The 72,089-nt window shown below is 44.3% G+C and overlaps 1 protein-coding gene and 1 long non-coding RNA gene across 3 annotated transcripts; one reads left to right on the forward strand and one right to left on the reverse strand.

Annotated features, from left to right (window-relative positions):
• The first annotated feature begins 6,346 nt into the window (after positions 1-6,346).
• LOC128312503 (uncharacterized) lies at positions 6,347-13,561 on the forward strand. Its single transcript, XR_008291899.1, has 2 exons — positions 6,347-8,475; positions 10,744-13,561. It is a non-coding gene; the product is annotated as an uncharacterized LOC128312503 (long non-coding RNA).
• INO80C (INO80 complex subunit C) lies at positions 9,972-34,621 on the reverse strand. 2 transcript variants are annotated; one of them, XM_027068777.2, is made up of 5 exons: positions 34,395-34,621; positions 21,965-22,075; positions 20,925-21,036; positions 19,923-19,990; positions 9,972-13,556 (listed from the first exon to the last, which is right to left on the reverse strand). In XM_027068777.2, exons 1-5 carry the CDS (start codon positions 34,548-34,550, stop codon positions 13,425-13,427), a joined length of 579 nt encoding a protein of 192 aa, XP_026924578.1. In that variant the 5' UTR covers positions 34,551-34,621; the 3' UTR covers positions 9,972-13,424. The 2 variants fall into 2 exon arrangements, with proteins under 2 accessions (XP_026924578.1, XP_026924579.1); XM_027068778.2 differs by lacking the exon at positions 34,395-34,621 and adding an exon at positions 25,757-26,194.
• Positions 34,622-72,089: the final 37,468 nt, after the last annotated feature.

A 72,089-nucleotide genomic window follows, 5' to 3' on the forward strand; every position in this document is an offset into this window, starting at 1 on the left:
CCTACAAGGTAGAATATGGTGGAGTCTGTGAGCATTCTGGGTCCTTTCCAAAAATGCTTTGTAGGGAAGTTCTGCAAATAATATTATTACTTCAGGGAGAAACAATTTTGGCAAAAATTTCCTTTTTTCAAGTCATACCAAGTAACATATTACTCTTTGTGGTTTCTTTTTTTTAAGTGTATTTATTTTTGAGAGAGAGACAGACTGTGAGCTGGGAAGGGGCGGGGGGGGGGGGGGACACAGAATCTGAAGCAGGCTCCAGGCTCTGAGCTGTTAGCACAGAGCCTGACATGGGGCTCGAGCCCACAAGCTGTGCGATCATGGCCTGAGCAGAAGTCAGATGCTTAACCAACTGAGCCACCCAGGCACCCCAATAACATATTACTCTTTGAATTAGAAACAAATAAAACCATAATTTGTTTTCATCTGCATCTTTTTTTCAAGTTAGTTAACATACATACAGTATAGTCTTGGCTTCAGGAGTAGAACCCACTGATTCATCTCTTACATATGACACCCAGTGCTCATCCCAACAAGTGCCCTCCTTAATGCCCATCACCCATTTAACCCACCCCCCCCCACTCCCAGAAACCCTCAGTTTGTTCTCATGGTTTACCTCCCTCTATGTTTTTATCTTATTTTTCCTTCCCTTCCCCTGTTCATCTGTCGATTTTGTCAAATTCCACATATGAGTGATATCATATGATATCTTTCTCTGGCTGACTTATTTCCTTAGCATCATACCCTCCAGTTCCATCCACATTGTTGCAAATGGAAAGATTTCATTCTTTTTCATCACTGAGTAGTATTGCATTGTATATATAAACCACATCTTCTTTATCCATTCATCACTCGATGGAAATTTGTGCTCTTTCCATAATTTGGCTCTTTCAAACCAGAATTTTTAAAGTAAATTGATCATGGATTGTATAGTACATATTTGAAACAGCAGTAAAGAAGACTGAAGTGGATAGGTTTCACTTAGGAACTAGCTGATACTTTCTCATGCCTATAGTTTGAAAGGCAGCATTGAGGATCCATGCATAAAATTGTCTTCAGTGATATGTGGTCCAGCAGCTGCTGTCCCATTGGGGGTTTTAGGATGACATTTGTAAAAAGCTTTATTTTTAAAATAAACTTTTAATTCCAGGACAGTTTTACATGTACAGAAAATTGCAAAGATAAAGAGTAGCCACATAAACCTACATGCAGTTTCCTTGATTATTAACTTCTTATGTTAACATGGTATATTTCCTAGAATTAATGAACCAATGTTGATACCTTATTTTTAATTAAAGCCCATACCTTCTTCAGATTTCCTTAGTTTTTGCTTAATGCCCTTTTTCTGTTTCAGGATCCCACTCAGGATACCATGTTACATTTAGTCATCCTGTCTTCTTAGGCCCCTCTCCACTGTGATGCTTCCTCAGACTTTCCTGGTTTTTGATGACCTGGACCATTGTGAGGAGTGCTGGTAAGTTGTTTTGTAGAACATCACTCAATTGGGATTTGTCTGAGGTTTTTCTCATAAATGGACTGAGCTTGTTAGATTTTGGAAGAAAGACCACAGAGGTGAAGCACTATTCTCATCATGTCTTATCAAGAGCATGTGCCATCACTGTGATTTACCACGGTGGAAGTTAATAGGATGATGTTGCCTCACTGGGGGAAGTGGAGAGCTCCCTGAAGGCTAGGCCAGAACCCCAGTCCCCATGTGTGTGTAGAAGAGGTAGTTGGGGAGGGGCCTGAACTCCAGACTCCACGACAGAATTAAGAATTGGAGAAACCTGATGAGGCAGGTACCTATTATCTCCCAGGAATCCCAGGTGGTTTACTCTGCTGAGTGACAAAATTGCTTCCAAGGTGGGAGCAGGTGTCTGTGCCCAGTCCCACCTGGATGCCCAGGAAGGGTTTTGACTGTGGTGTAAGGAAGCCTGGTTATTGGGAGAGGGAGGTTCAGGGGATAGGGGTGGGGGTTGGTGGTTCAGGTGGGAGTCATTTATGAATAAGGATATTTGCTTAGCAGGTAGAGGCTATGTTTAAAATGTGAGCCCACTTAAAGGAGCATCCTAAGTAAATCAAGGCACAAGCATCAAACAGATCTGCCACAAATCAGTCTGGTAGGAGAAACGTGCCTGAGGTTTGAGTCCACGGGTTGGGAGCTACAGAGCATGGAGCACCCAGGCTACCCTGAAAAGGAGTCAGCAGAGCTACGGAAGGCAGGGCTCTGGAAGGCAGGAGCTATGTAGTGAAGCTGTCTGTACAAGGCACTGGATGTAGCCATACCTCCTTCCCAATCTCCCCTTTGCTGTTGTGGTGCAGGGTGAGCATTTCCACTCCTCTCTTTGCTGACACCCAAGGACTCTGCTTGGCATGCAGGCCAGAATTCTCTCAGGCTGTGGGTTTCCACATATGCTCCTGCATGGAAAGTCCCCAGTCTGCTCCAGGATGTCCTCTGCAGTGCCCCATCCTGTCTTCCTTATCGCAGCTGCAGGCAGCCCGCGCCACATCCCGCCTGCCTGAGTCACGCTCCAGGCCACAGGCTGCCTTCCTCCAGCTTGGCCTAGGGACCAGCCACTGTCCATTCCATTTGTGGCTTGTCCCTTTATTCTTCAAAAATACTACAAATTTATTTTTACTGCCTACATGAAATGGCTATTTATTATCCAAAGAAAATTTTCCATACTTAAGTTGTCCCCTTTCCTTTTCTACCCTCCTGCTTAAGATCTAGCCTATCCCATCCCTACTGGGTCTCACTAATTACAACATTATTTTTCTTTTCTATTTAAAAATTTCTTTTTTAACATTTATTTATTTTTGAGAGACAGAGTGAGACACAGCACAAGCAGGGGAAGAGGGGCAGAGAGAGAAGGAGACACAGAATCTGAAGCAGGCTCCAGGCTCTGAGCAAGTGTTCAGCACAGAGCCCGACACGGGGCTTGAACCCACGAACTGCGAGATCATGACCTGAGCCAAAGTCAGTCACCTAACCGACTGAGCCACCCAGATGCCCCAATTACAACATTATTTGTATACTTCTTTTTCCCTAGTTTTCCCTGCCAGTTACAACTGTCAAAAGTCTAGTGTGTCCTTTTAGGGTTGGTCCATGCACTTCCTAACCACCAATCAGTGCACTCCTAACCTACTCCTTATCAGTGTCTTACCTCCTTGGCCACCTTACTAACCCTCCTATGACAGCAGGCTTCCATTCATCACATGAATGTGTGAATGCATGAAAACGAACAAGGTTAATAATACCAAGTGTCTAAACCAGGTGATTTTTAATTTGTTGAATTGACCAGAAATTTTGAGACCAGATGGATCTTATTTATCTTAAATTATTGCCAGGCCCCTGGAATCATGTCACATTGTATTTCAAGTTTAAAATACTTATAGGACATAATCTGGGGCTGAGTTTTGTGCCAATTACTAGATTCTAGAGAGGCAAAAAGAATGCCAATGGTTTTAGAAAGTTTATGGGAGGAAAACTTAAAATTAAAAACATTCTCAAAAATCAGAAAAATATCTCATGAACTATAAAAAAATTTCCTCATGGCCATTGACATTTTACCCAGGAATGACGGTAATACTGCCTCCTCTCCCCACAGCATAGCTTAAGTCAATGTGGATTTATTCCAAGCACTCTTAAGAACTATTCTATAAATATGGAATGCCCATTATGCATCAGACAAGAGTACTAGTAATTTCTAGTCATTTCCCCCCGTGAAAAGGAAATAATCCCTGGTTTATTCACTTTTACTGGCCCTACCGTGGGCCAGACACTGCTCAGCGTCAGACGTCCTGCCCTTGAAGACCTCAGCCTGGTGACTGTGCCAGGCAACAAACACAGAGCCTGTGCACTTTGGATTCTGGGGCAGGGAAGACATGGGGAAGCTTTCTGGCAGAGCTAACTACTAGGCTAAGTGCTGAGGGATAAGAGAGCTCTCCAAGCAATACGAGACAGGGAATGAACTTGCCACGTTGTGGGAAATGAACGTTGTGTTCAATGCAACTTATGTGAAAGGAGACATTAGGCCAGGAGTACTTCTGGGTATGAAAAAGCCCTCCTCCACATCCAGGACGTGGCCCTGTGAAGCTAGATGCAAAGTCTCAGTCCCTTCATCAGGATGTGCTCTCCAGCAAGCGGCAAGGCTTGCTGAATGGGGATTCCAGAGAAGCCAGGCACATTCTCCTAGACACCTTTCTTCTTCCCAGCTGCCTCATGGCCAGCTTGGACCATGACACCTATGCAGCCGTGGGCACACTGTCCAACATCCCTGTGCCTTAGTTTCCTTCCTGGTTAAAGTGGGAGCATGAAGCTGCCCTATTGGAAGCTGTTTCTTTGGGTTCTTCTGCCAGCTCTTGTAAAATGCAAATACTGCTGGGCAGAGCACCTAACTGAGTTAATGCTGGCCTCAGCATCATGTCTCTCTGGTAGCAAGAGAGCATTTGCCTGTACTAGTGGGGGGGTGCGTGGACGGAATGGGATTGGGCCCCTCCTTATAGAAGGGACCTGCACAGCGAAAGGTGCAGGGCTCCTGGAGAGGGAGGGAGAGGCACTAGAGCCTTTCTTATGGCCCTGCCGGTCCCCATTTACTCTGATTTAAAAGACAAAACAAAAACTATAGTTTCTGGAATGATGATGGGTCACAGCCATAAATAGAAGACATCTTACCACTTACTGCTCCCACCCTCCCTCCCTTAATTTAAGCAATGACTCATAAGGCAACAAAATAAAAGTTTAAATAAAAATCACATCTGGCAAAGCCAATTGAGCATTTTTTGTCTAGCTGTTGGTTTTCACTCAAACGTTTATAAAGCATGTAAGATGAACAAGTCTCACTGCTAGGTGTGGTAATACCGACAAAAGCTAGTTTAAATTAAATGTGTCCACCCTTTAGGGAAAGTGCATTGGCCAGGATTCTCTAGAGACAGAGCCAGTAGGACGTGCGTATATATGGAGAGAAAGAGATTTATTTTAAGGAATTTGACTTACATGATTATGGGGCTGGCAAGTCTGAAATTTGAATGGCAGGCCAGCAGGCTAGAGATCTAGGGTAGAGTTGATACTGAGTCCAAAGGCAGCCTTGAGGTAGAATTCTCTCCTCTTGGGTGGTCCTCAGTCTTTTACGGCCTTCAACTGATTAGATGAGGCCCACTCATGTTATGAGGAATAATATACTTTATCCCAAGTCTACTGGTTTAAATAATAATGTCATCTAAAAAATACCCTCACAGCAAATCTAGACTAGTGTTTGACTGGATGCCTGGGTACGGTGGCCTAGCCAGGTTGCACATAAAATTAACCATCTCAGAATATTAATTACATGAGAATGTACATTTATGTGGTATTCTCATGTTACATCCAGGCAGGGTCCGTGTGCTCCTTCTTGCTGTCCTCAGGTGGCTCCACACCAACCTTCTCCTGCCAGAGGAAGCAGGGGCTGAAAGGAACCCTGTGTGTGGGTGGAAGGGGCCTGTGGGAGCCTGGCTCACTGCCCTCCCTGCCTCCTAGGAGCTGTGCAGTTACGCTCCTTGAATTTCAGGTCCCTCAGGTATGAGGTGGATATGCTGCTGTACCTGCCTCGTAGGACTGCCATGGGCATTGAATGAAAATAACAGGGAGTGGGGGTGTGCTCTATATTCCATTAGGTGTGGTCATTGTGCAGTCAGAAGGAGTTAGCGCACCCCGACATAGAGCGGGATGGAGAGGGTCTCGTGTCCTCATGGGTGGGGGCTCCTGAGGGACCGAGGAAGTCTGGGAAGGAGGGTCCCGCCTCAGGGATGAGCCCGAGTTCCATGGGAAAGTACATACTCCCAACCCGGAGCTCCTAAATTGATTTGATAACTCTTTTAACATTACTATGTGCTCTTCCCCAAAATTCCAGGATTTCAGAGTGGAAAGTATAAGGGTCCCCTTCTTCATAACTCCTACCCCAAATCCATTCCCTTCTCCAAAGGAGACTATTCACTCCTTGTCATGAATCTTTTCACATCCTTTCTTATTGATGTTTTTGGTTACTACAAAAGTGGGGTGCATCTACGATTTTGTGATTTTTGTATTCACTTAGCAAACTACCATTTGTGGTTTTCATATCTAAATCTGACTTTTTGTATATTGTGGGTTTTTTTCTATTAGAGAAAAAAGATAAAGAAGGAAAATACATAAAAGGCTTCTTGCAGTTAAAGATGAACCTTACCATAGGCCTAGGAAATCAGCTTTCTGACAGAGAACATCCACACTGTTCAGCCACCTTCTCTGAGAAGGGCCCTGGCCCAGGCGGTGCTACTATGAGGGCTTGGCCTTGCTGTCCCAGGCCCGTCCGTGCACCCATGAGTCCCCATGTGTACATTTCATTCCTAGAGTGTTGTCTTGTCTTTCTCTTATGCTCCTGTGACCACGTTTGCCTCTGAGGCTGAGCCAAAGCTGTTGGCCCCCTGCCACTCCAGAAGCAAAGAGACAGCGGCATCAAATTTGAGGAAAAATGGTAATGAGTGGCAAAATACTTAGGTTATGTTTCTTTGCAGAACTTTCCAGACAAGCAAGCAAGGAGTTTGAGGGAATAGTGCTAATGTATACTTTTGGGACACCTCGTTTTCAAGGTCTGATATTGTCTCTAAAGGGACTTTTTCTTTGAAAAGACCAGAAACTGTCATCTTTATCTCTAGTTAGCAGTTTCCTCCACAGTTGTTATTAGGGGAGATATCAGTCACCAAGTCCTTGGTAGGATCTCGGGGAAAAAAAGCCCTTGCAGTATTCCGTATCACAAAGCCCCAGGCCATGCCCTTCTGCATCCACACTGGAAAGATCCAAGGCTCTGAGGCCCCCGGGCTGGTGGAGGTGACTCATCTTTCTGACCCTGAGTGGAAGACAGTGGCATGTTTGGTGCACACGGTGTGCCTGTCAGCAGTCAGCATCCTGTTGGCCAGGAAAACACTACCTCTTCCTGGGAAAGGCTTTGTGTGCAGCTGAGGCAGAAGCACCAGTGGACAGAGGCCACTGAGTCATAGAAGAAAACCTGGCTGAATCCAGGGGTTCTGTGTTTGCCGTGGGAAGAAAGCTGCCCCATTTGCACACCCCACCCTGACACCAAAACAAGTAGACAACTTACCCCTTTTCTGTGTTTAAGGATTTTATGGTCCATTAGTACAGGGAGACTATGGTAGCACACATGTGAATACCAAGGGAGGTGTAAAGCAGTAATTCTGAAGAGCCCCAGTGGGTACTTTCTGTCGGCCCCTCCTTTCCCTGTTACTCTGACGGAGCTCGTTCATCAGAGTCCTCTACTATCCACCCCCATGACTCTTCTCTTCCCCTGGCCTCAGTCACAGATGGCTTATTGACTTAGCTAGCTATTTACTCAGTCCCTTGCACCATAAAAAAAATTGAGCCAGTTTATAAAAATACACAGAATAGAAGATGGAATAAATGACCAAGATAAGCAATGAAGAAGACAAGGAAACAGTTGATAGAGCCAGCAGGAATATGAGGACACAGAAGTGTCTATCATATGATGTTCAGTTACTAGAAGTGGGCTGCAAATATGGATCTAAGAGTCTGAGGAGCCAAAGAAAGGAGAAAAAGTAATCAGGCAGAAGGAGTACATCGGTGAGTTAGGAAAAGATCCCCCTTTCTAAAGCAGAGCCGGGAGGGAGGTGAGTGATCACAGTTCACACATGCCAGGCACATGGGCCAGAAACTGAGTTAAATGCTCTTCTGCCATTTTCTCCTCCGATCCTGGCAACTGTGGGGTAGATACTATTGTGATGCTCATTTTACAGATTAGAACACGAAGAATTTGGGAGTAAGTTAGTAATTTGCCCAAAACCAGAGAGTTAGTCAGTTATAGAAAAGAGATTCAAACCCAGGCTGTCAGTCTCTGTGTGTAGGGGCCAAACCAGGAAGTTCACCCTTCAGGGCAGTGGGGGAGCCCCAGGGAGAGATTTCTGTATCAGATGCAGTAGCGATTTTTGTAGGGCTGTGTCTCTTTACCACTTTCAATGCAGTTCCTTAATACAGGCACAAAAACATAAGTGCAATTGAAATTCCGTGAAAGGAATTCCTTGAACCATAGCTGTCCATGTGCTTAGTTCTTTGATGATCTAATTTCTTTATCTGTGTACATGTATAAATATTATAGATTCTATTGGGAAGTAGATCAGTTGCTCTAATGCATCCCAAACCCACTCTAGTACAAATTATTTATACACCAGGAGAAACTTGAAGCTGATGTCTTTGGCCCCACTACTCCCGAGCCTACCTCAGGAGCTGCTCTTCCAGCATGCTGGGACGCCGGAGTGCACTGAAGGGCAACTTCACCTGCCTTGTGGCTCTTTCCTTCCAGCGTGTTCTTCATGGAATGCTTTAGGAACTGGGTATTCACTCTGTTCAGGACCTCATACCACTCAGGCAGCAGTTCTCAAACTTCCAACGGCCACAAGTCACGTCAAGCCAATGCAGACCACCAGTGTTAGGTAAACATTTATTTTAACTTTTAGTTTTAAAAATATCATATTCTTTTAAAAAAGCATTTTATTATAGAGAAATCCAAACACATATGAAAGCAGAATAGTATAATGAACTTCTGTGTACCCATCACTCAGCTTCAACAGTTGTTGACTCCCGGCCAGTCTTGTTTCAGCACCACCCCCATCCACTTCCTCTCTCCCATACTGTCCTGTAGCCAATCCCAGAGATCATATCACTCCATCCATAAATATTTCAGTATGTGTCTCTAAACGATACAAATTCTTTCCTTTAACATTATAAGACCATTATTCATAAGAGTTCCCAAATATCATCAAATATCAAATTTCCAATGATCTCAAAAATGTTTTAAGTCTTTCTGTTTGAATCAGTATCTAAATAAGGCCTACACATTCCTATCCGATAGAAGAGGATTAAAAAAAAAATTTGGGGGGCGCCTGGCTTGCGCAGTCGGTTAAGCGTCCGACTTCAGCCAGGTCACGATCTCGCGGTCTGTGAGTTCGAGCCCTGCGTCGGGCTCTGGGCTGATGGCTCAGAGCCTGGAGCCTGTTTCCGATTCTGTGTCTCCCTCTCTCTCTGCCCCTCCCCCGTTCATGCTCTGTCTCTCTCTGTCCCAAAAATAAATAAACGTTGAAAAAAAAAAATTTTTTTTTACCCAAATGTAGTTATTAGGTCTATAGATTGCCATCGGCCATGTTAGTAAGTTTCAAATGATGTAAACGTAGAAACATATATTTTTAGACTTTTCTCAAAACACAATGGTATAATCTTATATACCAATGACTGACATGTAAAGTAAAACAATCTCTTCCAGCTTCATTTAATTACAAACTATGGACTTGCTTGTTTTTAATAAAGTTAGCTTTCCAGATTTGTACTTAATGCTTTTATGTATTTAATCAATTTGATGTCAAATACCCAAATATTTGGTTTGTACCTATATGGTCTTTGCTTACTGTGTTCTCTATTTATTTGTTTGTTTGTTTACATGTAGTAAATTTTTTTTAAATATGAAATTATTGTCAAATTGGTTTCCATACAACACCCAGTGCTCATCCCAACAGGTGCCCTCCTCAATGCCCATCACCCACCCTCCCCTCCCCTCCACCGCCCCACCCCCCCGCCATCAACCCTCAGTTTGTTCTCAGTTTTTAAGAGTCTCTTATGCTTTGGCTCCCTCCCTCTCTAACCTTTTTCCTTCCCCTCCCCCATGGTCTTCTGTTAAGTTTCTCAGGATCCGCATAAGAGTGAAAACATATGGTATCTGTCTTTCTCTGTATGGCTTATTTCACTTAGCATAGCACTCTCCAGTTCCATCCACGTTGCTACAAAAGGCCAGATTTCATTCTTTGTCATTACCACATAGTATTCCATTGTGTATATAAACCACAATTTCTTTATCCATTCATCAGTTGATGGACATTTAGGCTGTTTCCATAATTTGGCTATTGTTGAATGTTTATTTATTTTTGAGAGACAGAGAGAGAGAAAGAGAGAGTGTAAGTAGGGGAGGGACAGAGAGAAAGGGAGACACAGAATCTGAAGCAGGTTCCAGGCGCTGAGCTGTCAGCACAGAGCCCAACGGGAGGCTCAAACTCACAAACCATGAGATCATGACCTGAGCCGAAGTCGGACACCCAACTGACTGAGCCACCCAGGTGCCCCCCCAGTAGAAGAGTATTTTAAATAACACTCATCACCTCATGCATTTGGAAGAGGACATCATTCCCAGTCTCTTCGCAAGGTTCCTGCCCTGTTTGTTCTGTCCTATTTGGTTAGGTTCTTTACTCCCTATTCCACCCATTTCTTTCCTTACCCTTTATTTTTACTAAGTTAGGCACTCCCAACTCAGTTATAGGTCACTGGAAGCAGGATCAAGAGTCTGATGTCTCTTTCCAATGGCCATGGATTCAGAAATGAGATTTCCCACCAAAAACACTTTTGGCCCAATTAAAAAACAAAATTCAAAATCCAGACGGATGTATCCTTTAACTTCAGAGATGGGGGCAAAATAGGTCCCTCTCATCCACATGGGCCTTGGAGATTACTTGTCCAACATTACAAGAGGTTCTAATCTATGTGTGATAATAGATTGTCCTCCTCCTCTTAAAGTGAAGACAAGTTATCAGACAGATATTGGGAAAGAGTCAAACTCTACTCTGAGCAGACTGGACCTCAGTTTGGTCTTATGAAAACAATCTGATTTCTCATCTAATGTTTTTCTTTTTTCTTTTCTTTTCTTTTTTTTTTTTAAGGGGCTGAGTGTATCCTTTGGACATTAGAGGCCAATGACAGAATTGACAAGGTACCTGAGACAAATTGGACAGGATGGGCAAAGTCAAGTTCTCATCCGAAGTTGAGGAACGGCCCTCTGCTCACAGAGGGGAAAGCAGAGGGGTGGAGATTAGACCATTGGAAAGAGAGTTGGGAGGACAGTGAAAATGTCCAGGCAGGAGGTGATGTATTCCTGAAGTTGGGTAGGAAAAGGACTAGACAGAAGAGGAAGGATCAGTGTGAGCAAAGAGGGGACATGGGGACATGGGGACTGATTAAACATGAGAAGAGGGAAGAAGGAGGAATCTCCAATGTGCTGGGATGCTGCATGAAAAGGAATCCTAACCACCCCCCGCCCCCTGCCACACACACATTTCCAAACTGCCCATGGCCCTGTAATGCAAGAGGCAGCTGATCTGTGGATTTGAAAAAATACCCCGTGTGCAATATTCACTTTGTAGTTAGAGCAAAGGTTCTTGACATGGCTGCACATTAGTATCATCTGGGGAGTTTGAAATTCTTGTGCCTAGGCCCCAGCTCAGGCCAGATGAATCAGAATCCCTGGGTATTTTCATACCTCTCCCCACCTTCCCCTGCAACAGAGGTAAGGCTAATGTGCAGCCAGGGCTGGGAGCCTCTGGGCCGGGGGACACAGCATGCAACTACCTGCCTGGACTCCTTATTGGAAGTGTCCACAGCTTGAAGCTTAGTTTGGCTCAGCTTGGACCCCTGTTGCTTGGAGTGAGAGAAATGACCTGACCTGTGGGACTCAGCCCTCTGTGCAGAGGCCGGCAGGGAAAGCCTGGAAGGGAAACAGGAAAGGAAGCCAGGTGTATGGCACACGTGCTTCCCTCTGCCTGTGGAAGGAGGCAGCTGTCACACTTCTACATGTCACATTCACCCAGGGACATTTGTCAGATGCAGATGCCTGGGTCTCACTCTCTCCTTGGGTCAAGAGTCTAGGGTTCGGCCCAGGAATCTGCATCTTAATGGGTCCCAGGTGACAGTGACAGAGGGTTCACCACACACGTGTGCACGTGCACACCCCCCAAAACCCTGCGAGGCCTGCAGGAGCAATGGTCTATGGGCCCCTGTGATGGACGCGTACAGGCAGAGATTCTCCTTCACCCTGGACCCCGGTCCAGGAGATTCTGAACAGTTGGGACTGAGGTAGTGCCCAGCAATGTAAGTGTTAGAAACGATTAGAACTTCCATTTCTAAAAATGGTTAAAATGTCCACTTGGGGGCCTTCGTGGAAAAGAGGTGGACCTGCCCGAAGTTTTCTTTGTTTACTAGAAGGTGGAAGTGAAACCGGAAGGGCCCTTGGCTCACTTACTCCTTATTCCCACCCAAAGGGAAACTGGGGGGCTTTCCGAGGCTGACGCTAGCAGCAAGCGCCAGAGGTAAAGTGGGAGCCGAAGAAGCGGCCTCCGGTCTCAGAGAACTTCAGTTTCAGCAGTGGGTCTCAGGCCGGAGGACCCCTGCCCCAGAGGCTCGGATGTTCAGTGCTTGTGGGCTTAGGAAAGGTTCCCACCTGTCCTGGCCCTCCCTTAGGCCCTCTCCGTGGGAGAGGAGAGCCACACAGCCACCTTGCCACCCTCACCACTGGTCACTGGGAAGGTGCTGAATGACGCAGGGGTTGCTGTACCCGGAGAAAAGGAAGCCAGGTTCTGGGCAGGTGCCACCTGCCCAGCAGGCTGCTCTCCCAGCTTTGTTTTTCCTTTCTCTAAGCCAGGAGAGGGTTGTGGGAGGGGTGTTCCCTCAGGAAGAAAAGGCACCTGGCCTCCTAATCCCCCAAAGCAGAGGCAGCTCAGGCCCAGAGGCCCCAGGGTCTGGTTCCACTGTCCTCCCTAGAGAAATATGGGAGTGGGCTCGGAGAGGCCCAGGAGTGCTTCCGTGTCTCATAGGAAGGGGAAACAAACCCTGCTGTTCCAGAGCAGGCTTCGGTCAGAGGGGCAGCAGCCGGTACCAGGACAAAGGCCCTTTTGGAGGAGGTGTCAGTGTTCACACCCCACACCCCAGAAATGGGGCCTGGGCTGGTGTTTTCGCCAGCTAAGGCAGCTATAACAAAATGCCACAGACTGGGCGGCTTAGGCAACAGACATGTATCTCAGTTCTGGAGGCTGGGAAGAGGCTGGCCCAGTGCAACAGGGCAATTACTCAGCTCTGTCTTCTCCAGTCCCAATTCTGGACCTCCTCCATGCATTCTGATCAAAAAGAAGGACTAATCTGCTCTAAAGTGGGAGTCACCAGGAATAACCCAGCCCTGTTGTCAGGATTCATTGTAGAGCTTTAAATGTGTTATAAGACAGTTTACAACGTTGAAGCAAAATCCAGGGATGTACATGGGTTAAGTTAAAAGCACAATTTTATATTTTCTCGTCAAGCAAGTTGACTTGAGGCAACAACTGAAGTATAATTTAATTCAACAGGAAACATCCCACTTGGAGGGAAAACAGAAAACCAAAAAAAAAAAAAAACCAAAAAAAAAAAAAAAAACCCCCCAAAAAAAACCTTAAATTAAAGCCAAACATTCTTTCCAAGGCACAGCACTGACATTTCCAGATTGACAAGCACAATGAGTTTGTTTCCATGAAACAAAATCATGAGTCCAGAGTTTGCCTTTGAAACAGCTTTCCACATCATCTCCATTTCTCAAGGCTCAGGGAACGATGCTCGTGGCCTTCCTCAGGGCCAGGTAGCCAGTGACGACATCAGATGGCAGCCTCCGGATATAGGAAAACTCTTCAATGGTGCTGAACCGCAGCTTGCTCTGGGGGTCAGTGTAGTTGGCCTGGGTGGAAAACAGGCACAGGGAAAGGCAGAAAATTGTTGTTAGTGCTGAACATTTTAAGTTCAGGCTTAAAGTTTTTTTCTATTGTACTTAAAGTAAAATATCTTCATTTTGCCTTCCTCTGTGACCATGAACGCTAAACTGCTCACTTTGGCAAAGACTGGTTAATCTTCCCAGACTTGAGAAATAATTCAGGGTATGGACGAAGGGAAGAGGAGTGACCACATCAGACACTACGATTCTTCTGGTTGGTGTCACAAAGCCTAGAAGAAACAGGTCCAAAGTGGAATTCATGAGGATCATCCCTCCCTGGTCCCTGCCTTCAAACCCCCCATGCTTTGGGGCTCCTGGGTGGGTCAGTCGGTTAAGTGTCTGACTCTTGATTTTGGCTCATGTCATGATCTCACGGTTCGTGAGACTGAGTCCTGCATCAGCCTCTGTACTGATGGTGTGGAGCCTGCTTGGGATTCTCTTTCTCTCTTTCTCTCTCTCTCTCCCCCCGCCCCCTGCTTCAAACAGATGTTCTAGCTCCATCCCCCAAGGCAGGGAACACTCACCCCTCCCTGTCACACCACACCTGCCCCATGTGCACTCCACTCCTGCTCCTCCACACCGTCCCCGTGCCACTCCTGTGGCTCCCTGGGCTACACCGCAGAGCTGGAGGGGCCGCCCACACCCACCCTCCCACTGGAAGGGACCACCGCCCTACAACTGCAACCAGAGCCATCTTCACAACTTGTGCTTCTGATCATGTCATTCATTCCTCAGCAGATCTCTCAGTAGCTGCTCTCTTTCCTCAGGACAAAGGGCCACATCCTCAAGCACTGCTCCTCAGAGCCGGCAAGCCCTCCTGGGCCCTCCTTCCCAAGCCTCTTCGGCAGCCACACGTCCCCACTCTGGTTCCAACTGCTCTGGCTCTCAGGCCCTCCCTGCATTCATGCCCCATTCGCCCTTTCCTGAGGAGGGGCCCCCAACTGGGCCACTTTACTCCCTAATTGCCTGCTTGTCCTTCAGGACTCGGCCCCCAGTCATCTCATCAGGGAAGCTTTATCTGCTCCCCCACTCTCCCCACATCTGTCTCTCACTCTTACACTTATTATCTGCATAACTCTTCGACTAAGGTCTAGGCTGAGAGGCTCCATGAGGCAGGAACCCTGTGCTTTGCTTATCACCGCATCTCTGCCCCTAGTGCAATACGGAGTGCACGGTGGGCCTTCAGGTGGTGTTTGCACAGCGAGTGATGACTGAATGAATGAACGAACAAATGGACTATCAGGATGATCACAGAAAACAGAACTCACTTCCCACTGACATATCAAAATTATCTTTTAGTGTGTTTTCCCCACATGCAAAGTGGAGAAAATAAATTCACTGACTGTATTACCTCAAGTCATGTGGCTTCTACAGATTTTGAAACAAAACATGAGGATGAGTCACTTGGAACTCCTTGAAAAAATTATAAAAGATGCCATTAAAGTCTAGACAGATAACGTCCAGTTACTCGAGTGTGGACTGTCTGCTCAGCGCAGATCAGCTCTGTGTGGCCCCCAGACATGCAGCAGTGCTGTTATTTCAGGGGAGAGGGAAGGCTGAAGAAGCAGGAAGCTGAAGGGAGTCAGTGGTAGGTTTCTTACACTCTATAAAAAGTCCTCAATTCAGCCACAGGGGATCTCCCAAAGCTATTTAACATCCAATGTGTCAGGAAAATGAGATTATTCCTAAAGATTCATTAAAGCTCTCCATAAAATAAAACTTCAATCCTTTGGCTTAATCTAGATCTTACTTTCTGTACCACATTTCCTGTAATGACAGTAATATCAAGGAAGGCTTAGGTAGAGAGAGAGCAACAAGTCCCCTTTGAGGGCTCCTGGCCACGCAGCGGCCGGACGAACTGGCTGGCAGGGGAGGCTCTACCGCAGTTTCAAGCAGGGGTGCAGGCCTGTGCGTCTGGCTTTGATCATCTGGCCTCCGTATATGAACCAGCTCTGGCCTGGCTCCACTTCTGTGGCTGCCTCACTCCTACCACCACACTGTGCTGAGCCGGCCCGCCCAAGTTCAGACCTCGGTGCCAAGAAGGCTGAGGAATAAATAACGCAGAATACAGAGATACTCTGGCACCGACAGAAAGGTTACCAACAAAAGCTCGCACAGACCGGACCTGACCTAGTATTCTGAGCAGAAGGGAGGAGGCCAAGTGACACCCCAGAGGTGAACAAGGGAAAAGCTGCACTCCTCCAGTCTGCCCTCCTCGGATTCCACGCCTTGAGCCTGAATACAACAATGACCGCCTTCCCGTGGGGCGCCAGTAAAGACCTGTAAGGCTCCCCTGGCTGCAAGGTGACCGGCAGTGTTCACTGCTCACCCAGAACCACTGTACTTCCCATCGCTTTGTAACGAGGGCTAAACACAGGTGTGACCCTGCACACCTCCCTGCCTGCCCACGCCCAGCGGACCGGTGTGGCAGTGTTAACATGAGCTGGGCTTCATTTTTAATTATGTAACTTTAATTAAAAAAAATTTTTTTTTCAATGTTTATTTTTGAGAGACAGAGAGAAGCAGAGTGTGAGTAGGGAAGGGGCAGAGAGAGAGAGAGAGAGAGAGAGAGAGAGAGACAGAATTCAAAGCAGGCTCCAAGCTTTGAGCTGTCAGCACAGAGCCCGACATGGGGCTTGAACCCATGAACCGTGAGATCATGACCTGGGCCGAAGTCGGACACCCAACCGACTGAGCCACCCAGGCGCCCCTATGTAACTTTAATTTACATAAGCAACAAATGGACATATTCAGAGGAAAGGGAAGAGAAGGGAAAAGGAAAAGAAAGGGAAGGAAGAAAACATTATGAATAAGACTAAAGTCCTCTTTTCCAACCCTCTACCATCCAAAAACCCTTGCCTTTCCCCAAGGAAACCACTGTAAGTGGGCATGCTTCCAGACCTTGTTTGTATATACCCTTACACATATATACAAACACACCAGAGAAATTACCCAGTATATTTTTGTGAGTGGCTGTTAGTTTCTGCATAAGTGGTACAATGCTGCTTCTACTACTTTGCACCCTCAGTAAACGATACAACTTGGAAGTTTATCCATGTTATTGCATACACGTCGGCCTCACAGGACAGTATGAAAACACCCCCAACCCCACACCCCTGTTGACTGACCTTGATTTTGTTTCCAATATTTTGCTCACCATCACATTTTCTCATAATCACTTCTGCATGAAGCTCCTTGTGCACACTGCTTCCCTAGAAGGCAGACTGCTGGGTCCCAGGCTTTAGCTTTTCTGCCTCAATAGGTATTGCCAAATGTCTTCCAAATAACCCAGACCAAAGTATTCCCACCTCAAAAGGGCCATGTGTGAGGATATCCACTTCTCTATGTTGACGTTTATAACCAAACGTTTTCATTTCTTTTTTTTCTTTTTTTAATTTACATCCAAGTTATTTAGCATATAGTGCAACAATGATTTCAGGAGTAGATTCCTCAATGCCCCTCACCCATTTAGCCCACCCCCCCCACACAACCCCTTCAGTAACCCTGTTTGTTCTCCATATTTAAGAGTCTCTTATGTCTTGTCCCTCTCCCTGTTTTTATTTTTGCTTCCCTTCCCTTATGTTCATCTGTTTTGTCTCTCAAAGTCCTCATGAGTGAAGTCATATGATTTTTGTCTTTCTCTGACTAATTTCGCTTAGCATAATACCCTCTAGTTCCATCCACGTAGTTGCAAATGGCAAGATTTCATTCTTTTTGATTGTCGAGTAATACTCCATTGTAGATATATATACCACATCTTCTTTATCCATTCATCCATCGATGGATATTTGGGCTCTTTCCATACTTTGGCTATTGTTGATAGCACTGCTATAAACATTGGGGTGCATATGTCCCTTCGAAACAGCACACCTGTACCCCTTGGATAAATACCTAGTAGTGCAATTGCTGGGTCATAGGGTAGTTCTATTTTTAATTTTTTGAGGAACCTCCATACTGTTTTCCAGAGTGGCTGCACCAGTTTGCATTCCCACCAGCAGGGCAAAGGAGATCCCCTTCCTCCGCATCCTCGCCAACATCTGTTGTTGCCTGAGTCGTTAATGTTAGCCATTCTGACAGGTGTGAGGTAGTATCTCATTGTGGTTTTGATTTGTATTTCCCTGATGATGAGCATTTTTTCATGTGTCGGTTGGCCATCTGGATGTCTTCTTTGGAGAAGTGTCTATTCATGTCTTTTGCCCATTTCTTCAAAGGATTATTTGCTTTTTGGGTGTTGAGTTTGATAAGTTCTTTATAGATTTTGGATACTAACCCTTCACCTGATATGTTGTTTGCAAATATCTTCTCCCACTCCATCAGCTGCCTTTTAGTTTTGCTGATTGTTTCCTTCGCTGTGCAGAAGCTTTTTATTTTGATGAGGTCCCAATAGTTCATTTTTGCTTTTGTTTCCCTTGCCTCTGGAGAAAACATTTTCATTTCTTCCCTACTGATGATTTTTTTTTTAAAGTTTATTTATTTTGAGAGAGACAGAGACAGTGTGAGTAGGGAGGAGCAGAGAGACAGAGGGGGAGAGAGAGAATCCCAAGCAGACCCTTGCTGTCAGCACAGAGCCCAACGTGGGGCTTGAACTCACAAAACCATGAGATCATGACCTCAGCTAAAACTAAGACTAGGACACTTACCTGCCTGAGCTACCCAGGCACCCCTCTTTTCTACTGAGGAGGCTTTTCCCTTATTATCAGTGAGACCGAATATCTACTTACTGGTCATCTGCATTTCTTCCTTATAACTGTATTCATATCCTTTTAGCCAGCCCTTCTATGGGATTGTCTTTGAATGATTTGGTAGAGTTCTTTGTATATTCAAATTTTCTTAATTCTTACATACAGTGCAGCAAGAAGTTTTAGGTTAGGTATGACATGACAAGTCCTTGTCCATTACACAAAGGGACCTGGAACAGTGCTTCTCAAAACGATTCTCATGCCTCCTGATGTGTGCAAACCAGTGCAGTAGCCCATGAGCTGCCTAGTGGTGAGGATAAAGCTACCTGCCCATAAACCCTAGCTTCTCCAAGGAGAAATGTCCATTTGGAACCGTAAGAGAATAACTGCTGCCAGACTAGCTCTCCTGCTCTGAACAACTATTAAAAAAAAGGGTCAAATACATAAGGTGACTATTTTCAGGCAGGAGACAAATCAGCGTAGGACTACAACATTGCTCACAAGTTGAACTCCCCTCCAAGGTTAGAAGGGGATATGTACTCTGAATGGAGGGCAAAAGAATCCACCACACACACACACACACACTCACACACACGCATGTGCACGCGCACACACGCTGTGTTACAGCACTTCTACTCTCCCTGTTGTTTTTTTGTGATCACTGTTTAAGGGTCTATGTTAGAAAGTTTGTAGTGCACCGAGGAGTGTGTGCTTTCCGGAGGAAAAGCTATAATACACAACTGATTCAGAAAGTATAACTAATATTATTTTCAAAAATATAAAAAAACCTCAAATCTTCCCCAGTGTAAAATGTAGCCCATTAGTTCAGTCAGTTTGTTACAGATGTTTGGAGTCCTACTTTTTTATAAAAATGTAAAGCATTTAAATGATGTCTATGAGTTTTGAAAAGTGAAGTGTGCCTCATTATTTCTACAGTTATGAGAAAAGGCCCATCTTCCAAACATAAGAGTGGTGAAAAGGACGGGGAAGCGGGGCTGAAGGAGATGAGGTTCTCTGAGGTTCCCAAATTCAGCAAGTTGCCCAAGTCTTACTTGTCCAACAACGTTGCTGGTGTTGGAACTGTGTTCCCCAGAAGCACTTTAGGGGTCACAGAAGTGGGGAGGACAGAGGACCAGATCCACATGGGACCACACTGGGTCAGTGGGCTCCCAGGGATTCTGTCAGAGATTTCACTTGGAAAAGCGATGCATAACATGTTTCCAATGCTTACAAATAATTTTGAAAATCACTGCCTTTACCATAGTGTGTCTTTAGTCTTTGGAGAAGTTTAAATTTGTTTTTTAGAGTACGATCATTTCTAAGATGCGAGAAATTTTTTAAACCTCAGCAGTTAAAAAAGAAATTATTGTTTCATTCATGTTATCTCATATATTAATGAGAAAAGGAAGGGGAAGTGAAACTCATGTCTCCCACCTTCTGGAGCAATCTTCCCTCCAGCCTGCCCACACGGATGCCCCAGGCTGCAGCCACTCTAAGATAAGCCTGCGAGTGCTTCAGCACAAACCCATTACCTATTCAAAGTATGCAGGCTCCAGGCAGGGTCAGGGCTGGTCGGTATCAACACTGTCTAAATAGTATTGTGAAATCTCCTCTTCAACTCAGTGCTAGGAGACAGAGATGTAATTATACTCACAAGAAGACCTGAAACATCAGAATACTTCTTAGCTGGTTTGAAGGATGGAGGAGCATCAATACTGAAGTCTATGGGAGGAAAAAAAGAAAAAAGAAAAGGAAAGAAGATAACTAGGCTGGCTTTAAAATATTCAGATCCCTTTCCTTTTCTCTCCTAAAATGCTGTTGGATAATATTTCTGAAATTAATATTCTGCGATCAAGTGCTCCCAAAACTCTCCAGGGGGATAATGCATTACGTCACAGACCAAGTGCAGGCTCTGGATGCAGCCCTGCCCTGTCCCCAGGGAGCCTGTGCTCCAGCAGAACCACCGGAAGAGCTCATCTGCCCACAAGCCACTCTCACTGTCAGAGGCTACATGGGCTGAGGGCGATGCCAAACAACCCCCTAATTGGGTCTGCGCACCCGGACACCGGAATGTCCACACCCGGACTGCTGACTAATTCACTTGTCACCCATCTGAGTCACCCCCGTGAAAGATGTGCCATGAGGCAGGACGCAGACAGAGATTTGACCTCTACTTTCCGATGAAGTTGAACAGAACTTACAACAGTGCTTTACACAGATTGGAAAATACTGCAGCATAAAGCATTTACTCTGAAAAACGACAGCCCAGAAAGCAAAACAGAGTTGGCCTCTAAGCTAGTTGTTAGAAACCCTCCTAAATCTTGGGCAGCCTTGGAAAATACATTTTAAGGGGAGACTCTTGAGTAAGAAGTTTGCCTGACAGAAACGCCAGTACGACCATATCAGGACCTATTCCTCCAGACGGAAATGTTAACAGTGACACCAAAAACCACACACGCATGACGACACAAACAGGTTCAACACAGATACAGTTATGAGGAAATACGTACAGTATCTCCCTATAGTGAGGCAACTATAGAATTCTTAGGCTAAAAGTCGTTTCCTACATTAATGAGGACACAGACAAATCATGTAGGTTTGCTAGAAGTTGCTAGTCTGAACATTATAAACACATGAAAGGCTCCAGACAGCTCACAGTTAGGGTCGTTCAGTTGCCACGGCAATGCCCTTTCCGAAGCGAGGATCTGTTTCAGGTTCTTCCAGGTTCTGTTCTTCTTGCCAGCTACCGCGCCACCGTGGCCAGAGTGCTTGAGTTAAAGACGTGGATCAGAAGAAACAAAACTCAGTGGAGGCTACCATTTCAGAATCTGAATCATGCTCATTCATAACTGTAACACAGCCCTCATTCTGTCAGCTCTCTTGTGCCCCAAGGGCTGTTTTTTTAATTTTTAAGTATGACACTGTACACTTTAATCTTACTTATAAAAACACAACTTTTGGATTATCAAAATCCATGAGTTAGTTGGTGATAGAATAGAAATAAAAGGTGGTTTGTTTGTTTTAACATGCTTATAGAAAATCACATCCTTTGTTAGGACTAACTTTATAGAATTCACTCATGAATTTCCCATTACTTTAAAAGAAATGCATTACAAAATTAGATTTAAACTCATGACTACATCTCTAAACTCCCTTCTGAGGGCAGGTCACTGCCTCATAAATTACTGGAGATCCTGGAAAACCCAAGTAAGCCTCCCATCATGGCATGGCAAACCTTCTGGAAATTTCTTTTTTGTTGTCATTCTATAAAAATGACAAAGTAAAATGGAAAAGAATAACAAAGTCTGTTGCAGGCACTGGTAATATTGTATTTTCAAAACTAATTAATGAAAAACTTCTAATGATGTAATAGGAGTCTCTATAATAATATAATTATTATATCCTTTAAGAATGAAAAGAAGAGTAGCCTATTTCTACTTTAGAGCAACATAAGTTAGATTTACTTATGCTAAGGAGGAGCATTCCTCCTTCAGTTAATTATTTTAAGCCTCACCTAAAACTTCTGTAAAACCAATGAAAAGGGATGGTGAAGAATCATGGAAATGACCCACCCTCAAAGTAGTATCTTTAACCAGTTCCACAAAAGACACCCAAATCCTTGGGAACCAGCACACTGGGAGATCAATGGGAAGGGCCCTCCTTCTGCCTCCACCCGTCTCCTAGCAGCCTCCTTACCACAAAGTTTGGATCCTTAAATGGCAATGGCTTGGCAGCTTTTTCCATAGGTCCTGTACTATAATCAGAGGGCACCATTTTATTCTCACTCATGGCTTCCATGCTGATACCCTTAAAATATAATAAGGATAGTCTGAGGTCAGGTTCTTCTAGGTGAGTTCCCTAACTCGGCTTCCAGCAAGACACAAGATGATACCACAGGACATGTGAAGAAAGACAGTGTCCCAGAGCCCTAGCAGGTGGCCTGCACCAGAGAAGGCCATTCCAGACTGGGAGCAGCCCCTGTTGTGCAGAAGCCACAGCAGAGACAGCCAGGACCCCAGTTCCCGGTTCCCTCAATGTGCCAAGCATTAGAGATGGGTGTCCTACCTGAGCCAGCTCATTTAACTCGGACAACTGCTCTTATCCCCAGTTTCCGGAAGAGAAAATAGAGGCTCAGGGGTATGGCTTCAAGGCCACACAGTGATTGCCTCTGGATTCAAACCTGCTGATCTTTCTTGTCAAACTGTGTCTCAAAACATTGAGACAAAAAACGCTCCAGCCCTTGTAAGGGTGTCGTCAGCCAGAAAACCCAGGCTACAGCTCTTATGCTTAAGGGGAGCAGCAGGATAGAGGCATTCGGAGGAAGGAACAGAGAGAGGGAGAAGAGGCTGAATGTCCACAGGTCAGCTGGCTAGAGCCAGAGCATCCTGACAAGCAGGCTAAATACTTTAAAACAAAAAACATTTTATTTTTATTTTTTAATGTTTATTTATTTTTGAGAGGGAGAAAGAGAGCTGTCAGCTATGTGCTGACAGCAGACAGCAGCGATGCAGGACTCGAACCCACAAACTGTGAGATCATGACCTGAGCCGAAACCCAGAGTCTGACGCCTAACCAACTGGGTTACCCAGGCATCCCAAACAAAAAACCTTTTAAGTCAACCATCACCTAGAAAAAAAACAAGCCAAACTAAGAACCAGTTCTGATTTTTAATGTGATTTCCAGACTACCATATTGGTTTTTTTTTAATGATACATAATTTACATACAATGAAATGCACAGATCTTAAGTGTAGGTTTCAGGAGTTTTGCCAAATATTTACACTTGTTTCATCTATGTCCCTATCGAGATACAGAACATTTGTATCATCCCAGAAAGTTCCCTCAGGCCTCTTCCTAGTCAATACCTTCCACCCTCAGGTGGTATCTCCCAGAGATGGGATCTGACAGCGGGTACTCTTGTGTTGGCTTCCTTAGTTCAGCACAGAGCATTTGAGACCTGCAGTGTTGCTGCAGAGGTCAGTAATCTGTTTCCCTGTATTTGTGGCCACTCAGCAGAGGAACGCCACCACAGTTTGTTTATCTACTCTGCTGATGAACATTTGGGGCAGTTTTAGTCTTTGGCTATTATAAATAACGCTGCTGTGAACATTCTGTACCAACCTTTGTGCGGACCTGTGTTTTCACTTCTCCTGGGTAAATACCTAGGAGCAGAATGGTTGGGTAATAGGGAGACTGCCAACTCATTTTCCTAAATGGCTGCCCTCTTTTACACTCCCAGCAGCAGTGTAGGAGAGTGCTGGTTGTGTGTGTGTGTAAATTCCATCACCACTGCCCCCACCCCCGCAGGGACATCCATGTGGGGGCCACGGGGCCACTCGCTCTGCTGCAGTGGTTCTCTGAACAGTCTCCTCTCAAAGACCATCCCAGACTCTCTGCCAAGGTCTCTGCATGTTGGCCTGTGCTCCTCCTCTGTCCATACCACCTCTTTTGTCAGGCATGCCCCTCAACTCATTCCCCCTTCACGATCTTTCCTAACTCTTCTCTATTCCAGAGCCCAGCTCGATGTCAACCCTGTAGGAGCTAAGAGGCCTCCAACTTCTCAAGCTTTTCCCACCATCCGTAGCCACGAATGTTCTATCTCTTCTCTCTCCCTCCCTGTCCCATGAGTCCTTCCCTCGGCCCTCAGCCTGTATCTGCACCGTCCTCAGCTCTCGGCCTGAGGACGGGCCCTGTGGTGCACACCTTGCCCACTCCCTTCTCTCCAGCACAGTGACACACTCTTAAATGCAAGCCTTATGTGAGTCCGCAATTTACAGCGGGCCAGTGGGCCCCAGTGACCTTCAGATTAGAAACACACCCTGGCCTCCTCTCCTGCCTCGGCGTTCACTCCCCCATCTTCCTGTATTTTTGTATTTTCTGGTACAAAATCCATTGAGTCATTTTCTATATGGCACAAACAGTTTACAATTTTCCCGTGCTCATTTGTGCTTTACTAAGATTATTTTCATTGGGATTACTCCATGTCAGTTTTAATTTTGTAACAAAGATTAGATTTAGCATTTTGTACATAACTTTTATTGCCCTTCTACTTTTTCCTTCATGGTCATGACATTTCTGCCAGGTACGTGTATCCTAGGAGACCCAATGTGATGAGGAAAATTTGATTTTCCCATCACATTTAATCAATAATCAATGTTACCTTGTATAGGTTTAGCCAGTTGTCAATGTTATTTTGTGTTGACTATTTGTAAGACTAATATCTATTATAAATTAGATAAATGATGGATAGTTTGTGTTTACGTCTTAGTCGATGAAAAAACAGCAGCTTTATGAAACAGGGAACAACAGACCAGAAGAAGGAGAGACCAAGAGACAGGTGAGCAGATGAGAGACGAGACTCAGAGAGTGAGAAGGCAGAGCAGGGACACACCCTGCCTGCTTCACTGTATGGCTCAGTCTTCCGTCCCCTGCATCTAACCCAGTGCCTGGCACAGAGTAGGTTCCAAATAACAGCTAACTGATTACCTAGTTGGCTAGAGTTAAGAAACAAGACAGCACAGAGTAACTCAGTGCCAGCATCCATATCTTAAGATGCACATGCTCAGGAGTTTATTGTAAGGAATCCTCTCTGGGGGGAATGCAGTGGCCGAACACAAGGAAACACAGGAAGGATGACTCAGAAATGACAGGGCCAGGTTACCTATGGGGCATGGGGAACCGGGTGGAAAGGACAAGGAGATGGGAAGGGCAGACAGGAGTAAAACTTCTCTGAGTACAGCTTTGTGTAGAGTTTTGACCTTCTGAACCATGTTAAAGTTTCACATACTAAAAACAAAAAGTAATAATAATAGTAATAAAACCAACAAGGATGGGCAGCAGGTAGGGAAAATGGACTACAAACGAAAACAAATCAACCTAACTGTATTTTGAATGACAAACATAACCACACTGAAGGGGAGGAAGGGAGCGAGAATTCCAGTGACCTCTGAACACAGTATTTTAGCAATATAACCTAAGGCTAAAGGCAAAAATGACCATAAACAATTGGTAGGTTTTTTTCTCACAAGGGTACAGGTTAAGAATTCCGAAACTACTATATACGTATTCTAAGAAGGAGGAGATGAGGAATGACGGAAGGCTAGAATGAAGCCTGTGCTACGGGGCTGAAATCAGAGGTTAGCAATGTGGACTCATGGTTTTAACACAGCATAGATCGAGAAAGAGATACAGAGAGGAAGGGGTAAGAACACACACATACACACAAACACACCAATAGTTGCTAACTCTCCCCACTGAGAGGGCTGGAAAACAACAGGCACACCTGTGTTCAGATCCTGGGTTTTGAAAGTTATTCTCCTAGAACTACTGATGCTTAAAAAAATAGCTGGTTGTAGGGCTGGGGCAGAAAAGTACAAGATGAGCCTGTGGTTCGAGAAAAGTAAGAAAAGAGCTGTATCAGTTTGCTAGGGCTGCCATAACAAAATGCCACAGATTGGGTGGGTTAAACAACAGAAATTTATTTCCTCACAGTCTGGAAACTACAAGTCCAGGGCAAGATGTCTGCAGGGTTCTCCTGAGGCTGCGCTCCTTGGCTTGTAGATGGCTGTCTTCTTGCTGTGTCCTCACATGGCCTTTCCTCTGTACACTCCCCTCTTGGTGTCTCTTCCTCCCATAGGGACAATGGTCGTAAGGGATTAGGGCTCCACCTTTATGACTTCATTTAACCTTAGTTACCTCTGTGATGTCCCTATCTCCAAATACAGTTACATTCTGAGGTGTACTAGGGTTAGGACTCCCTATAAATCTTGAAGGGAGGGGCACCTGAGTGGCTCAGTCAGTTAAGCATCTGACTTTTGATTTCAAAGAAGGTCATGATCTCACAGTTTTGTGAGTTCAAACCCCACATCGGGCTCTGCACTGACAGTACAGAGCCTGCTTGAGACTATCCTCCTCTCTCTACCCCTCTCCTGCTTGTGCTGTCTCTGTCGCTCTCTCTTGCAAAAAAAAAAAAAAAAAATCTTAAAGGGACATAAATTCAGTCCATAACAGCACTCAAAAACTGATGGGGGTATATTAAAGGACACAGAAGCCAATTTGAACAGGTCCCCACTAGCTAAGGACACTTTGAGCAAAAAAACAAATAACACTGATCTAGAATATATAAAGAATTGTTATCACTCAACAACAAAAAGACAATTCCATTTTAAAATGGGTCAAGGATTTCAATAAACATTTCTTTGAAGAAGATCTACAAATGGTCAACATCATTGGTGATTAGGGAAATGTAAATCAAAACCACAATGAGATACCGCTTCACACTCACATGGCAACATACAGGATGGCCACAATCAAAGACATAACGTGCTGGCGAGGATGTGGAGACACCGTAACCCTCATATGCTGCTTATGAGAATGTAAAAGGGTATGGCCGCTTTGAAACATAGTTTGGTATTTCCTCAAAATGGTGAAGAGGATTATCCTATGACCCAGTAATTCAACTATTAAGTGTATACCCAAGAGAATTAAAAAAAAAAAATGTCTGTGCAAAAACGTGCATGTTCATAGAAGCATTTTTCATAATAGCCAAGAAGTGCAAACAACCTACCTGTCCATCAATGGAGTGTTATTCAACCATACAAGGGAATGAAGTACTGATATATCCTACACCACGGATAAGCCTTGAAAATATTATGGTGACTGAAAGAAACACACACAAAAGGCTGCATATCGTATGATTCCATTTACGTGAAGGGATTAAGATCAGAGATGGTCAGGGGCTGGGAGGATGGGGGAATGGGGAGAGACAGCTAAGAGGAAGAGGGTTTCTTTTCAGGGTCATGGAAATATTCTAAAATTAGATGGTGGCACAACTCAGTGAATATCCTATAAACCACTGATGAGTACACTTAAGAGGGTGACTTTTATGGTATGTGGATCATAACTCAATAAAGCAGTTAACAAATAAACATGGATGAATGAGTAAAGCTAGTCTCAAAAAAAAAAAAAAAAAAAAAGCTAGTCTCGAAGTATCTCCCCACGGGATACCTTAATACAAACAGTGGAGAAACCCTGCAGACACCATCTGACTAAGTGCTCCAAGCTAACACTGTCAGTAACAGAACATGTGGCCATCGTGTGCCAGGATGTGATGCACTGAGAAGGGGACAGTGTCACTTCTGTACTCCTGCCAAAAATGTATTACGCATATCTAATCACGAGGAAGTATCAGACAAGCCCAAACTGAGGAATATGCTATAAAATAAGTGACCAGTACGCATCAACAGTGTCAGGTCGTGAAAGATAAAGACCGAAGAACTGCTCTACATACAAGGAGGCTAACAACATATGACAACTAAACACAATGTGTGATCCTAGACTGGACCCTGGACCACATCAAAGACAAGCGTACGTTCTATGTATCGGTGTCAGTGTTGCTTCATTGTGAATGCCCTAAATTGGATGGCTGTACTATTGTTATGTGTCGGAGAATGCCTTTGGTTTTAGGACATCCACACTGAAATATTTAGAGCAGTAAAACAAAACAAAACAAAACAAAACAGGGGTACCTGGGTGGCTCAGTCGGTTACACATCCGACTCTTGATTTCAGCTCAGGTCATATCTCACAACTTGTGAGTTCGAGCCCTGCATGGGGCTCTGCACTGACAGCTCAGAGTCTGCTTGGAATTTTCTCTTTCCCTCTCTCTCCGCACTTCCCCCACTTGCACTGCTCAAGCGCACATACTCTCTCTCTCAAAATAAATGAATAAATATTAAAAATAATAATAATAAATAAAATTTTTAAAAAGTACAGTGGCCAAGAGAGATCTCTCCCCTGGGGTACAGCCAGCTGCTAACCTGATGGCGAATGAGCCAGGGGCTCCACGGACCTCAAGAGGAAGCTATAGCTGGCATGCAGGTCAGGAAGAGCGACAGTCACCTGCTCTTTCAAAAGGCAAAGGAGGAAGCCTAGCCCACTGGCTGGAAGACACATGAGATGAACAGGTCTAAGAAAACCCACTGCTGTCAGAAGAAGCAAAGGGGTACTTTTCTCAAGAAGCTTAGAACCAGGGTGGCTACGGGACTACTCCATGAGGAGCAGGCTGATGGGCATGGACTTTCAGGAGGCTGGGCCTACAGGAAGGCCTAAAGTACGTGAGAGACAGGAAAACAGCCCCAAGAACCATGCAGGGGGCATCACATCAAAACAGAAAAGCATACTGTTGGGGTTTTTCATTAAGAAAATGACTACTTATGTAATGTCTCCATCTGGGAGAGAATAAACAAACGGAGCTGCTAAAGCAGCAAGGAGAGATCCCAGAGGGACATGGAAAAGCAGGCCCCAAGCCCCCCCCCCCCCAATGATTACAGAACCATCCACAGAACACGCTCAGCTGGCAGCCTCAAGTTATAGCCTTAAGGCTTTCCTCCCCTGCAGGAACTGCACAAAGATGGCATCTCTCCCTTTCTCTGCATGCCTCTTTCCTGATTCCTAGTGGAATCAGGTGCTGTGTGCACAGTGAAATCCTGGGAAGGAATACGGGGCGCTCTTTGATGCAGGCTGTTCCCAGGCCCCAGGGAGAAATGGGAACGCTGGCGGGCAGAGAGGCCTCACTGAGATTGGGGAGGCCACCGAGAAAAGCAGGTACCTCAGCAAGTGTGTGCGGGTGGGAAGGTCTGGGAGCTCTGCCAGGGGAGCGGAGGCACCGTCAGACAGGTGCATCTGCTTGGGGGGGGGGAGGAAGGGTGGGCGAGACGGCCAGAAGTCTGCATCGCCGCCGTTCCAGGCGGCACCACAGAGAAGGGGCAACAAGGGAACGGAGGTGCTGTGCTCAGGCCCTGATTTTCAAAGCGGACCCCACCTGCTCATTTGGTCCCTCCATCCTCTGTCCTTCCCTTGTCAGCAGGGCCAGTGAGGAGCCAGGCTGAGGAAGGCGCAGAGAAAGGAAGCCATCCCAGCGAGACCCGAGCCACATGGCTCCAGAGCTGCCTCCTGCCTGGCAAACTCATGGCTCTCCTCCCTCTCACACCAGGCTCCAAGAGAACACCCCCACTCCGGGCCCACAACTGGGTGTTCTGCCCTTCTCTCCTCCCTCACCCCAACCTCCCCGGGACTGCGCCCTCATTCTTCCCTCCCCAGGGCTTCAGCCATGCCCAGAGCCTGGTGCCTATTAGTGACGCGATCAGAGGGAGCGGCCTGCAGTCAAAGGGAGGATCAAGCCTGTGAGGCTGGAACACAATCAAATAACATTTTGAGTGATGTGCAGTTTCCACATTACTAAACCACGTTAACACCAAGAGACTTCATGAGATGAACCGTCCCATCCCTGAGACATGAACACCCTACGAAGAAGAAAGAAGTAATGCTTAGCACTCAGGGCTGCCCCTCTGTGCAGCTCGAGAAGAGCTGACCTAAGGCCCAGGGAGGAGATACCTGGCCGTACCAAGGCAGCACAGGCCTGCAGTCCGTAAGGCCTCTGCTCGCCCAATAACAGCTACATCTCTCTGGAGGGCAGCCTGCATAACTGACCCAGACTTCAGGATAACGTGGTCACAAAGAAGAGAGACAAATGCCCTTTGTCTTATCACTGAAAACCCAAATCCTCAGTTACATCCATCTAACAGTATTCTAGAATCAAATCGCTGAGCCTAAACCAAAACTATAGCGTTGTGGTAGAGTTACTGAAAATAGTTCAAGTGTGAGAAGCAAGCTAACTATTCAATCAAGTTGATTAAATAAGAGCACTCAATCCCTTGAGAAGTCTGTCAACACAGAGAGATTCATGAAATAACACTAAGTGAAAGCAGGGTCCACAATGTCATACATCAAGGACAATGATGAAAAACTGTATCTCCACGTAGAAAACACAAGCTGTCGGGGAAGAAGTGGGTGACTTTTTATGTCCACTTTAAAAACAGAAAAAAGGAACTTCTAAATCTAACATTATCATGATTTTCTTTTAAAGTCGGGGTAGAATGATTACCTTTTGGACGAACAAATCAGTCTAGCATTCTCTGGTGCCTCCAATTACAGAAGAGTCTATGATCAACTGCACTCTGCATAATAATAACCTTCTCAAGGAGCAACTGCTGCTGCTTAACATATTTAGTTAGATGTTGTGTTCACTGCTTAGCCATCACATATCAGTCTATTGTGTAACACTCAGGCGACAGGACAATTAGGTTTCTCTGTAGATTCTACCAACTTCAATATGCATCTGGAAAGTCTACAATGCCGTATACTGATCTAATCAACCCCCCCAAAAGCATTTCTATGTACCATGGATTTGGTTCTATCAAATATTTAATTCTATCTTCCAAGGTAGAAAAGTGATGAGTGATATCAAGAGAGGCAGTCAAGAAAAGAGAATGTGGACTCTGGACAATCCACCTGGGTTCCAATCCTGACTACTGTGTGTAGTTTGTGTGATCTCAGGAAAGTTACTCAATCTCTCTCTCTCTCTCTCTCTATGATCCTGTCTTTTTATCTGGAGAATAACAATTCACAGAGATTTATTTTAAGAATTAAATGAGGTAGGGGACCTGGCTGGCTCAGGCAGTGGAGCATGCGACTCTTGACCTTGGGGTAGGAAGTTCAAGCCCCAAGTTAGGTGTAGAGATAATTTAAAAAATAAAATCTTAAAAAAATAATAATAATTAGGGGCGCTGGGTGGCTCATTCGGTTAAGCGTCCGACTCCTGATTTCGGCTTAGGTCATGATCTCGAGGTTTGTGGGTTGGAGCACTGCATCGAGCTCTACACTAACAGTGTAGAGCCTGCTTGGAATTCTCTCTCCCTCTCTCTCTCTCTCTCTCTCTCTCTCTCTCTCTCTCTCTCTCTCCCTCTCTCTCCCCCTCCCCAACTAGTGCTTGCTCTCTCTCAAAATAAATAAACTTAAATAATAATAATAATAATTAAATAAGATAGTACTTAGAAAGTGCTTAGCACACATTGCCTGGGATACAGTAAATCTCAATAGATACTAATTATTATTATTTATAATGATTTCTTTCACTTTTGTATCTGTTCGCCAACCTAAGTTAACACTAATCATTTCAATGTATCATAACCAGAGTGAAAGGGAAATAGCTCTTTCCAGATTATGTCATTATTGATCAACACCCGTATTTTACACGGAAAATACAAACCCAGTTGTACAATTTGTACAATTTAGCAAGCACGAACAGTAATTTCTGCTGAATTAAAGATTCACTTTGATGAAATAATGAAATTATTTTAGTACTATTAAACTATTTAATACTATTTCCTAGGACTGACATAAAGGAATTTCTATAAATGCTTTGCTCAGAATATCAAAAATATCCTTGGGACACTTGGGTAGGTTAAGTGTCCAACTTTGGCTCAGATCATGATCTCACAGTTCACAAGTTCAAGCCCCACAGCAGGTTCTGTGCTGACAGCTCAGAGCCTAGAGCCTGCTTTGGATTCTCTCTCCCTCTCTCTCTGCCCCTCCCCCCCCCCACACACACACTCTGTCTCTGTCTCTTTCAAAAAATAAAAATAAACAAAAACATTAAAACATATTCTGTTCAACTCCTGAAGACTTCCAAACATAAAGCCCTTTAAATTTCATCTATGTACACAATTTTACTTGAGAAACAGCATGCACATTCTAGAAAGTAAAACCCACCTTAAGAATCCACAATATCAAGTTATTTTAACCAATTTCAAAAAGCATTCTAATGTCGTATATAAATGTCCCTTGTAAATTTTTAAATCCCATGAAAGTTTTACAGACACTGCTTTTTTGTAAGAAACAAAATAGCTGAAACTATTGAATTTAGGAAATTTAGATACTGAAAGATCTGTAAAGTCCCTTTTAACTCAAGAAATACAATTGTTTATATAAAAAGCACTCATTTCCCACTGATAAAACCTTAAGCAATCTGATATGTGTGCACAGCTCCAGCCCTTGAAGGCGCTCCCCATTCAGACCCACCACCCCTCAGAACCCACCTCAAATCCCTCTGCCTCCCCACCTTTCCTTCTGTGACTACCGTCCCTGCATGAGTCCTCATCTTCCTGTCTCTCACCACCTCAGGGCACCAATACCATAGAATACCTATAACCAACTTTGGTACATGGTTAGAAATTACTGTATTTTCCTAATTGTTTCATAAATGTGACAGGTAGAATTGTTAAGAAGGCCCTTCAGATCCCTGGCTTCTAGTGTTCATACCCCTTCTACCAGTTATTCAAGCAAACGCTAATATAGGTACCACTATGAAGGGGTTTTGCAGATATAATTTAGGTCTCAAGTCAGCCAACCTCACATAAAGGAGACTATCCAGGTGGGCCTGCCCTAATCATATATATCCTTCAATCTGGGTTCAGAGCTCAGTGTCAAGAGAAGTCAGAAACATCTGTGTGTGACAGGGATTGGATGCAAGAGATTCTCCACAGCTGGCTTTGAAGATGGACGAGGCTGTGTGGCAAGGAATGAGACCAGCCCAGTCAACCCTTTGATTTCAGCTTTGTGATACCCTAAGCAGAAAACCAAACATCAGTCACATCGTACCAGGACTTCTGACCTACAACAAGATACCTGTACACAGCCACCAGAATGGCTAAAATTAAAGATGGATGATGCCAAGTATTGTTGAGAGCATAGAACAACTGGAACTCTCATTCTTTACTGGCAAGAGTACACAATAGTGCAACTACTTTGGGAAATGCCACTTAACAGTTTCTGAGGTAAATGTGTACCTAAATAGTGGATCCAGCAATTAATTCCACTATTATCCATTTACCTAAGAGAAATGAAAACCTATATCTGCACAGACTTCTATAGGAATGTTTAGAGCAGCTTATCCATAAAAGCCAATCAAATGTAAACTCAAATGTCCATCAGTTGTGGTATGTTTACACAATGGACCAGATACCTTGATACAGATAATATGAATGAATGAAGGACTCTCGAAAACAGTTTCACAGATAAACACAAAATAGTATGTTCTATTTATTCCATTTATATTCTGTTCAAAAAGCAAAGTCAATCTATGGTAAGAGATATCAGAACACTGACCATGACCTCATTGAATCCTTTGAACAACTCCACTGGGAAAGACCAAACCCACTTTGGGACGAAGAAACAGAATCAATCTGTGGTTACCTGTGGCAGGGAGGGTATTGACTGGAGAGGGTCACTGGGGAATGTTCAGGGGCTCTTGGAAATTCTCTTGATCTGGCCACATAGATATATACATATATAAAAAGTCATTGATCTGTACTCTCAAGATTTGTGCATTTTACTGCATGTCAGTCCTATCTCAATAAAGTATTTAAAAAGGGTAGGGGGGAGGACTACCCATTACAGCTACAAAATGCAACGGGCACTTAACATCTCTAGAAGGTCGCTCTTGGTTCTTGGTGAATGATGCCACCCTATGTGCTGTAGAGGACAAAGGAAAACACTCTATTTTTTCCCTCTTATTGCTTTAAATAAAAAAGCAGAAGCTAAGAAAAATACTAATCTAACCAAAATACTAATCTAACCAAAACACTCCTCTGCAGAAAATCCTTTGCTGGAATTGTGGAACCTAGATTGCCCAGATACCGCGAAACCTGTGCCAGGCACTGTGCTCAGGGCTTTCCGACCATGACCTCATTGAATCCTTTCAACAACTCCACTGGGAAAGACCAAACCCACTTTGGGACGAAGAAACAGAGTCAACAAAGTACTTTTCTGAGGATGAAGGAAGCCATTCTCGGTATTCCTACATGTAGGACATTAGGGCGCTTTGCACCTCACAGACACTCGGTAAACGTCCAAAGAAAGGACGAAGGTGAGACACGTTGACTGAAAGAGCAAAGTCCTGAATCTCCATCTAAATGCGACCTCGACGATGGGATGATCAAGCTACTAAATCGGTATTAACAACCCCACCCTCCTGCTCTCAAGGACAACGCAATGCAGTTGGTGCTTGAACCAAATCCCACTTGTCCACACTAGGTAAAAAAAAATGTTTCATTTGCACCGCAAATGAGATCCGCATCCACCGGAGGTAAGACAGCAAGGACCCGCACCTTCGCCGGGCCATCAGCGCCTGGCCGCCTGCGCCCTCGCTCGGCCCCGCCCTGCGCACGCGCCTTCGCTCCGCCCCCGCACGGCCCCGCGCACGCGCAAGCTAGGCGAGCCACAGCATACCTGCGTAAAGCTGGCGCCAGCCACTTTTTTCTTCTTACTGGCGCTGTAACCCCCAGCGCTGCTGCCGTTGTGGGAAGGACTAGCTGGCCTCTTCTTGCTGTTCCGGGCTATCCCCGGAGTGGAAGTGGTGGCCACAATTGGAATTTGAGCCGCCATCCCTACCGAGTCTTCCTCCACCCCCACCCCCCACCTTCTCTGTGTGGGCTTTGGAACTTCCGGCTCGCTGTTACTTCCGCCTTCATGTGTGAAAATCTGGCCTGGATTCCCAGCGCGTTCGCGGACTTCTTTCGGCCAAATCTAAAAGGCGGAGGTCGGAGCAGTCCCTTCCGTGGGGGCTGGATGGTGTCAGCCAGGCGGTGTGCTGCTACTCGGGCGCTCTGAACCGGGGCACGTGCTTGGAAATCCGCAGTGACTGAGGAACAGAAGATCTCCATCTTTTTTCAAACACTGGGTTGTTCTATTAATAACCGTGTTGCCTTTTCTCACGTCAGAAGAGTAATTAATAATTGATAATAATAACATTAATATCTGAGAGTAGAGGTAGGGTTGTTCTGAGTGGACTGAACAGACTGAACAGTGGTGCTGGCATTCCCCTTGGTCTCTGCCTTCTCGTGTGGAAGAAATTTGTGTATATTCACTGGTGTCCAAATGGACTGGAAGGGTAGAGTGGTTTTTAACCTTTTAGGACCCCCAGATCCCTTTGAGAATGTAAGTCCCTTCCCTACCCCCACCAAATGTATACAGGTGTAGACAGAATTTTACGGGATTTCAGGGAATTCACAGATCTGCTACAACCTAATTATGAATTTCAACCCCCTCTCCCCCGTTATTTGCCATATACTATATGGGTTGTAAGGAGTTGGTTAAACCATGTCTTTTTTGGCTCCTACTAGAATGTAAGTTCTATGAGGTTAAAGCTAGTTATCTTTTATTCACTTACCTTTCCTGGGTCATACTGCCTTGCAAGTCGTTGGTACAAGTTTTGTTTTTAATGAAGTCTAATTCATAAATGAACAAATGCCCTGCAGTAACTAGTTGAAGCTACCGTGTTCTAAAACAGGAAATGTACATGTATGAATCTGGGTGTTTGAAGGAAATAGGCTGCAGAACAAGGTAGATTTAAGAGAGAACAGTTAGGGAAACTAGCTATAATGTTACTGACATCTTTTCTCCTTTGGAGAAAGGAATGCCCTCCTGGTGTTAAAATGTTTTCTCCCGTGCCCCAGTTGCTACCCTATTGTCATCTAATTCTAGTCTTTCTTATTCTTTATCTCAGTGACTGACCCCTCCAACCAGTCACCAAAGCCAGAAACTAGGTGTTGACCCAAAGCCCCTCTCTCTACTGTCCCACCCCCTCAGCTCACTTCTTTCCTTTACTCCTACCCTGATGACTCCATCCCCCTTCATCTGGGTCCCTGCAACGGCCTCCTGATGGAAGTTTGGGCTTCCATCTTTTCCTAATCCTCCTTGACTCCAAGCCTTCCTTCACACCAGCTGCCAGAATGGGCTATCTGAATCATAACTCTAATCATGCCATTGATTTCTTGTATTCTTCAAGGCCCTTTTACCTTCAGGAGGAAATCCAAAGAATTTTTTACCTTGGTATATAACTGGGCTCTGCCCCCCTTCTCTTGCTTAGTTCCAAACACTTAATTCCCTGTGCTCCATCCAGGGACTAACTCTGTTTCCTAAACTGAAGGTTGTTCTAACTCATCATACTTTCGCTTTCATTTCTTCCTCTCCTAGGAATGCTTAGCTCCTTGCCTCCGTTCAGATGCTACTTCCAGCAAAAAGCTTTCTGCCATCTAGTGCACCCTCCTTCCCCTCCTCCTCCCCTTTTCTCACCCCTGCGCACCCTTCTCTGAGGGCTTTGACCACTGCAGGCTCTGTTGGGCTCCTTTGTATAATCCCTTGGTAAATGTTTATTGAGTTCAAATACCAATCTGTACTTTTAAGGAGTCAGGCAAGTGGATGCACCGCCATCTGTCTTCCCGTGGTGAATTCGGTCCTGATCTTGGCTGAGCCCTTCTTCCTGAAACCCTTCCCTGGGGATCTGGAACACACCATCCTTTTATTTTCCTCTTTCTTAACTAGTTGTTCTCTCTCTTACAGTTATCATCCTCTACCAAATGGTTTCTAGTCCTACCACCAGTTTTTCCCAGTGCAGGTCATATAGTGCTATTCCCCCAGCAGATACATATAGTTAAAGTTTTCCAGGTGATTCTAATAATGAGCCACGATCTCCCTGCTCGCTCCTGAGACACTCAGTGTTCTTGATGCTTGGTCAAAGTCTCTCTGTCCTCCTCAGTCTGGACTTACCCCAGCCCTTTCTCCAACTCATCAAGCCTCAGGTACCATCCAAATATAGACCACTTTCAGCTTTGCTGCTTCTACGTAGATCTTTCTCCAAAGATGCATAGCCAGATATAAAATTCCCCACCCAGATATAAACTCAAGATGCTTACAGGATCTCACACTCAATATAGCAAAAACAGAATTTATCATCCTCCTTGATCCTCTAAAATATGTTCTTCTTCAGTCTTTCCTATCAGTAAATGCCACATTATCTACCAGTTGTTCAAACCAAAAACCAGGTAGCCACCTCTGACTCCTCTCCTTCATCCACCTTCACACCATAACCCTACACCAACCACCATCTCTCTCTCAGACTCCCACATCATCTTATTTGTCTCCCTGCTTCCACCTTTGGTCCCTCCAAACCAGTCACCATTTGGGGTTCCAGGTGGTCTCTTTGACAATACCGATGTGCATCTTTAGATCACACCCTCTACTTGAATCCCTTCAGTGGCTTCTTATGTTTCATACAATGAAGTCCAGTGTCCATACCATGGTTTCAGAGTCCTTCAGAGACCCGCCCATCCATGTCTCCAGCCTTGCCTCTTGCCCAGGTCTCCACATTTCCATTCAGTTTTCCCTTCTGTCCATTAAAACTGACCAGTTGGCTCCCTCCTCCCTTGGGCCTTGACATATACAGCACCTGCTTATGCTTGGAAGCAGCTTTTCTCCTAGCCATCCTCCTCTGGTCACATTTACTCCCACCCACCCTTCATATTTTTTTTTCAGCCTCCTGTATCCCTGTGGTCTGGTTAAAACATCTTGTTCCATGTTTCTACCAGTCTCGGTCATGTAGGACCTGTTGATTGTGTGTTTTATGCCAAGCCCTGAGGATGGAGACAAGGATAGAGATAGGAGAGAGACCTTATATTTGTCTTCTCAGCTGCATATAAACTCTTTTGTCAGAGTCATCAAGGACTGAGCGGCAGAGCACCAACAAATAACAGCAAGGAGAGTGAGTGGAAGGTGGGAGCATGTCCACTCCAGGGAGCAGGAGCTTTGGGCTGGGGAGAAACCTCTCCTATGTCCACCTGGGCAGCACCCAGCACTGCAGTGTTGGCACATGTAGAGACTGTATGCATCTGCTGCGTGTATAACTCGCGCTCCCATGCCTACTGCTAAAGATAAATTTACACCGATGACCCATGACCTGCTAGCTTGCGTGTTGAGGCGGGGCCTTTCCCAAGTCCCCTCCCTAGTTATTCCTGAGAAGTTGCGGGGCACGTCTCCTCTCTGCTGCAATATGAGCCCTCGTGTATTTCCTCTCCAGCATCCTTGCTGGGACCTGCCGTTCCTGTGTCCTTCACCAGTGCCACACTTCCTTCGGCAAAAGCTGCTGGAGCCCCCACCAGAGCATTCATGCCCTCATTGGGGCCTGGCAGGGAAGCAGCCTCAGCCAGAGTCTTGATCCCAGTTAACACTTAATGATTGAAAATGCATAATATACTTGTTAAGCTATCCCATATCGTTTGATGCACCCATGTTACCATCTCGAAAAATCTCAAGAAACACAGTGGATATCTGGAATCACACTACTGGACAGAAGACTCACTGCCCATCTTCTCTTGGGAACTTGTGTGAAGTGTGATGGTCACTGCTCACTGCTCCAGGTGATGCGGGGACTCCTTGGTGATGTGACGAAACCTTGAAGCTACAGTCAAGACCCTCAACTTCCCCAAGGTACAGCCACCACAACAGGCAGTAGAGTGTGCAGTGCATTTCTGAACTGTGGGGATGTGCGGCCCCAGAGAAACCCACTGCCATGAGAAGGTGCTGGAGCCCCTCGGAGGTCACTGTCGTCCTCTCCGGAGTGTGAGATCAGGGTTCACGTGGACTGGGTGGGAGGTGAACTTCTCCCTGTTGTTCCATCTATCGGGAGCCTTCTCTAATCTCTGTTTCCACTCTTTAAGCCAAGCGAGATGTCAGATAAGGAGGCATTGACAGCAACTGGTTTCCTCCATCACAGATCTTACTACACAGTGTGGTAAATGCTTGTGGGTTGTACCACATTTGGGCAGAGACAGTTTCTTCTTCGTCACTGTTTTGCAAGCACTGCAGACCCGCAGGGATGATCTGCTGAGTGCCTCATTATTTAAACAATCATTGTGTAGAAGGAGAGAGCCAGGCAATGGGGGCTGAGAGGGAGGGAGCTTTGTTCACACAGTTGTTTGCTTATTTTTCCCCTGACAGATGCATGGAAAGCAGGAAAAAATGTGATTGAAAATAAGCCTGACCCTAACCTTTGCAGGGTCCAGGGCAAGAATACACACGAAAGCCTCCATACCATATGTCTTGAGATTTAAATGTACAAATCAAGTACTATACTGTAAAACAGAATACATTCAACCCTCTATCTTGGCAAACATGCCTTCGTAACTCAGAAGGCCAGAGCTGGATTTAGTATTCTCAGATCCCTTAGAGTTCTGCCCCAGACATGGTAGCCTGAGGAGAGCCTTTAACCTGCTCCTTTTCACCCCTTGCTGCACTGGGCATTGTAAGGCAATATGTGCACACATGTGGAAACCCAAATACTCAACTTCATCTGTCTTCTGCCCTACCTCATGAACAGCTTCCTCCTTACCATGCCTCCGGCTGGGGGTCTATACTTGGACCTGGGGGAAAGGCCCACAGGGCCATCTGGACAGGAGATTCTGGGGTCCCCAGTACCCAGAGTATGTGCTACAAGAGAGGTGGCATGGACCCAGGTGGACACATATCCCTGTCTCCATAGACTCCTTGTTCAGTGCAGAAGACCTTGACCACAAGTGTGCTCCGAGGGACTCCCCTATTACTGAGGTCCTACTCCTAAGAAGGCATCAGATAATGAGCATGAGTGAGGTGAAGAGGGCTTCAGCTTCCCCTGAAGCTGAAGGGGGGAGGAACAGGGAAAGGCAGGTGAGGTAGAGATACAGTTTTGGATTAAGTAGCAGGAAGTTATTGTGATTTCCATCTCTTAGGCTGGGTTTTCTCAGTGAAGGGAAGGTAGTGTCACCTTCTAGGTGAAGTGACAACTCTTAGGAAACTTTGGAAAAGCCAGTGTTTAACAGTATCATGAGAAAGGGCTGAGAAGGAACCTGCAAGAAACTTCCAGGCAGTGCCGAAGGCCTGCCACAGCTGCCCACATACACTTTCGCAGGTAGGGTACAGCCCAACTCCACGATGCACTTTTTATGTCACCCCCGTGTGAATGGCAAGCCCTCGAGTCAGGTTTGGTGCCTCTTGCACAGCCACACCTGGTGGACGGAGGCTCAAGCCATCTCCCTTGAAGTTTGACCTCAGCAGTTAATATCGCTGTGCAAAGTCTGAATGAGGGAAAATAGTTTGAACAGTGCTTATAGTGGCTGGAATTACTTCTTAAATCTACGCCTGTTATGTAAACACTAATTTAACATTACAAATATGGCCCCAAAAGGCTGACAAAGGTTTTCTTAAACAGTGGGGTGCTTACCTTTAATTCTGAGTCCCAGGATCATGCTCCCAGGATAGTATTTTTCTCATCCCTGTAACCAACCCTGGTGAACATTCCCCTCTCAGAGCTCTGGTCCCTCCCTCCTCTCTTACCAGAGGACCCACCCATTACTTAAAATGAATTATTATTTTACTCTGTGCATACCAGAGAGAAAGAAAATAATTATAATTACTATAATTCTCCCATCTCTGAGATTCCCTCCATATTTTGCTCTCCCTAAACCTCAAATTTGCTAATCCCCACGCTGTGACAACACCTGCCTTCTTATTTTTTTAAAAAAATTTTTTTTCAATGTTTTTTATTTATTTTTGGGACAGAGAGAGACAGAGCATGAACGGGGGAGGGGCAGAGAGAGAGGGAGACACAGAACCGGAAACAGGCTCCATGCTCTGAACCATCAGCCCAGAGCCCGACGCGGGGCTTGAACTCACGGACCGCGAGATCGTGACCTAGCTGAAGTCGGACGTTTAACCGACTGTGCCACCCAGGCACCCAATACCTGCCTTCTTAAATTGTCTGCCTGCTTCTATCCGCACCACCCCCCCCAAAAAAGCCCTGTAGCACATGGTTCCTAACTCTGGGCTATGTTGTTGATTTTTGTTTTTATTCACATGTGACATTTTGTTTCCACTAGCTGTACTTGCACTTTGAGAAAGTACTGGAAAAAGTCAGTCCAAAACCTCTGGGGACAGTTGCTTGTGGAATAAAACAGAGATGGTATGGAAGCTCAGAGATGTTCATTTTCTAAGCTCAGAAAGAAATCCTCATAAGACTCTGAGAAGCTGGGTCTTCCTCCAAGGCACCCTTCACTCTGCGTCCTCTGTGTCCTCACAAGACAGGGCAAGTGAATCAACCAGTCCAGCTCCTAGAGACTGCCTCAGCCCTGGGGACAGGGGGCAGGGCCAGAAGAGCCCATGGCCAGCCGAGTGAGGGAGACCTAATCTGAACAAAAGGATAGTGTCAGCCACCTTCTTCCCTGGGATATGGTTTAGTAGATACTGCAAATAATTTTTGTACATAAGCCCCCGCTCCCTGCCTTGTCCGGGGAAACCAGGCTTGCTGATGAGGCTTCCACCTGCCATTGTTCCAAAGAGCAAGAAATGGAACACATGATTGTGCTCTCAGTGTTTTAGAAAACCGTTCATTCTATAAAGTCTCAAACTACTTAGGATGCACTATGACTGATCTCTGTCCTTCCTTTAACTCTCACTGGGACTTGGTCGGGTTGTGACCACGCCCAGCTGCCCTGCCCTCCATCCGGCTCTTGGAGGGCAGCCCCCCACCCCAGCCTGGCTTCATTCCTACCTCAGCTCCTTTGAGCCCAATCCCTGGACCTGTGTACAGAATGACTTCTGGCCTTTTGCCTCAGCAACCCCCTGAGACTCTTGTGGAGCTCTTTTCTGAAATGTTCTATTTGGTTCCACCTACTTGCAGTAAGAATCTGAACTTTTCACAAGGATTGGGAATTGTCAGAGAATTAAACATCTGAACATTTGTACTTTGCTCTAATACAAGCAAGTTCTCATGAGTTATAACTGGTGGATAAGGCATTTTCCCTGTACTAAGTGGCCCCGCACCAATATGCAGTTTGAGTTCTGGCCTTCTGATTTTCATTTCTGCCATTACAAAGTTGGTTTAGACATCTCTTCCAGCACATCCATATATTTGGAAGATTTTTTTTTTGTTTCTAATATGTTGTGGACTAAAGTGATGGATCCCCAAAGGTATGAGAAGTATGTCTAAAATTGGGGTGCCTGGATGGCTTAGTCAGTTAAGTATTCAACTTTGGCTCAGGTTGTGAAGTCATGGTTGGTGAGTTCTAGCCCCTCCATCGGGCTCTCTGCTGAGAATCCCAAGAGTCTGCTTGGGATTCTCTTTCTCCCTCTCTCTCTGCCCCTCCCCCACTCACACTTTTTTTTTTCCTCTCTCTCAAAAATCAGTAAACATTTTTAAAAATCTATAAAAAAAGAAGTATGTCTAAGATCATTACAGATACCTGGGAATAAGGCCCTGGTGGGGCCAGAGTGGGCATCCATGGACCAAAGGCACATGCTTCAGTGTGTGGACTTTGGGAACTTCAGTTTGACTGATTAAGGACTTCATCTTTAAGTCTTATAACTTTTTGGCCTCAGTTTCCTTATCTGTAAAATAAATTAACTGTCCTTGTTTACCTAAGTTTTCAGAGATTTTTAAAATATTTTATTAAAGCTTAACACACATACAAGAAAGTATAAGAATCATAAGTGTACAGTCAGATGAATTTTTACAAAGTAAACATATTAATAATCCAGGTCAAAAGACAGACCATGATTGGCACTTAAAAGCCCCTGTTTTATGCCCATGGCCAACCTCTTCTACTCCCCAAAAGTTACCACTGTTGTGGCTTCTAACACCAGAGACTCATCCTGAAGTTTTTGCAAATGCAATCATGCACATTGTATTTCTGTTGTGTCTCTCTTCTTTGGTGACATTCATTTTTGTGTCCTATAGCAGTGGTCCGTTTTCAATGCTGTATAGTTTCCCATTGTGAGAATGTACCACATGTATTCACTCTGTCGCTGAACATCTAGGTTGTTCCCAGGGCTTTTTGGCTCTATTGAATTAAGTTTCCATGAACATTGTACATATTGGTGCACACATGTACACATCTCTGTTGGATTATACCAGGAATGGAATTTCTGGGTCATAGGATATGATATGGTTTAGTAGATACTGCAAATAATCTTTGTAACAATTTCCTTTCCCATGAGCAGCAAATGAGAATTCTAATTATTTCAAATGATCAAGGAATTTTTTTATTGAAAACTTTTCATAGTATAACTATGTTTGTCAAATAAATGCCCATAGCAAAGGGAGAGGCAGTGGAGCATGGTAGCAATCATACTAAGTGAAATTCAGGTGAAGCATGCAGTCATTCTGGACCTCGAAAGTCCTCATTTCTGAAGCAGTGCTGATTTTAACAGCACTTTCATCTGTAAAAGTCTTGGCTCATTTTATGAAATTCCATGAATTGAGATGGGACCTATACCATTTAAAAATGAATATATAATCTTTCATGGTGTTCATACACACGTACCCACATTGCTGTTTTTATGAGAAATGCTTCGTTCATATACTTTCTGGCATCTTCCTGTGCCAGGTCCAGTACCAACTCTGGATGGATGCTAAACAACAAACTTACACATGTGTGCCGTAGACACACTGCTTCAAATGAAGGGATTGAATTGGAGCAAGGACACTGTATGATGGAGAGAAATTTGCAAGAAGAGTTCTTGCCACAGAGTGGAGTTATTCCACTCAGCTAGCAAGGCTGAGCTGGCAGAACAGTCAAAATCCAGAAGGAACCAAGGACAAGGCAGTGCCTAGGTCACTGCAGGCAAGCCAGCTCACTGCTCAGTAGCACACACACCTATCTCCTCTATGGCTGGGCAAGGTAGGTAGCTACTGCCTCCTCTGCCAGCCTCCTGTCTGCAATGCCCTCCTGTGTCAAAATATGGGCTGGGTCCATTGGGGGGGATGAAGCCCGTAGTCTGTACTCAGGCCCTAGCAGCAAAGAAGACTTGGAGAATGAGGATCTGGCATTTTCAGCTAGAGAGAAGGGGGTCCCACACCCTGGAAGGGGTTCAGGTGTGGGACCACTAGGCCTATGGTTACTGATGATAACAAGAGCTAAGGCAATTACCATCTGTTCATTCTTCCTGGATTTTTAAAAAAAAAATTTTATTTAAAATAAAAATATAAATTTAAATTTATATAAAATTAAAAAAAAATAAATTTGTTTATTTTTGAGACAACGCAAGAGACAGAGTGCAAACGGCCAAGGGGCAGGCAGAGGGAGACACAGAATCTGCAGCAGGCTCCAGGCTCTGAGCTGTCAGCACAGAGCCCAACATGAGGCTCGAACTCACAAACTGAGAGATCATGACCTGAGCCGAAGTCAGATGCTTAACCGACTGAGCCACTCAGGTGTCCCTCTTCCTGGATTTTTAAAACCACAATTAAAGAGTATCAAAACACTCTTTAATTCTTTGTTGTTTTTGTAGTTAAAGCTCCCAAGAGCCACACCTTAGTCCAACTCCACCCCCCTCAAAGGGCACAAACTGCCAGATGTTTAGAAGTGACACAGCTTCTCAAAACCATGCGAGGGATTCAGGAGAACTGGGCAAACCAAGAGGTGGTTGGAACAAACCACTGCAGTTCCCCATTGTCTCCAGCGCAAAGTTGAATAGAGGAATGAGAGCAGACTTCCTTGTCTATTCCTGACCATAGGGGGAGAGCATTGATCATCAACCATTCAAGTGTGATGTCAGTTGTGGGTTTTTCATAGATGCCATTTATCACATTGAGGAAGTTTCCTTCTGTTCTTACTTTGCTGAGAGTTTTTAGTCAGGAATAGAGAGGTTAGGTTTTTATCAAATGCTTGTTCTATGTCTATTAAGGCTATCATACAGTTTTTCTTTTTAGTCTGTTGATATGGATAACGATTGAGTGGGTTTTTTAAAATGTTTTTTTATTTATTTTGAGAGAGAGAAAGAGAGAGAGCGTGAGCATGTGGGAGAGGGGCAGAAAGAGAGGGAGAGAGAAACCCAAGCAGATTCCGCGCTGTCAGGCTCCAACTCACAAACCGTGAAATTGTGGCCTGAGCCAAAATCAAGAGTGGACAATTAACTGACCGAGCCACACTGGTTGAGTGGTTTTTGAATGTTAAATCAACCCTGAATTCTTGGGTTAAATTCCACTTGGTCGTGATGTAATATCCTTTCAGTATATTGTTCGATTCAATTTGCTAAATGTTGTTAAGAATTTTTACATCTATGCTCATGAGAGATATTAGTCTGTAGTTTCTTTTCTTGTGCGCTTTCCTGGTTTTGGTATTAGGGTAATGCTGACCTCATAGATTGGGTTTAGAATATTCCCTTCACTTCAATTTTCTGGAAGACCTTGTGTATTATTTCTTCCACAAATATTTTGATGAATTCACCAGGGAAGAAACTATCTGTGGCTATTTGAAAGCTCCTTGGTTGTGATTTTTTTTTTAAATTATAATCCAAGATATGTCAACAATTGCCAATCCCAACTGCTTTTATTAGCATCAACATTCTCATCAGTGGGAGATAGTGTCATTATTGTTAAGCATCCCCACTAGCTTCCAGGAAGAATGGAGCTGGCATCTGAATGATTCTCAGGTGGTACCTCATGGGGCTGAATTCACAAAGAGCTTCTTTCTCATGTGACCCAAATATTTCAGAAACCAATGGTTTTTGAGAATTAGTACTAACTATTCCAGACAGCTAAATGATGTTTTCAGCTCCCAGACACTGACCCCTCAGCCCCCTCACTCAGAACCCTCAGTCAGCCCTGTGCTCAGTATATTTGGTTTGTACTCCTTCCTCTGTGCCCATGGTCCCACTGCCCCCACCCCCCAAATGGCATATTCTCTCTCTTGTGGTGCTCCCATTCTCCCCATCCTTCCAGGCCTAGCTGGCATCTTTCCCAAATTCCTTGAGAGCCTGTCAACACCACACGGGCCTTTCTCTGAATTCTTGTCACGCCAACAGCCAGAACTACACAATTAAGTCTTTTGTTAAATCCTGCCTTGTGTTATTTTCTCATCGATTCCTCCATATTGCTCTCTAACTAGATTATAAACTACTTGTCTTATATTGCCTCAGAACACCTGATACGAGGTTGACTGATTTGAGGCTAGACATTGTAGCATATGGCATAAGAATTTCTAATTTCACAATGCCTGCTCATTCAACAACCACTCCCCTAGAAAACAAATACCAGGAAGAACATCTTCTCATATCCAGTTTTCTCTCATAAATCATTGCCTGCGTTACAGTTCAGATCTGCTTACCTGCTAAATGTTCCTTGGTTTTCCTGTTGGCAAGATAACTGAACTGATTTTTTAATAAAAACTCTAAATGCAATATGACAAAAGATAGTACCTCCTACACCTGAAGCATCTTTGCCTACATTTCATTATACTCTTCCATGAAGTGAAGAGAGAAAGTCTTCTGTTTACACGGTACAAGGCCCATCTTTCCAGCCCTGACACTGTCGTTCTTCATCTGTGCTTGGTCTCACTACTCATTCCTTGGGCCCCATGATCTTGGCCTGGAAATCCACCAGGGTCCAATTCAGACACATTTTCAAGTGAATACTATTCACTTCCACTCTCAAGCAGAATTAAAGGTTTGAGGGTTATTTCTAAAACCATACTTTTATTTGCTTCATCACATTTTAAAATATTTTTTAAATGTTTATTTATTTTTGAGAGAGAGAGAGCATGAGGGGCAGAGAGAGAAGGAGACACAGAATCCAAAGCAGGCTTCAGGCTCTGAACTGTCAGCACAGAGCCCGACGTGGGGCTAGAACTCATGAACCAGGAGATCATGACCTGAGCCGAAGTCGGATGCTTAACCAACTGAACCACCCAGGCACCCCTTATTTTAAAAAATCTTTAGAGGGGCGCCTGGGTGGCTCAGTCGGTTAGGCGGCCGACTTCGGCTCAGGTCACCATCTCGCGGTCCGTGAGTTCAAGCCCCGCGTCAGGCTCTGTGCTGACAGCTCATAGCCTGGAGCCTGTTTCAGATTCTTTGTCTCCCTCTCTCTGACCCTCCCCCGTTCATGCTCTGTCTCTCTCTGTCTCAAAAATAAATAAACGTTAAAAAAAAATTAAAAAAAAAATCTTTAGAATTCATTAGTAAAATATATTTCCATTTCAAAAATAGTGAGTTGAGGGGTGCCTGGGTGGCTCAGTCGGTTAAGTGTCTGACACCTTGATTTTGAACTGTGAAATCAAACTCTCACCAACCGAGATCGAGTCCCACATTGGGCTCTGTGCTGATTGCACAGAGCCTGCTTGGGTCCCTCTCTCTTTCTCTCTCTGTCCTTCTTCTGCTCACTCTCTCTCTGTCAAATAAATAAATAAGCTTTAAAAAAGTGAGTTGAAAGTCATTTCTATCATTGGAGAGTTGATCAGTATTTCAAAGGGCAGCGAGCATGTGTTCTAATGGCAAAACCCAACCTATCAGCAGTTGTTAAAATAAACACGCTTACCATCCAAACCCACAGTCTCAATATATCATCTCCCTGTTTTCCACTTCCCCATTTTTCTGGCCCCTGTTTCTCCGTGTAGATAATCTTGTTGTCTCTTTGCATCTGCTCATGGTTCTGCTTTGGCCTGGGTCTCCTGGCTATTTGGTTTCTCTTCCCTTTCCTGTTTTTTCCCTGTTACCTTCTTTACCCTTTGGATGTAGCCATAACTTGGGCTGGCTCAGCATTAGGTCACGGGAAGTCTTGGCCAGCAGGTGTCAAAAGGGCAAGCAAGTCTCAGAAACTTTCCTAGTCACAGAGCCCCACCCTAGTGAGGCACTGAGGAAGACTCCATGTTTTCACTTCTTGCCCCCGAGAAAGCTGGCTCAACCATGTGCCTTCAAAGTTTCTCCTTCTTATCTAATATCTGCAGAACAACCATGAGCCTAAGTACTAGTACTAGTACTAGTACTGAGTACTAGTCAGCAGTTGTCTTGACCTCCCTTCATCCTGAGTGTCAGAGGCACTTAGCTCACACACAGCCCCCTGCAGTGTGTACCCAGATCATAGGGCAGCTTAACTGACATGATGATGTGGATTTTATGTGATTATATTTTTGTTTCTATTACATTAAAAACTATTTGGGGATAAAATAACACTTTAGCCTTAGAAGTCCAATGTTACATTTTTACAACTCTTCCATTTACCATACATTTGGGTTTTAATTCTTCTTTAGATGTCATTTCCTTTATATTTTACACACCTGAAGAGAGGTCATTGACTTCTCTATTCCAAAGATACCTATCTAAAATTGGAAAATCTTCCTCTCACAAATGACCTTCCAGATCTATCTTCTGCGCTTCCTCCTGCTTTCTACCCGAGGGCTGACCCAGATGGACACACCAAATTCTCTTTCCTCCTCTGGGCTCAGGTGGGTTCAGCTGATGGGGAGCCTCAGCAGGAGGTGGGTCAGGGGATTTATTCCACTAGCTCCCTCTGGGCAAGGTCACTTTGAGTAAGCTGTATCTCTCAACCAGAGGATCCAGCTCTTCTCGAGGAAGCCATCTCTATACCTCTTCTCTTCTTCTTCCAGGTTTCCATAACAGCCCTGGGAGCCACACTCCTCCTCGTGATTTCCACACCTCTCTAAACTGTCCCTGTCTATTTCCTGCTGATAGACTTTGAAAAGTACATGAGATCCCCATTTAGAACCGATGACAGATTGAAAAACTGCCACACCACTTTTGGGTGTAGGCTCCTTGAACCAATCTCGTAACAAAGGACAGCAAGTGGGGCATCTGGGTGGCTCATTCAGTTAACTGTCCGACTCTTGGTTTCTGCTCTGATCATGATTTCATGGTTAGTGAATTCAAGCTCTGCGCAGGGCTCTGAGCTGACAGTATGGGGCCTGCTTGGGATTCTCTCTCCGTCCCTTCCTCACTCATGCCCTCTGTCTCTCACAAAATAAACTTAAAAAAGCTAATCCCCCCCCCCAAAAAAAAAGAAAAGAAAAAGAAAAAGGAGACCAACTAGCTCAAAGGAGGCACAGTTGAAAACTCCTTTGATTTCCACTCAAGGCAGTTGTATCTCAAATATATCATTTAAATTCAATGATTCCATAATTATCATAAATCAGTATACTATAACTGCAAATCCTGTATTGGAGTTGATTGAAGTATTTTTTCTGTTTCCTATTTTATTTTTTTTTATTGAGGTATAATTGCATATAACATCTTATTAGCTTTAAGCGTACAAAAAAATGACTCAATATTTGGATGTAATATGAAATGGTTACTCCAATGAGTCTAGTTAACATCTGTCACCATGTATAGTTATAAAACTTTTTTCTTGTGATAAGAACTTTTTTTTTAATGTTTTTATTTATTTTTGAGACAGAGAGAGACAGAGCATGAGTAGGGGAGGGGCAGAGAGCGTGGGAGACACAGAATCCAAAGCAGGCTCCAGGCCCTGAGCCATCAGCACAGAGCCTGACACATAGCTGTAACTCATGGACTGTGAGATCATGACCTGAGCTGAAGTGGGACGCTTAACCAACTGAGCCACCCAGGCGCCCCAATTGTGATAAGAACTTTTACTATCTACTCTGTTAGCAACTTGCAAACATGCAATACAGTATTATTAACTATAGTCATCATGTTGTACATTACATCCCCATGGCTTATTTTATAACTGGAACTTTGTATCTTTTGACCCCCTTTACCCATTTTGCCTATCTCCCACCCTCTGCTTCTGGCAACACTCATCTGTTCTCTGAATCCATAAGCTCAATTTTTTGGGTTTTGTTTTGTCTTGTTTTGTTTTTAGATTCAACAAGTGATATCATATGGTATTTGCTTTTCTCTGTCTGACTTATTTCACTTGGCATGATGTCTTCAAGGTCCATCCATGTTGATGAAAATGGCAGAATTTCCTTCTTTTATATGACTGAATAATACTCCTGTATGTGTGAGTGTATGTATGTGTGTGTATACACCACATTTACTTTTCCCATTAATCCATTGATAGGTGGATTGTTTCCATATGTAGACTATTGTAAATAATGCTACAATAAATATGGGGGTGCATATATCTTTTCATGACAGTGTTTTTGTTTTCTTCAGATAAATATCCAGAAGTGGAATTGCTGGATCATATGATAGTTCTATTTTTAATTTTTAATTATTTTTTTATTTAAAAAAATTGTTTTATATTTATTTATTTTTTGAGAGACATAGAGAGACAGAGCATAAGTTGGGAATGGGCAGAGAGAGAAGGAGACACAGAATCCAAAGCAGGCTCCAGGCTCCAAGCTGTCAGCACAGTGCCTGATGCAGGGCTCGAACTCACAAACTGTGAGATCATGACCTGAGCCGAAGTGGGACGCTTAACCGACTGAGCCACCCAGGCGCCGCATCTGTTTTCCATAGTGGCTGCACCAATTTATATTCCCACTAATAGTGCACAAAGGTTCCCTTTTCTCCATATGCTCCACAACATTTGTTTTTTCTTGTTTTTTGATAAGAGCCATTCTGACAGGTGTAAGCTGATGTCTCATTGTGGTTTTGATTTGAATTTCCCTGATGATTAGTGATGCTGAACACCTTTTCATATACCTATTTTCCATCTGTATGTCTTCTTTGGAAAAATGTCTATTGAGATCCTCTACCCATTTTTAATTAGATTGTATGTTACATGAGTTCTATATATTTTTTGGATATTAACCCTTTATCAGATATATGATTTACAAATATTTCCTCCCATTCTGTAGGTTACCTTTTTGTTTTGTTGATATGGGTGTGAGGGCAATCTGGCTGTGACATCTGTCGCCCCAGTGACATTGGTCACCAGGGTTAATTTGACTGATCTGGTCAGCTGCGTGGATGTTCCCTTCCTCCCTCACTACTCCATGTGTATCCCTCCTGAAGTGGACAGATTTCCTTGATAGAGGAGGGCCATTCTTGGGTCAAGGGTATATGAGTAGCTGTGCTTCCCTGCTTCCCTAGAACCTCCAAATAAGCTCTCAATGTCCATTTTGTTGGTAGTTTCCTTTACTGTTCAGAAGCTTTTTAGTTTGATGTGGTCCCACTTGTTTATTTTTTTGCTTCTATTACCTTTGCTTTTGCTGTCAAATCCAGAAAATCATTGCCAAGACCAATGTCGAGGAGCATATCACCTATATTTTCTTCTAGGAGTTTGATTACTTCAGGTCTTATGCTCAAATCTTTCATTCATTTTGAGTTTATTTTGGGGTATGGTGTAAGACAGAGGTCAAATGTTATTCTTTTGCATGTGGCTACCCAGTTTTCCCAACCCCATTTGTTGAAGAGACTGTCCTTTCCCCACTGTGTATTCTTGCCTCCTATGTCATAAATTTACTCACCATATATGCATGGGTTTTTATTTCTGGGCTGTCTATTCTGTTCCATTGATCTATGGACCTAGGGATTTTTTTTGGCAATACCATGCAGTTTTGATTACTGTAGCTTTATCATAGAGTTTGAAATCAAGAAGTGTGATGCCTCCAACTTTGTTTTTTCTTTATCAAGATTGCTTTGGCTGTTCAGCGTCTTTTAATTAAAGTCTTAAGGTTGTAAAATTATTACAAAAGGAGTAAATACTGTCAAAGTTGTTTTGAAATGTCTTTTGAATTGAATCAAATTTGGAGTGGGAATTTTAAAAATCAAACTCTTTTAGTTTGAGAGTTTAAGAATCACACTCTTTCCCTCTTTCTCCAGGAAGGGTAAGAGGAAGTTGAGTTGTGATTTTTTTTTAAAACAAAGTGGTTTTTTTTTTTTTAATGTTTATTTATTTTGAGAGAGAGAGAGCAAGTGGGAGAGGGGGAGAGAGAGAAGGAAAGAGAGAATCCCAAGCAGGCTCCAAGCTGTCAGCACAGAGCCCAACTGAGGGCTCAAATTCATGAACCGCGAGATCATGACCTGAACTGAAATCAGGAGTCAGATGCTTAATTGACTGAGCCACACAGGTGCCCGGGGTTGTGATTATATGGCACCAGTATAAACAACTTCATTTCACTTTGCTCAGCCAGTTGATGTTTGGGGAAGGCCAAAGTTCAGCCTGAAAACCAAACCTACAAAAGTCCTCAGGCATTTGGGGTGCCTGGGTGGCTCAGTCAGTTGAGTGCCCAGCTCTTGATTTCGTCTCAGGTCGTGATTTCACTGTTTGTGGGTTAGAGCCCCGTGTCAGGCTCCACTCTGACAGTGTAGGACAGAGCCTGAATGGCATTCTCTCTCTCTCTCTCTCTCTCTCTCTCTCTCTCTCTCTCTCTCTCTCTCTCCCTCCCCCATAATAAATAAATGTAAAAGAAAAAGTTCTCAGGCATTCAATGTCCTTAGTATATCCTACATGCCAGGACCTGTGCCCAACATGTCACATCCATTTTCATCCATCCTCTCTCCATCTTTTGGTGTCTCTCCCCCTCTCACACACCCCCCTCACTGGACCTGCTATGCTTTGGGCTCCTTAATTTCATGATGTCCCTGCAGGCTACAAAGGCAAGCAGACAGCCTCTTGCTTGGAAGAGGACACGCAGGGGACACCACTAATGACTCACACAGGCCTGCCCACAGGTCACTTCACCTGACCGAAGTCACCAAATTATGAAGCAGGACTGCCCCATGATACCAGGCTGACTCATCGCTCTCACGGCCCATACTGTGATATGCCTTTCAGAAATCAGATGCCGTGTCTGTTTCGTCTCATGGAGGGAAAACGGTCTCTGTGAGGATGTAAGCTCCTTTCTCACTCCTCACGAGTGATGTGTTGAGGGAGCAAACACAAAGTAGAATCTTACTGTTTCTCAGAGACAGAGATTCTGGGGCAGCTCTGGGGCTCCTACAGGAAATTGTGGTGATCCCACAGAAGTCCCTGTGAGGAACTGAGCTCTCTGCCCCTCCCAGGCCACCACCGGGCCAGGGTGTCAGAAATGTTAGCCCTTCCTTCAACCCAGGAATGCACCCTGGGTGCATAAATCTGGGTGGTGTATAAATCCGGGCGAGTTCACCTGTTAGTTGGCTGCACAGGCTACTCAGACCACTTGATTATTCCTTGTAACCCGACCCTGTGTTTTACACTGAATTTGGGAGGTCCCCTCCCCCACAGCATTATGACAGGTGTTATTGTGTCCAAGTGACTTATGAGTCAGGCGGTTTCAGACAGTGAACGGGGAGCAAAGTTGACAGTTCTGGCAGCCCCAATGTTCCTTTGCCCCATCGGGTGGCAGCCTTTCCTACAAATGCTTTCTGACCCCTCTCTCCCTGCCCTGGGTTCATGGCCCCTTGCACAGCAGATCCTCCACCAGACCTCTTGGGCAGGCAGCCCCTTTCAGCCAGGGTTTCCCACCCAGGTTCCCTGCTGTGCTTTATGGACTACAGAGTGCTCGGGCTTGGGGGCCCCCCAGGAGCACTGGGAGCTGATGTTGGCCCCTCAAGGACACCCGCTGCGTAAAGAGAAGTAATCATGTTCTCAGAAGTCACCAGGTCTAATGCCACAGAAAAAGAGAAAACGTTGCTGCTATTGGCGTGGTTCCAGACTTCACTATTGGTGTGATTCCTGTTTTCCCTCTTGGTGTGGTTCCACTGTTCACTATTGGCATGATCCAGTCTTCTCTATTGGCCAGAATGCCTCCACAGCTTTGCTCCAGGCTGCATTTTTGTGACACAGGACTGAGAAGCATTTAGCTCTCCACCACACACCTCTTCCCGAGGCGGGTCATCGTATCTTTCACACACACACACGCACACACACACACACACACACATAATGCATGCACACATACACATCCATGCACAAAATACGTGCATACCTATATCCATGTACCACACATATATTCATACACATATGCACACACATTACACATAACATGCACATACTTACTCATACACCTTTGCATACATAACACAGACACATACATCCACACTCACATACCCACATGCATATACAAATACACATACAATCAGCCTTTAGCAGTGTCTCTGTCTGTTGTCCAGGCAGGGTGGCTGTAGTTCTGATTCAATGCTCTCCATCCCCAATCTCCCTTTGATGGGAAGTTGGGGGTGCAGGGTTAGTGGCCACTGGACCAGTTCATCCCTATCACGGTGAGGTGCTAGTCAATAAATAACCTCTAATTCAAGAAGTGGAGTAGCCAGGATTTAGGACATGTATGCTTGTGGCCAAGGTGAGTGTGCTTCTGAGAGTCATATGTTTTCTTCCCTCCAGCTTTGGAGGCATCCAGGACAGAGAGGCTTTTTAACTTTTCATTTTTATTTTTTGATGCTTTGTTTGGTTTTGCCCTAAGTCCCTATCACAGGCAGGTGGCAGATGCCTGGTTTTAAGGAATCGATAAACAAATCCATTAGCTAAAAACAGTGACTGTCAATAATGGTGATGACGACCACAAAAATAGATGTTTGAAAGGATGGATGAGAGATGATATGAGAAAAAAGATAACTTGATAAACTCTTACTTTGACCTTTTAATTTTTTTTCTCTCAGCAACTCAACTACTCAAAGAAAAGCCACTTGATTTTTTTTTAAGCGATAAATTAATTGCTGGCTCCTAGCCCCAAATCTTCCTGGCTGGTGAAGAACATGAGCTCTCCCTGCTGGAATGTCCTCCTCCTTCCCAGCCTACAAAGCACCAGGGTATGTAAGTGGTGGGGAACCAGCTCTTGTCCTCTGCCCTCAAATGGCCTCTTCGGGACTGGGCTTCTTTGCAGCATCTATTCCAAGGGCGCCTCAGGGAGTGGACATGTGGGTCAAGACAGCCCGTGGTCCGGGTTTCCAAGCTGGGTCATTGGCTCCAGGCATCCGGAATCCAGTGACTGGACATGAGTGGGTCCCTCTAGGGCCAGACTCTAAAGAGCACTGGGTTGACCACGAACCAGAATGAGGTTCAAATTGTTTACAGCACCATGCTCAACAAGGCATCGGTTCTACAACCAGGTCTGGTTTGTGGCCTCCCGGTGCCAGTTCTGCCTCTCAGAGAAAGGGCTCAAAGCCGGAGGAGATTGGGTACTTCTGTAATTCTCCTAAGGACATATTTAGAGCACAGCCTCATCTCCAGAGGGCGCAGGATGCCAAGCAGCTTGAAGCAAGTTTCTCCGCTTTCAGGCCCCCACAGGGAGCCCTGTGTGTGTGTGCATCTCCCTCCATGTCTCCCGCCTTCCCTTCCGCATACTCATCCTCAGGGCATCGAACTAAGAGAAGGCTAAAGCAGCCCTACACATTCTGTCCACACCCAGATGAAAGAGGGAGAGCTCACTGAGAACTACTGCAGTGACTCCAGGGAGGTGGCCTTTCCTTGCCTCTGGGGCAGACTGGTGGGGAGGACAAGGGGGCAGAGCAAAGAAGAAAGTAGCCACACCCTTTCCTCCCTCCCTTCTTAACATGCTTCCTTTGGAGGAGGGGAGAGATTTAGGATTAAATCTGGAGAGGAGTTGACATTTTTTTTTAAGTTTTATTTATTTATTTGTTTATTTCTTTCAAATTTTGTTTTAATATTTATTTATTGTTGAGAAAGAGAGACAGAACATGAACGGGGGAGGACCAGAGAGAGAGGGAGACACAGAATCTGAAGAAGGCTCCAGGCACTGAGCTGTCAGCACAGAGCAGGACATGGGGCTCAACCTCGTGAACCAGAAGATCATGAGCCAAAGTCAGATGCTTAACTGACTGAGCCACCCAGGCGCCCCTTATTTTTTAAGTTTTTTAAAGTTTATTTATTTAGAGAGAGAGATAGAGAGAGAACAAGTGGGATAGAGGCAGAGAGAGAGGGGAGAGAGAGAATCCCAAGCAGGCCCTGCACTGTCAGTGCAGAGCCCAATGTGGGGCTCGAACTCACAAACTGTTGAGATCACAACCCAAGTTGAAATCAAGAGTCAGACCTTAACCAACTAAGCCACCCAGGTGCCCCTGGGAAGGGTTTGGCATTTTAAATTAAATGGCACTGGATTCTCCCAACCCTCAAAGTAAAAGTAAGTCTGAGATGGCAAGGAGTCAGGAATGGAAATTCAACTGAGTATGTTTAAAGACAGAAGGCAAAAGAAAGCCATTTCCTGTTTGTGCCCCAGCAGGTTCAGCCTACTAAATAGGTCAACTTTCTCCAGGCCCAGGAGACCCTGTCTACCCTGGGGAAATCCTTCTTGCTTCGAGTTTGTTCCAGACTATCTGGATCTGACTTAGGAGCATAGGCTTAGGAGCATAGGAAGATAGAGTCAATCAGACTTAGAGAGACTAACTCTACTCAGCTGCCTGCTGCATCCTTCCCAAGGGAAAATGAGGACAGGGCTGACCCCAGCTCAGACAAGAAGCTGGGCAAAGGGGAGATATAAGAAAGAAAAACTATATACAGATTACTTTCAAAAAACCTTAGTCTGGACACACCAGTAAGAACAAAAACAAATAAAAACAGAGATCAGAGTGGTAAAGAAGAGGGCTGTCCAAGCAAGGAGGTATCCTTGGCTTCCCAAAGACAGGGGCACGATGACTCCTTCCACTCGCTCATACTCTCCGCCTTTAAAGCAGCCAAGGAATCTCCATCTGAGGTCTTGGTTTTCCCTGCCGTCAAAATAGACACCAGAGCTGGTGCCAGCACGAAAACTGCATAAAGCCACTGTGTACCCAAAATTTCCCCCGACGTCAGTGTTGCCAATTACCGTGGCCCTTATGGAGACTGGTTACCTCTGTAATTCTCCTAAAGATATATTTAGGGCATTCTTGCTCTGTAACTATCTTTGGGACTTCGCAATAATACAGTATTCTGCTAATTTTAAACACGCACGGTCCCAGCTTACAAACAAGTTGTGTTCCAAAAGTAGACATGCAGGTTGGTTAGTTGGCTCCCAGAATTCAGTTTCACATAAAAACCGTGCAAAACCAAATCCATGATAACATGTGCAAACTAGTAAAAAACAATCCTGTTGCAATATGGTAATGAGGCCAAGCAGAAAAAAATATATACATTAAAATTGACCAAGTAGATAATACACTGGCTAGCTTAAATCCAGGTACTTAAAAAATTCTCCACTAATGCTTGAATGTTGCTGTTTCCTGCCTCTTGAAGCCTTGCGCCGGGTATAAAGCAGATGTAACAACGGGAGATGTGGAAAATTGTGATGGAATTTTTGGCAAGTCAGAGCAACCCACACATTTCCCCTCTTGGACTTCCTGGAGCCAGCCTCCCCAACCGTCTCTATCCACCGACCACTTCCTGGCTCCACCCCACCCTTAACACATTTCTCCGTCTTCCTCCTCCACCTTTAGCATGAAGGCCACACACAAGGTGTTAAGGTTTAGGGGAAGTGGGGCCGTCATTTCTATTTTCACATTTACTGAGATAATTGAACTGCAAAAAAAGAAAGTCACAGGTCCTCAATTGCCAGGTGCTAACGCAGCCTGATCTGACGTGGCTGATGTGCTTTGGTGGCACCACGTCCAGACTGAGGGGGCTCAGGGATCCATCCTCAGTCAGTCTCTCCCTGCATCTCGCATGGTTTTCCCATTTAGGGCTGCAGACCGTGTGCTCAGGGCAGGCAACATCATTTGTGGGGCCCAGTACTAAATAAAAATGTGGGGCCAAAACTACTGGCTTTTTGTTCAAAAACTATTAAGAATTTAAAGACAGTGACCAGCAGAACACTATATTCAACCACAGGGCACCTATACCTTGTCACCATACGGGCTGCATACACCCTGAACTTGGCACCAACGTGTTGGACAATCTCTACTGTCCTGGGTCATAACCATTTCCCTTCTAGATTCGCCAGTTGACTTTGTTTAGCCTCCTTCCATTGTGGGAACTGTGCAAGGAACCCCTAAGAAAGGCACCTCTAGGGGAGCCTGGGTCGCTCAGCCGGTTAAGCGTCCAACTTCGGCTCACATGATCTCACGGCTCACATGATCTCACGGTTTGAGCCCTGCGTCCGGCTCTGTGCTGACAGCTCAGAGCCTGGAGCCTACTTTGGATTCTGTGTCTCCCTCTCTCTCTGCACCTCCCCCATTTGCACTCTGTCTCTCTCTCTCTCAAAAATAAATAAACATTAAAAAAAAAACAAAAACAAAAACAAAAAGAAACAAAAAAAACTTCCCCTAATACAGGCTTTCAAAAATAGGAACTCAGGGCTCTCCCACAAAGACAACAGACATATGGCTGCAGTGGTCTCACTGGGTCCTTCCTGTTTCAGTATCTGTTCATTGGTCCACACCTTCAGCATGCTGGCTATATCCAGGCCTTTCTTTAGTGCTGTAGCCAATACTAAACCCCAGTGTGATTGTTAATTTTATGTGTCAGCTTGACAAAGCCATGGAGATGCCCAGATATTTGGTCAAACATTATTCTGTGAGGATGTTTTTGGACGAGATTAATGTTTGACTCAGCAGACTGAGGAAAACAGATGGCTCTACCCCCATGGGGGTGGGCATCATCCAATCAGTTGAAGGCCTGAATAGAACAAAAAGGCTGACCCTCTCGTGACTAAGGGGAAAATTATCTCCAGCCTGATTGCCTTGAGCTGGGACATCAGCCTTCTGCCTTCAGACTCAAACTGAAACATTGGCTCTTCTTGGTATCCAGCCTGCTGGCTTTCAGACCTGGGACCTCCACCATCAGGTCCTCTGGGTCTCCAGCTTGCTGACTACAGATCTTGGGACTTGTCAGCTTCTATAATAGTGTGATCCAGTTCTTTATAATATCTATCTATCTATCTATCTATCTATCTATCTATCTATCTATCTGTCATATTTGTAAACAAATGTTTGTTTTTATATGTCAAGGGATATGCATATATGTGTATATCCTATTGGGTCTGTCTCTGGAGAGTCCTGACTTATACACCCAGTCTGTCCAAAAAGTGCAGTTAGGGTTGAAAGTGCTCATTACAACAAGCAAGTGACCAAAGGCCACCAGAAACACACCTGTAGTTGACTTAGTGGGTTTATTACTCATCACACTGGAGAGCATGCTCACCATGAGGAACTGGGGGCTTCTGCCTAAGAGGGTATTAGAAAGAATTATGGTAGATTTGGGCTTTGGGGGTATTTGAGGAGGAGCCTTGACTGCACAAAAAAGTGAGGACAGAAAGTGAGACAATTCTGTCACTGAGTATCTCAACAAAACTTAGCTACAGAGAGGGCTCACTAGAGTAGGTATAAAGCCATCGTTCATATTAGCCGAGAGGGATTTATTTATTTTTTTAAATTTTGTGGGTAGCACAGTAACTTTGTGCTTGTCTGCGCTTGGACAAAATTATGAAGTGCCCTTGTTTTTTGTTTGTCTTTTGTTTTTTTATATAAATTTAAAAAGTTTTTTAATGTTTATTTATTTTTGAGAGAGAGAGAGAGCGCAAGCAGGGGAGGGGCAGAGAGAGAGGGACACACAGAATTGGAAGCACGTTCTAGGCTCTGAGCTGTCAGCACAGAGTCTGATGTGGGGCTTGAACTCGTGAACTGTGAGGTCATGACCTGAGCTGAAGTCAGACATTTAATCAACTGAGCCACCCAGGTGCCCCTTTTTATAATTTTTTAAAGTTTATTTATTCATCCTGAGAGAGAGAGCAAGTTTGGGAGGGACAGAGAGAGAGGGAGTGAGAGACAATTCCAAGCAGCTCAGAGCGGGGCTTGAAACCACAAACTGTGAGATCATGACCTGAGCTGAAACCAAGAATTGATGCTTAACCTACTGAGCCACCCAGGCACCCCTGAAGTGCCCTTGTTTTGTCTCACTTTATCATGGTTTCACACTGGCCTCTTCTGATGCTGGTGCTCTGTGAGATTATTTATGCCCCTGCCCATGTTCTCAGGCATTTCTACTCCCCTGGTTCTCCAAACGTCTGGCCTGCCCCTCCACCCAGAGGAGAGCCGAAAGCTTAACCTGGGAGGCAGATGGGCTGGATGTCCCCTGTGCCACATGGAGGGACCCGGGAACTTCTGAGGGGAGTAGCCACAACACACAAAATCTTCTCTCTTGCTTATTGTGGCTCCTTTTCTAAACTCTCCAAAAACTAAGTGCTGTGCTGAGTCCTTTACATATATTCATGAATCCAATCCTTAACACAACCTCAAAAGGTAAGTATAGGATTGTTCTCATATTATTGATGAGGTATCCAAGGAACACACAGGGTAAATAATGAACAGCCAAGAACTCCCCTCCACCCCCCAGTAAAAAGCCCCTCGTGGGCTTGGTCACGTGGCACGATGCTGCATTTCTGCATCATGGCAGTCACAGTAAAGTGTCATTTGGCCATCGATCAAAACAACCTGCACTGCTCCCTACTGCCTAGAGAATTAAGCCCAAATGTCCTAACAGCCAGACCCCACCCCATCTGGCTCTCAACTACTCTGTTGTCCTTTGTTCCCTCTTTGCTCCTAAGTGAACTCTCTGCTATAGCCACAGCCATACATCGCAGCCCCCTGAACACAACAAATGCGCTTCCATATCTGTGGCACTCCACTCAGCGAGAATATTCCCGTACCCCCATCCGATCCGTTCCGTCCCTCCTTCCCAGCTCGGGTCTAGCTTCCTCTGTATGGCTTTCCTGGCAAGTATGCTGTGCCACTCCATATTGTTACTTATGTTGTTATGCATCACCCCTGCTGTTCCAGTGAGATCTGTGGTGGGGAGTTTGCAAAGTGATCACAAAAGTTACCCCCCACGGCCGTATGCGGCTCCTCCCTAGTGTGACTTCTACATTCAAGAGGCAGGGTCGATGTCTTCAGTCTCTGAAGTTTGAATTTAAATCTGACCTTTTATGGCCAGTGGAACGTTAGAAAACTCTGACACCACCATGATAGGAACCTGGGGAAGCCCGTGAAGGGAGAGAAACCACCAGGAGCAGAGATAAGTTATCCCAGCTGGTCAACCAAAGCAAAGACGAGCTGTCCTAGGACCAACCAGCCTGCCAACGGCCAAACGTAAGAGTGAAGCCATTCTAAATCGTCTAGCCTCAGTTAAGCTGACCTGGACAGAAAAGGCATCCCAGTCCACCCATAGAATTATGGACAAAACAATAAATGGGCTTTTTTTTTTTTTTTTTTTTTGGTATGCCAGTGCATTTTGGGATGGTGTGTGTTATGCAGCAAAACATCAACACCTCAAGCTGTCCAGTCAAAGAACAAAAGGCAGTGATACCTGGTGCCCTGCCTAGGTTTAGTGACATTCTGCTTGATTGCCATGGGCCTGACTGTGGCTCCCCAGAGAGATTGTAGTAATCACATACCCAATCATTCATGATTGGGTATTGAGTGCTTGTGGCTTAAGGGGTAATAATTTTAAACATTTTATCTTTTTTAATGCTCTCAGCAACCCCATGAGACAGGAACAACTATTGTGGGGTTTTTTTTTTTTAATGTATATTTATTTATTTTGAGAGAGAGACCGAGAGCACAAGCAGGGGAGAGGCAGAGAGGCAGAAAGAGAAACAGAATCTGAAGCAGGCTCCAGGCTCTGAGCTGTCAGCACAAAGCCCAACGCAGGGCTCAAACCCATGAACTACAAGATTATGACCTGGGCTGAAGTCACATGCTTAACCGACTGAGCCACCCAGGCACTCCTATTGGTTCTTTATAGATGAGAAAAGTGGAGCATTGAGAACTTAAGTAACTGGCCCACAGTCACACAGCCAACAACTAGCAGTTCCGTGGCTTGAACCCAAGTGTTGTTGTTTTTGTCTTTCCAAAAGCTTGCACCACTTTAGACCTGGGCTGTTAATAGGAGACTGTTCTATCTCCTTTCCTTCCCTCCTCCCTCTCCTCCTCCTACAGAATTTCAGTGATCCTGCAGCCTGGCAGTTATTTGGGTTGTAACTGGCCTCATGCTATTTTAGCTCTTAGAGGATTGGAAGTGCTTCTTACACATCTCTTTATTTCTTGTTTACCTTTTCTGAAGCTCAAAACAAATAAGAGAGAGCATGACCTGTTCCCTCTAGACAGCTCCTGAGTGAGAGCCTTCCAGAACTGTCAGCCAGCATTTAGCCAACACCAGCCTAGTTCCAGGGTAAAAGTGACTTAGAGAAGACGCTGAGAGGCTCGCTGGTGCTCCTGTCCCAGCGCCAGGCAGCAGGTCTGGCATGTCACAGATGCCACAGCAGTCACCGCTGGCTGAGTGAGTGAGTCACCGGATCCAAGATGCAGGAAACAACCTCACCTGTCGATCCAGGACCAGGTTTTTCTACTTTTAGTTACAGAACATTTTTTTTTTTTTTTTAAAGAAAAGTCTGGAGCAATCTCTTCCTCCCTCCTGGATATGGTCCTCAGCCCCTCTCCCTCCGCCTCTCCTCCCCTTCCTTTGTCTCAGTGCTTCCCCTCCTTCCCTCCTTTCCTCCTTCTCAGCCCTGCACTTCTCTCCCTCCCTCCCTCTCCCCCTTCACACACAAGATTACCTTTCCCTTTGGTAAAGTCCAACCTATAGTAACTGCGCCCAATTCAGAGCAGCAGGCCTGTGTTACCATGGCAACCCGTTGCCACTGAAGCTTTTCAGCACTCACTTCTCCCCTATATTTTAAATAGAAAATCTGCATGCTACGTCTTGTCCTTCCCTACTTGCCACTTCCAGTTTGAGCAAACCCCAGCCCCAGATTCTCCAACATCTTTAAATGTTTGTAAGCAGCCATATTTCTTTCATAAACTATTTTTTATTGTATTTTGAATAACTTCAGATGTAACATCATCAATTGAGTTAATTCTGAATACATCAGAACACTTTTTCTCCGTGGGGTGTACCCGGCTTACTTAATGAGGGTGGACAGGTTGAGTCTATCCTTATGCAGAGGCATTGATGGGAGCTGAATTGTCCACACTGAGCAGGACAGGGTTCCGTGGGACCCCTGGAGACTCCGAGGGAAAGCAGGAGCAAACCAAAAACCCAAGGAAATTGCCCAACCCACTGGGAGCAGGTAGGAGCTTGTAAAAACCACAAAATCACCCAGAACTCAGCATCCCCTCCCAAGTCCTTGCTGAGCAGAAGGTCATAAATCTGTTGCCGAGGGAAGAGCATGTCCTTTGAAATCAAGCAGAATCAAGTGTTTTTCTCAACTTTGTTATTGAACTACCTGTGCTGGGTGACCTTGGCCAGGTTCCTTACCTTCTCTGCATCAGCTCTGTAGTCTACCTTTCACAGTTATGGAGAAATAAATAGGCTAAGTATGGAAAAGGACCTAGAGTCATCCTTGGCACACTCAGTAAAGACTAATTGCCATTATTACTGTTACTATCCTGAGCAAAGTCCTCCAAAGTAGCGTCGAGGTGCAAAGCCAGAGTGAGAACACAAGAAGCCAATACCAAGGTTACTGAATAATCAGGCTAGCTGCACAGCTGGTAACTAACCAGGAATCATGGTCTGAACACACCAAGGTTCAGGGTATGAGCTGTCATGAGAAGCTAAGCCACAAAATCTCCTTAGGCACTGTTACATGAGCAACATCCTAGAGTTGTCAAGAGGAGGAAGTTGACCCAGCAAAAGAACCATATACTGACTGCCTTCAAGGAATTCTTCACTTCTCCTTGGCATCCTGCAGTTGGAATGTGTGTTAGGCAGGCTGAGGACGGAGTGTGGAACAGCGTAAGGGAGAGAACTTGTATGTGCTCCATCTGGGAGCCAGGTCCCTGCTCGGGCCCAGAAAAGAAGGCTGAGCACACACAAAATGGGCCAGTTCACCTGGGCAAGAATTGGGTTTGGTTCCAAGGCTTGACTCTTCAAGCTGAAAAGTACAGCATGCAGAAGAGTCTTAAACTGAATGCGTTAACAGGATGGTAAGTGAAAGACTTCAAGAACACCGGGGCCAGATCAGCAGTGCTGTACATTCTGAGACTATACCTAAAAAAGCAATCACTAGCCCAAGACCCCCTTCTGGGAGACGATCAGGTAAAACGAGTGGTGGCTCCTTCTGTGGAAGTTGTCTCCCAGGCGGAGGGAGCAGGAGCAGGAGCAGGACAGAGAATTTGGTACATGTCTGTTGGAAGGTGGTGGGCTAATGTTTTAGAAAAACCTAAGTGAGAAATTTAAAGTTTCTCCTCTTGGCAGAAGAAGAAGGGGATCCAGACCTACTTCCAGAGGCAAAGGTATGCAGGTCTCATGAGTCCGCCATGAGCTCCCTGAAAAGGAACCGATTGTACAGTCACAATTCATGCATTGCTGGTTGGAATGCAAAAAGAGGTACAACCCCCCACAGAAGGGATCAGGAAACAGGAATGTCTAGAAAAAGTACATATGCAATCACTCTTCCACATAGCAACTTATCCATGGTATTACATGCCTCCTTCTCTTAAAATTTCACCTTAAGTCGCCTCCTCCAATAGACTTTCCTTGACTTCTCCTGCTAAAGGAGCCCTCCCCTCCCCTTACCCTATTCCCTCTACTCGGTCAGCCTATTCCTTCTCATCTTAAATTCGTCACAAGTCAAATTCCTACTATTTACCTATCATGTTTACTTGTTCATTTTCTCTCTCAAAAGTCAGTTCATTCTAAAATACTAAAGGAAGGGGTGCCTGGGTGACTCAGCTGGTTGAGTGTCCAACTCTTGATTTTGGCTAGATCATGATCTCAGGGTCATGGGATGGAGCCCCACACTGGGCTCTATGCTGAGCATGGAGTCTGCTTGGGCTTCTCTCTCTTTCCTTCTTCCCCTCTTCCCCACTCATGTTCTCTCTCTCTCTCTCTCTTTCTCCCTCAAAAAAAAAAATATATATATATAATAATTAATTAATTAAAATACTAAAGGAAAAAGACCAATGACCCTGTAGAAAAGAAGGGCTAGATAAGAAGGCAATTCACAGAAAGAGAAATGCAAATTGTCCTTCAACATTTGGAAAGATTTTTGATCTTTCTCACAATAACAGAATTATTCATTAGAACCATGATATCTTTTCTCCTGGATGACAAAAAAATCCAAAAATTGGAAAAGGTATTTTGTTGATGAGTCAATGGAAGCGCTAACATATTCATGCATTCTTGTTAGAATTAAAAAAAAAAAAAGTATAACACTCATGGGAGGGATTGGGAATATCCAGCAAGAGTACCTGTGCTATGACCCTTTGACACAGCAATCCATCTCCTAAGAGTCTTTCACACAGATGTACTGACAAAAATATGCAATATCATAAGCATAAAGCTATGAATTATAGCACTGTTTGTAATAAATAGCTACAGCCTAGAAACAACCCAGTTTTCTACAGAGGGAACTGGAATGACTAAAATATGGTACATCTATGCAATGCAGCACACAATACAGCTATGCAAAGGAATGAGGAGGGTTTTTATAAACTGTTCTAGAGTGATCGCCAGGAAATATCACTAAGTGAACAAAATCAAGGTGCAGAACAGTGTGTGTGTGTGCACAGTTCCAAAGTCAGAACCATAAGACAAGACACATTCTGTCAAGTCTAGTTTTACATCCCTGCTTCTCTCCATCCTGTTTTCCTCCTGTGCCCATAAGTAATCATGGCAACAGATTTTAGTTTTTACTTTGATTTAAAAATTATAAGCATATATATGTGTGTGCTATATTTATGTGTGTATGTATGTATATGTATATATATATATATATATATAGCTTATAATTTGCTATGCACACATATTTAGTTTCCTATTACTGTTGTAATAAATTGACACAAATTTAGTGGCTTAAAACATAAGTTTATTTTCTTATAGTCCTAGAAGTCCTGGAAGCCAGAAATCTGAAAGGAGTCTTGTGGGGCTAAAATCCAGGTGCTGGGATTTTGGTTCCTTCCAGAGTCTTGGAAGGGAGAATCCATTTCCTTGCCCTTGTCAGCTCCTAGTGGCTGCCTCTATTCTGTGGCTTGTGACCCCTTCTCCCATCTTCAAAGTGCATCTCTCCAACCTCTGCTTTCATCATCACACCACCCTCTCTTCTCTGTGTATCAAGTCTCCCTCTGCCTCCCTGTTACAAAAATACTTGTGATTACACTTGGGACCACCCAGGTGATAATTTAGGATTATCTCCCCATCTCAAAGACCTTAACTTAATCACATCTCCAATGTTCACCTCCCTCCCTTCCCCCATGTCCGCTAACACTCACAGTTTCCAGGGATTACAACCTTAGGATCTGGATATCTTTCAGGCCCATTTTCAGACTACACATTTTTACATAAAACCTTTAAAACAAATGATAAATTAAAATCTACTGAAAATTATTATTTATGGGAGAGGAAGGAAATAAAAAGACATGAAATCTATGTATATATACATATATATATATATATATATCTTTAAAGTCAGCTTCACTTTTTAAAAAAAATTTTTTTAATGTTTATTTATTTTTGAGAGCAAGAGACAGAGCATGAGCGAGGGAAGGGCAGAGAGGGGGAGACACAGAATCCGAAGCAGGCTCCAGGCTCTGAGCTGTCAGCACAGAGCCCCATGCAGGGCTCAAACTCATGGACCACTAGATCATGACCTAAGCCACCCAGGCGCCCTGAAAACTATATCTGACTGTATATATCTTGCTGTATGGCTTTGACTTTGCAACTATATAAATGTTTTGTGCAACTATAAAACAGAATAAAAAAAAAACAAAGAAAAAAGAAAATGAAACAAATTTAACTATCCATCTGATGGATGCTTTAACCATGTAATCAACAGGTAGTAATGTGACTTTAAAACAGTAATTTTTATGGAAACCAATTTGACAATAAATTATATTTAACATAAAAAATAAAAATAAAAAAATAAAACAGAGGAATTTGGGGGCACCTGGGTGGCTCAGTCAGTTGAGTGCCCAACTTCGGCTCAGGTCATGATCTCACAGTTCATGAATTCGAGCCCCACATTGGGCTCGCTGCTGTCAGCTCAGAGCCTGCTTCCGATCCTCTGTCCTCCCCTCTCTTTGCCCCTCCCCTCCCCTCAAATATAAACATTAAAAAAATAAAAATAAAACACAGTAATTTGAGGGAGGTGGGCAGGTGGGTTAAATAGGTGACAGGGATTAGGGATGGCACTTGTCATAATGAGCACTGGCTGATGTGTGGAATTGTTGAATCACCATGTTGTATACCTGAAACTAATGTAATACCGTATTAGTTAGAATTAATATTAAAACTTTAAAAAATAATAAAATAAATAAAACATAGTAATTTGTATCTCACCAGTAGGATAGATTCTGACATCAAAGAATTGTGCACACACCCACAAAATTACAAGTATTGTTAGTGTAGTTTGTAAGCTATTATGCCTACATAGTAGATAAAGCAAGATAATAAAGCAAGATAAAGTAAGATAAAGCAAACAAGCAAATGTGGTAATACTGTTAAGAATTTAGATATTTAGCACACACACAAAGAGACAAATATAAAATTAAAGAAGTTGAGTAAAATTTCTGTGAGCTTAAAGGAAATAACAATGTAAAATCATGATGATTACTCTTAAAACAATATTGCTCAATTTTGTCCAACAAAAGGTACACAAGCAGTAAATAACTCAGTAACAATAAACACCTCTAATAGACTGGAGTCTTTAATACATCTTTTTTTTTTTTTTTATGTTTGTTTATTTCAGAGAGAGAGAGAGGTAGAAAATCCCAAATGGCTCCACACTGACAGCAGTGAGCTGGATATGGGGCTCAAACTCACAAACCAGAGATCATGACCTAAGCTGAAGTCAGTCACTTAACCAACTGAGCTACCCAGGAACCCCTTCAGATTGGAGTCTTTAAAGACAATTTCTCACTAAAAGAAACTATATTAAGAAATGGGTGATTTCAGGTCTGGGATATGACACAAGATGAACCGGAAGCATCTTTCATAACAAAAAACTGCTAAAGTCATGTCAGAGGTCTCAGGAGCCAACTTAAAGGATTTCACTGGGCAAAGATGAGCAATTTGCACCTAGGTATGTATATGAGATACATAAAAATATTAAATCCCTGTGCTTTTAATTTTACTTTTGGAAAATACCCCTGAACTCCTTTGGAGGACGCTAGAGCATTAACTCATTCTAAAAATTGGTAAATAATTGGAAGGAATCATTTTCCCTGCTTTTCCTATGTGAAACGTATTTCAAAGTAACGACATAGTTAATGAAATTTCTCCTTTGTAAGAGATTCAAGCTATTAAATGTAAAATAAATGGTATATTTAGAATATTGCCATTTTGGTGCGCCTGGGTAGCTCAGTCGGTTGAGTCTCTGATTTCAGCTCAGGTCATGATCTCATGGTTCATGAGTTCGAGCCCTGCGTCAGGCTCTGTGCTGACAGCTCAGAGCCTGGAGCCTGCTTCGGATTCTGTGTCTCCCTCTCTCTCTCTGCCCCTCTGCCACTCGTCCTCTGTCTTTCTCAAAAATAAACATTTTAAGAAAAAAAATTTTTTAAATAGAATATTGCCATTTTGCAACCATTAATGAAATAATGTATCTGGGCAGTGATCAACAACAACTGCTAAAAAATACTAGGTAACAGGCCAGCACAGAACTGTTAGGTTTTTAATATTCACCTTTATTAATTTTGTCCTGGATGTGCACATGAGGGTTTTGGTTCGGAGGCAGATTTCTCTTTATACTCACAGCAAGACAAACAGCCAGAGGAACCCTGTAGCACTATTTCCCCAGGCTCAGCAAACACCACAGAGTGCCATGCCAGAGACAGCTGGAAAAAAAAACAAAAACAAAAAACTCCGCACACCCCTGGTGGGCTAACTTCATAGGTGAGATACAGAGAAATATGCATTTCTTCTGTTTCTGAAGGGCAAACATCACTTTCACACACACACACACCCCATCACCTTCTGAAAGTGTCCTTGGGGATCAGATAGAAGAGATCCTTATCCTAACCCTTTGGTATGAAAATAAATCTCTGAGGGGAAAGATAAGGCCAATGTCTCTAGTTTTACAACTCCAAGATCTCTCCAAGGCCCTGGTCCTCTTAACCACCAGAGTTAGGAAAATCTCTTAGGAATGCTCTCACTGTCTGATTAGTCACAAATTGCCTTCCAAGCTGGCTCTCAAGTTGGGGGGGAAAAATCAGTAAAATTTTTCAGAAAGCCCCAAGTGTACAGAAACATATTTTCCTCTACAATCTCATAAAAACTTTATAATAAATGGATCAGGATAATATACCTGAAGCCACTGATCAATCTTATATCATCAAAAGCCCAGATAACCAGACATTACATTCTTCATGATGCGATATAATAGGAAACTCACAGTACCTCCTTTGAAGTGTTCTTGTCAAATAAGGAAACTAAACCTAATCAAGCCTCTAGACCCAACTACCAGTTTATAAGAAATAAGGAATAGAAGAATATGTTAGATGATGCCACAGGGATGCAATCAGCCAAAACCAGAGTCTGGGAAATTCTACAGGATAAATGACTTAGTTTCTACAATATCTAAGTACCAAGGAAAAAGGGGAAGGGGGAAATTCAGAAATTAAAAAAGACTTAAAAAGACCTAGCAACCAATTGGTATAGGTAGAATTTGTTTGGATCATGATTTCAACAAACCAAGTGAAAGAAAAAAAAAAAAGCCTGTTTATGAACACTGAGAAAAGTTGAACACTGGTTATTAGATATTAATTAATTATCATTAATTTTAAAGATATGGTAATGGTATTATTGTTGTTTTAAAAAGAAATTTTATCTCTTAGATATACATTTGGAAATATTTACAGATGATAATTGAGATTTGCTTTAAAATAATGAGTGGAGGGGTGCCTGGGTGGCTCAGTCCATTAAGCATCTGACTTCAGCTCAGGTCATGATCTCACTGTTCGTGAGTTCAAGCCCTGCGTCGGGCCCTGTGCTGACAGCTCAGAGCCTGGAGACTGCTTCAGATTCTATGTCTCCCTCTCTCTCTTTCCCTCCTCTGCTAGCACTCTGTCACTCTCTCTCTCTCCTCTCAAAAAATAAATAAACCTTAAAAATAAAATAAAATAAAATAAAATAAAATAAAATAAAATAAAATAATGAGTGGAGAAGCACCTGGGTGGCTCAGTTGGTTTAGCATCCAACTCTTGGTTTCAGCTCAGGTCATAATCTCACAGGAAAAAGAGAGTGTGGAGGTTAGCACTTGTTGGTTATAGGCAAAAGAGATTAACTTGGAAAAAAATGGATCTATTTTTTTGCAATATAAATTACCAGAGAATGACTTCAGGATGGTGAATGTCTTGGGAAAATGCGATCAAAGGACATCATGCCTAAAAAAAAAAAAAAAAAAATTCAGGGGCACCTGGGTGGCTCAGTTGGTTAAGCGTCTGACTCTTGATTTCAGCTCAGGTCCTGCTCTCATGGTTTGTGAGATCGAGTCCTGCATCGGGCTCTGTGATGACAGTGTTTGCAGCCTGCTTCGGATTCTCTCCCTCTCTCTCTGCCCCTCCCCTGCTGACTCACTTGTGCTCTGTCTCTCTCTTTGTCAAAATAAATAAATAAACTTAAAAAATAAAATAAAATAACGGATGGAGATCCAGAGGGAATGGGTAAGTATAGATGAAAGAGATTGGCCATTTGTTGGTAATTGGTGAAGCTTGGTCATGAGTACCTTAGGGTTCATTATACCATTCTCTCCGCTTTTATGTATGATGAATATGTCCATAATAAAAAGTTTTTTGTTTTATTTTGTTTTTTCTTTTATTTATTTAAAAAAATTTTTTTTCTGTTTTTATTTTATTTTTGAGAGACAGAGTGTGAGTGGGGGAGGGGCAGAGAGAGAGGGGACAGAATCTGAAGCAGGCTCCAGGCTCTGAGCTGTCAGTGCAGAGCCCAATGTGGGGCTTGAACTCCCGGACTGCAAGATCATGACCTGAGCCGAAGTGGGATGCCCAACAGACTGAGCCACCCAGGTGCCCTGTTTTGTTTTTTCTTTTAGAGCAAGTTCCAGGAAGGTAGGGACGTTGTATCTTCCTCCTTCCATATTAGTTTCCCTAAGGGCTGGCATGACAAAGTACCACAGACTAGGGGCTTAGTCAATGGAAGTTTATTTTCTCCGTTCTGGAGGCTGACAGTCTAAGGTCAAGGTGCTGGCAGGGTTGATTTCTCCTAAGGGCCGCAAGGGAAGATGTGTTCCAGGCCTCTCCTTGGTTGGTAGTTGGGTGTCTTCTCCCAGGGTCTTCACATTATATGCCTCTGTTGGTATCTGTACCCAAATCTTCCTTTTCTTGTAGGGACACCAGTCGTACTGGAATACAGCCCAACCTAATCACCTCTTTTAATTTAATTACCTCTTCAAAGTAATTTTGACTCTAAGCACAGTCACATTCTGGGGATCTGGGAGTAAGGGCTTCAACATATGAATTCTGTGGGGACACAGTGCATAATACTCACCTATCCCCAGAACCTGGTCCAGTGCCTGGAAAATAGAGGGGCTCAATTAACTGTTGAGTGAATCAATAACTGTTAGAAGACAGCAGCTGGGCAGCAAGACTGTGCCGCCTGAATCCTCCCTTCTCCTTGTGTCTTCTGGTTATAGTTTTTTTTTGTAATGTTTTTATTTATTTTTTGAGAGCGGGGAAGGGGCAGAGAGAGAGGGAGAGAGAGGATCCAAAGCGGGCTCTGCGCTGACAGGGAAGACCCAACGCAAGGTTCGAACTCACGAATCATGAGATCATGACCTGAGCCAAAGTTGTATGCTTAACTCCACCCAGGTGACCCTAATGACAGTGGTCCTTTCCTCCAGCCTGTGGGCCTGAGCTTGTGGCTGTTGGGGGATAGTTAGCAGGAGAGCAGCGCAAGGCAGATAGATCTGCATAGGGTTGGATTTTATGGCCACTACAGGTCTGACAGTCTTTGCCACGTGCCCTGATTTACTGGGAACATTTTAGTAAGAAGCCAGACAATCAGACAAGGCTGAATGCATGGCCCCAGGCAGGGTTCAATAAGACCTGGCAGGCTCTGCCTCCTCAACCACAATTGCCTTTCTCCAACCACAACTGCCCTCTTAACCTCTAACAAATGAGTGCTCAGAACCTACCCTCTCAAAGGTGAGGGGGAGACGTAAATTAACATTAACATACAGGAGTTCCATTGAAATGTTTAAAAGCCAATGAAGTGTCTTTAATTCAGCTTTACGCATTAATTACCAAAATGAAACAAGAGCATACCTATAACAAAAATTGTGAATTAAAACCCTTTCAGTCTTGAATACATTTATCTACTTAACTATAGAACCATTTATTCCTTTGATTTTTGTCTGTGATATGAAAGAAAAAGAAAAAATGAAGCAATTAGAAGTTATTGAACATATAACCTATTTTAAGATTATGTTTAAAACCTCAAAATCAGGCAATTACAGCAATATTTAAAGCATTTCAGATAAATGCTGTTTTACCAGGCTATTTCTTTTCTTTCCTTTTAATTTCTGGCTTGTAAAATTCAAAAGG

Source organism: Acinonyx jubatus, chromosome D3, assembly GCF_027475565.1.
Source record: "Acinonyx jubatus isolate Ajub_Pintada_27869175 chromosome D3, VMU_Ajub_asm_v1.0, whole genome shotgun sequence".
In the NCBI taxonomy this organism is placed as follows: domain Eukaryota; kingdom Metazoa; phylum Chordata; class Mammalia; order Carnivora; family Felidae; genus Acinonyx; species Acinonyx jubatus.

Bases quoted from the DNA above. Each gene is read 5' to 3' on its own strand.
- INO80C (XM_027068777.2), bottom strand. From the start codon at position 34,550: ATGGCGGCTCAAATTCCAATTGTGGCCACCACTTCCACTCCGGGGATA. The intron at 21,037-21,964 runs GTAAGGAGGCTG...CTTTAACTCAAG, and splicing joins TTAAGGATCCAAACTTTGTG to CACTCTGGCCACGGTGGCGC. The intron at 19,991-20,924 runs GTGAGCTGTCTG...TTCCTCCCATAG, and splicing joins GCAACTGAACGACCCTAACT to ACTTCAGTATTGATGCTCCT.